At 52.8% G+C, this 72,089-nt stretch overlaps 1 protein-coding gene across 1 annotated transcript; it reads right to left on the bottom strand.

The window, feature by feature from the left end:
* Positions 1–27,746: 27,746 nt before the first annotated feature.
* Positions 27,747–57,943, bottom strand: LOC144733482 (bactericidal permeability-increasing protein-like). Its single transcript, XM_078615406.1, has 13 exons — positions 57,691–57,943; positions 52,520–52,631; positions 50,993–51,121; positions 45,690–45,845; positions 42,219–42,282; positions 40,882–40,945; positions 40,173–40,267; positions 36,638–36,796; positions 35,453–35,512; positions 33,836–34,036; positions 32,912–32,975; positions 31,315–31,391; positions 27,747–28,514 (listed from the first exon to the last, which is right to left on the bottom strand). The coding sequence occupies exons 1-13, from the start codon at positions 57,866–57,868 to the stop codon at positions 28,470–28,472; spliced, it is 1,404 nt and encodes a 467-aa protein (XP_078471532.1). The 5' UTR covers positions 57,869–57,943; the 3' UTR covers positions 27,747–28,469.
* Positions 57,944–72,089: the final 14,146 nt, after the last annotated feature.

Raw genomic sequence — 72,089 nt, 5'->3', positions numbered from 1 at the left:
TGTGAGTGAGTGTGTGAGTGAGTGAGTGTGTGAGTGAGTGTGTGAGTGTGTGAGTGTGTGAGTGAGTGCGAGGGTGAGTGTGTGAGTGAGTGAGTGAGTGTGTGGGTGAGTTTGTGAGTGTGTGAGTGAGTGTGAGTGAGTGAGTGAGTGTGTGAGTGAGTGTGTGAGTGAGTGTGTGAGGGTGAGTGTGAGTGAGTTTGTGAGTGTGTGAGTGAGTGAGTGTGTGAGGGAGTGAGTGTGTGAGTGTGTGTGTGCGTGTGAGTGTGAGTGTGTGAGTGAGTTTGTGAGTGTGTGAGTGAGTCAGTGTGTGAGTGCGTGTGTGAGGGTGAGTGTGTGAGTGAGTGTGTGTGTGTGAGTGCGAGTGAGTGTGTGAGGGTGAGTGTGAGTGTGTAAGTGAGTGTGTGAGTGAGTGTGAGGGTGAGTGTGTGAGTGAGTGTGTGAGTGAGTGTGTGAGTGAGTGTGTGAGTGAGTGAGTGTGTGAGTGAGTGTGTGAGTGAGTGAGTGTGTGAGTGAGTGCGAGGGTGAGTGTGTGAGTGAGTGAGTGTGTGAGTGTGTGAGTGAGTTTGTGAGTGTGTGAGTGAGTGTGTGTGAGTGAGTGTGTGAGTGAGTGTGTGAGGGTGAGTGTGAGTGAGTTTGTGAGTGAGTTTGTGAGTGTGTGAGTGAGTGAGTGTGTGAGTGAGTGTGTGAGTGTGTGCGAGGGTGAGTGTGTGAGTGAGTGAGTGTGTGAGTGTGTGAGTGAGTTTGTGAGTGTGTGAGTGAGTGTGTGTGAGTGAGTGTGTGAGTGAGTGTGTGAGGGTGAGTGTGAGTGAGTTTGTGAGTGAGTTTGTGAGTGTGTGAGTGAGTGAGTGTGTGAGTGAGTGTGTGAGTGTGTGTGTGAGTGTGTGTGTGTGAGTGCGAGGGTGAGTGTGAGTGTGTGCGTGTGAGAGTGAGTGTGTGAGTGTGTGAGCGAGTTTGTGAGTGTGTGAGTGAGTGTGAGTGAGTGTGTGAGTGAGTGTGAGTGAGTGTGTGAGGGTGAGTGTGAGTGAGTTTGTGAGTGTGTGAGTGAGTGAGTGTGTGATTGAGTGAGTGTGTGAGTGTATGTGTGCGTGTGAGTGTGTGAGTGAGTTTGTGAGTGTGTGAGTGAGTGAGTGTGTGAGTGAGTGTGTGAGTGTGTGTGTGAGTGAGTGTGTGAGGGTGAGTGTGAGTGTGTGAGTGAGTGTGTGAGTGCGAGGGTGAGTGTGAGTGCGTGCGTGTGAGAGTGAGTGTGTGAGTGAGTGTGTGAGTGAGTGTGTGTGAGTGTGAGTGAGTGTGTGAGTGCGAGGGTGAGTGTGAGGGTGAGTGTGTGCGTGTGAGAGTGAGTGTGTGAGGGTGAGTGTGAGTGTGTAAGTGAGTGTGTGAGTGAGTGTGAGGATGAGTGTGTGAGTGAATGTGAGTGTGTGAGTGAGTGAGTGTGTGAGTGAGTGCGAGGGTGAGTGTGTGAGTGAGTGAGTGAGTGTGTGATTGAGTGAGTGTGTGAGTGTATGTGTGCGTGTGAGTGTGTGAGTGAGTTTGTGAGTGTGTGAGTGAGTGTGTGAGTGAGTGTGTGAGTGTGTGTGTTAGTGAGTGTGTGAGGGTGAGTGTGAGTGTGTGAGTGAGTGTGTGTGTGTGTGTGAGTGCGAGGGTGAGTGTGAGGGTGAGTGTGTGCGTGTGAGAGTGAGTGTGTTAGTGAGTGTGTGTGAGTGTGAGTGAGTGTGTGTGTGAGTGCGAGGGTGAGTGTGAGGGTGAGTGTGTGCGTGTGAGAGTGAGTGTGTGAGGGTGAGTGTGAGTGTGTAAGTGAGTGTGTGAGTGTGAGGGTGAGTGTGTGAGTGAATGTGAGTGTGTGAATGAGTGTGTGAGTGAGTGAGTGTGTGAGTGAGTGTGTGTGAGTGTGTGTGTGAGGGTGAGTGTGTGAGTGAGTGTGAGTGAGTGTGTGTGTGGGTGTGAGAGTGCGTGCGTGAGTGTGTGAGTGAGTGTGTGAGTGCGTGTGTGAGTGTGTGAGTGTGAATGTGTGAGTGCGTGTGTGAGTGAGTGTGTGAGTGTGTGTGTGAGTGCGTGTGAGAGTGCGTGCGTGAATGAGTGTGAGGGTGTGAGTGCGTGTGAGTGCATGAGAGCGTGTGTGAGTGTGTGTGTGAGGGTGAGTGCGTGCGTGAGTGAGTGTGTGAGTGTGTGAGTGTGTGTGAGTGCGTGTGTGAGTGAGTGAGTGAGCGTGTGAGTGTGTGTGTGTGAGTGCATGTGTGAGTGCGTGTGTGAGTGCGTGTGTGAGTGTGTGTGAGTGAGTGTGTGTGTGAGTGTGAGTGAATGTGTGAGTGAGTGAGCGTATGAGTGAGTGAGTGTGTGAGTGCGTGTCAGAGTGCCAGGATGAGTGTGTGAGTGCGTGTGTGAGTGTGTGAGTGCGTGTGAGAGTGTGAGGGTAAATGTGTGAGTGAGTGTGAGAGTGAGTGTAGTGGGGTTTACTCTCCCACACACAAGCGGTGATTGCTGTACTAGTGACGAATTGGCAGGTTTTGTTGACGTGACAAACCTTACTATTTGGGCTGTGTCGGGTGGTGGCGGGTTTAACGACACATTTACATTTAGGCGATCTAACCCCAAAAAACCCTCACATTCTGAGTCTTGTCTTTGTGGTGTGTTTTTGTTCGTCTTACAAGTGGGGGAGCGGTGGTGCTGCAGTTAGCGCGCTGCCCTACGAACCCGGCGGCCGGGTTCGATTCCCGCTCACGGCCACCAACAATAACAACAACCACCAGCAGCAGCAAGTGACAGCGATTATCTGAACCGGTCCTGCACCACCTCACCGAGGTCGAATCAGCCTCAAATGCTCCTGCACACACTTGGTGCGCTGCGTGTAAACCATCGCCACTGGGGAGGCAAAGGCGGTCGGGCGTGGCTGCTGCCCACCCCAGCCCCTCGTGTGCCATGCCGGCCTTACATTGTTTTTTATTGGAAGCAATTGTGGACAACGGCCGTATCCGACATGAGTACATCAAAGCCTCGGCCCCCCTTACAAGGCGCGTGGTGCAGTAAGGAGATGTCCACGTGCTTACTCGCTCGCACCACGTGCCCCTGCAGTCTAAATACGGTGCGGGGTCTACGTCTCCACGCGTGAAACCGCACGGCAAGTGAAGCAATGCTGCTGCTGCTGGCTGGAGTCGTGGGGGCTGTCTGCGTGGCAATTGGCGTGAGTGAGGCGCGCGGCTCGGCCGGTGGCTCTCCGATTCACTCCGGAGGCGCCGTCTCGAAATTCACCACCACCGTCACCACCCAGTGCGTTGTATCTTAGCCTTTGGGTTGTCGCTTGTTGTTGTTGTTGCTGTTGTTGTTTTTGTTGCTGTTGTTGTTGTTGCTGCTGCTGCTGCGGTCATGAACAAGAGCAGCACGGTGCCTGCATCTCATAGATGCGCCTAGAGCCGTCCCGAGGGTACCGGCGGCAAATCGGGGGGCGACCGCCCCGGGCCCCGCGCTTTGGGGGCACCCCCCCCCCCGGGACACCCCTCCCCCCCGCATAGACGTCACAGCATCAGGTGTAATACTTCCGCTTGAGTTTAAACTAACAAGGAAACTAACACGAACCGCTGGCGCAGCAGCAGCGGATAGAGCACGGCACGACGAATCCCGCAACACGAGTTCGATTCCCGGTCCAGGGCTACGTGTGTCCGTCAGCAGCCAGCGACGTGCGCGTGTGAAACCGGTGAGAGGACGAAGGGGCAGCCCTGCAATTGCGTGCTCCTCCACTCGGGAGAGTCGCGCTCGAGAGGCAGTGGGTGGCAACAACTTGCGGCTCCGTGAGCCGCAAGTTGTTGGATCTCAAAGAAGGCACCGACGACTGCTCCCTCGGCTTCGGGACGTTTTTACTGGTAGGAACCTCCTGGTTACACCAGCCCACAGGGGATTATTGTGTCCGTCGTGCAGGGAGGGGCTGGGTGGGGAAGGAGGGGCTGGGTGGGGAGGGGCTGGGTGGGGAGGGTGGGGCTGGTTGGGGAGGGGAGGGTGGGGAGGGGCTGGGTGGGGAGGGTGGGGAGGGGCTGGGTGGGGAGGGTGGGGAGGGGCTGGGTGGGGCTGGGTGGGAGGGGTGGGGCTGGGTGAGGAGGGGCTGGTCACCCCCTGGTGCCCTTATAGAACTCAACGTTTAAACTGCTCACGCCGGCTTGTGCCCGCCCTCACAGTCGGCCATATTTGCGGAATACACCACGCCGCCGTTGACCCTAGCCATTGACCGAGCAACCCAACGTTCCTACCAGCTCCCTCCGCAAGACAATGTGGTGTTGAGTGGAGGACCCCACTACCGTCTCATATCCACCGCAGTGGCATTGCGGCTTCTTGACATGTCGAGGGTTGTGTCCCTTGGTCGTGTTTTGTTTTACCGAATTCGAAATAAATGTCCCTGCTTGTAATGTTTGGTGTGTAGGCACGTGTAAAAGTAGGCAGGTGTGTAAGTCAATTCGACACCTGGGATGTCGCGACCAATATCCACACACAGCCAAATAGTGAGGGTTGTCACGTGAACAGAACGTGGACAATTCGTCACTAGTACAGCACTAACCGATGTGTTGGAGAGCCAAGCCACAACATTTGCAATCTGAGTACGACGTTTCGCCAGTAATTACAACTAGCTTCATCAGGCGACAGCCAGATTCGTGGGTTTAACGACACATTTATAGCTAGGCGATCTAACCCAACACAACCTATATTATGATAGGTAAATATTGTATAATAATCTAAGTTTAACTTACAAGTTTATTTTAAAATGTTATTATATTCCGATTATGATTTGCTATCAATGTTTCATTTCGCTTATCTGTCATTATATTGTTGATGTGTTTAACCGTGACTTTTTGCGTGTGTCGGGGAAGTGGCGGTGGTGTTTGTTGATGTTGTTGTTGATGAACCCCGACTCAAGAGCTCATTGGCTCAACAGGGCAATTCGAGATGAACTAAGTAGGCAGTTAACAAGGGAGGAAGGAGGTGAGTTGAACACGTGGCAGGCTTTCACGATCACTCTTATCCGTAATCGAGGTGGGCTTTTGTCTGGGGGGGTAAGATCGCGTAAATATGAATGTGTCGTTAAACCCGCCACTACCCGACACAGCCAACGCACGACAGTACACGGTGATTACGTGCGCAGCACGGCAACTAAATCGACAGGCCGGGCTCGTGAAGCACCACGGCACGCGCGGAGCGAGCAAGAGGCGGGCAGAGCCCCGGGGCGCCGCGCCGGGCCACGGCGGCGTGGGGAGAGGGCGACGCGGGCCTCACGGCACGCGAAGCGGCCACCACCACCACCCCCACCACCACCACCACCCACACTACCACCCCCACCACCACCACCCCCACCATCACCCCCACCACCACCACCACCACCACCCCCACCACCACCACCCCCACCGCCACCACCACCACCCCCACTATCCCCACCAACACCACCCCCACCACCACCACCCCCACCCCCACCATCACCACTGCCACCGCGACCACCCCCACCACCACCCCCACCACCCCCACCCCACCACCCCCACCACCCCCACCACCACCACCACCACCCCCACCACCACCCCACCACCCCCACCACCCCCACCACCACCACCCCACCACCCCCACCACCCCCACCACCACCACCCCCACCACCCCCACCACCCCCACCACCACCCCACCACCCCCACCACCCCCCACCACCACCACCATCACCACCCCACCACCACCACCCCACCACCCCCACCACCGCCACCCCACCACCCCCACCACCACCCCCACCACCCCCACCACCACCACCCCCACCACCACCACCACCCCCACCCCCACCACCACCACCCCCACCGCCACCACCACCACCCCCACTATCCCCACCACCACCACCACCACCCCCACCACCACCACCACCCCCACCACAACCACCACTATCCCCACCACCACTACCCCCACCACCACTACCACCACTATCCCCACCGCCACCACCTCCACCAACCCCAACCCCTATCCCTACCGCCACCACCACCCCCATCACCACCGCCACCACCACCACCACCCCCACCACCACCACCACCACCATCCCCACCACCCCCACCACCAAGCCCACCACCACCACCCCCACTATCCCCACCACCCACACCAGCACCCCCACCACTACCACCACTATCCCCACCGCTACCACCTCCACCAACCCCACCACCCCCACCAACCCCAACCCCTATCCCCACCGCCACCACCACCGCCACTACCACCCCCACCGCCACCACCCCCATCAACCCCTATCCACACCGCCACCACCAAAACCCCCACCGCCACCACCCCCACCTGCCTCGGTCACTATAACCCCCCTCCCTCCCCCCGTCCCACCGCTCCCGCACCGCGGTGTCCCTGCGGGCGGCGGCGGCGCCTGCGCTTGGATCAACATCATCATCAGCATCAGCGACATCATCATCATCAGCAGCATCAGCAAAATCATCACCATCACCATCATCAGCAGCAGCAGGTGGTGGTGGTGCGTGCCACCCCTCCCCCCCGGGAGCTGTTTACCGCCGTGACGCCGCTGCGAGTCTGTCACCTGCCACTCACACGGAGCAGACAAAGGGCGGAGCGACGATTCTGTGGGCAGCGTCAACACGCGCACGGCGGTGCCTTTGAGTTGTGGTCCGTGGTCGAATTGTCTCACGGCTGTCCGAGTTTCTTAATAGTTCTCACTCAGAATCCGAATATTTATTGAGACTGGAGAAATCCCATGAGCTATAAAGCTGTCCAGCAGATGTTCACCCATCGTTGTCCATCCAGTGGAGCGTACGCCATCATCACCATCATCACGTGGTAAGCCATCATCAACACCATCATCACGTGGTAATCCATCATCATCATCATCACGTGGTAAGCCATCATCACCATCATCACCATCACGTGGTAAGCCATCATCACCATCATCACGTGGTAAGCCATCATCATCACCATCATCACGTGGTAAGCCATCATCATCATCATCACGTGGTAAGCCATCATCATCACCATCATCACGTGGTAAACCATCATCATCACGTGATAAGCCATCATCATCATCACGTGGTAAGCCATAATAATCACCATCATCAAGTGGTAATCCATTATCAGCATCACGTGGTAAGCCATCATCATCACGTGGTAAGCCATCATCATCACCATCATCACGTGGTAAGCCATCATCACCATCATCACGTGGTAAACCATCATCATCACGCGAACTCCGCTCATCTTCACAGCAGCAGCAGCAGCAGAGGCTTTAGGCTGCTGGCCATCGAACAAAGGCGGCGGTCACCGCGTCGCGCCGCGCTTTCAGGTGCGCTTCTGCGGCCGTCTGGAACGCTCTTCCTTCCCATATGATGGAAGCCACTAGGGGCTCTGCACTTTTAAATCGTCTACATTGACAAACTCCTTTCTTTAGAACTGCGTTTTTGTGTTTAGTTTGTTGTCCTTCCCCCGCACCTCCTGCTGCGTACGGAGCGAGAGAAGTCCACCGTGCGGTGCACACAGCGGACCTGGGTCTGAACCCAGGGGCTAAACGGTGCAAGGCTCAGTGCCTCTGAGCCAGCACCATTCCACTTTGGCCACGCACCTCGAGGCTGTCCGTGGCATCAGCCGTACTTTCGAGAGCGGTGCAGAGCGGTGGCCGCCGCACTGGGCTCTACAGCCCTCGAGGCCCGAGTTCGATTCCCAAGCCAGAGCAAATATCAGCAGCGAGCGATCGGCGTCTGAACGCGTCCTGGCCTCCGTCCCGTCGCCAAAACCCCGCACTGACCGGCGCGGTGAAATATGGCCACGCGAATCCCACGATCAACACGGCCCTTATCCAGCAGTGGAGTGACAATCGGGCTGTCTATGAGTACCGTGGTCATTATCATCACCGTCGTTGTCATTTGAAATCATTGTCAGTTGCGGGTTAAGTGTAAATGTAAAGGCAGAGGCGAAAAAGAATGCGACCATTGTTTATGTAAAGAGAAAAAGAATGCGACCATTGCGTGTGCGTGTGTGCTGTGTGTGTGTGCTCTGTGTGTGTGTGCAGGTGTCTACACATTCACGCAGCGCGCGCACGTGACCGCTATCGTGTGTGCGCACGCGCGTGTGTGCGCGTGTGTGTCATCTGTTGAGGAAGTATTGAAGGTGATCCAGAGTCTGAGATCAGGAAAGGCACCGGGCAGAGATGATCTCCCAAGCGAAATGCTGAGGGAGGGTGGTGTTTGTGCACAGATTGCCCTACTTGACATCATAACAAAAGTCTGGACCACGGGACGAGTTCCGCAGGATTGGAAGGATGCCCTGGTGTTCCCCCTTCTTAAAGAGGGGGACCGCACAGACTGTAACAACTACAGGGGCATCTCACCCCTCAGTGTGCCGGGAAAGGTCCTTGCAAGGATTATTCAACATCGCCTTGCTCGGCCCACTGAGGAGAGGCTTGCGGAGCCCCAATGCAGTTTCAGGAAAGGGCAGTCCTGCACAGATGCCATAGTTTCTGTCCGTCTGCTACAGCAGAGGTGTAGGGAATTCCAACAAGACCTACATCTCTGCTTTATTGACCTGGTCAAGGCCTATGATACCATCAGTAGGCCTGGGCTCTGGGTTGTTTTTCGTGCTTTCGGAGTCCCTGACCCTCTGCTCACGATCATTAAGGACCTTCATGATGGTGAGTGGGCCCGGGTAAAACTACGTGGCCGAGAGTCAGAGCTATTCCCTGTACACTTTGGTGTGCGACAGGGATGTCCTCTGGCTCCAACATTATTTAACATCTATTTTGACCACGTAGTTCGTGAAGCCTTCAAGAGCTGGACCAGAGGAATTTCCATCTGGTACAGATACAATAGGAGGCTGATCGATGCCCGGGTGCGGTCAAGGGATAACTCACTATTGCTCAACCATGTTATGTATGCCAATGGTCCGGTAATTGCTGCTCACTCAGAGGAGGAGTTGGAGACGCTGCTGCTGAGACTGGAGCGTGCCACTAAGAGGTGGGGCCTTACCATCAGCCCCACTAAAACTAAGCACCTGCCTGGGTATTTTGTACCATCGGACACTCGGCCGCCCCCACAACTCCCAATCGGTGATGCGGCAGTAGTGGAGAGAGTGGAGAGTTTCCCATACCTGGGTAGTGTGCTTATGACCGGCTCCAGTTTAACAGCAGAGGTCTCACTCCGAATAAGTCGAGCGGCAATATCTTTTCATCGGTTGCGTAACGCTGTGTGGAAGCTACCTGGTCTGTCGCTCCGCACGAAGCTTCAGGTCTTCTCGGCCACACTCATTCCCTCCCTTCTCTATGCTTGCGAAACGTGGACCCCCCTAAGGGAGCATCTTCGCCGGTTGGAAACATTTAGGCTGGCCTGCCCACGATCCATGCCGGGTTTAACCAGGCTGGATTGTGTGAGGAGCTCACAAATCCTTGAAAGATCTGGGCAAAGTCCCATTGGTGAGCTCCTCCGGCAGGCAAGGCTGCGTTGGCTGCGTCATGTGGCCCGCATGCCCAGCCACCGCATGCCTAAACAGCTCTTGTTCGGCCGGATCGAGGGGGCTAAACGGGCGCGGCACGGGCTAGAGAAGAGATGGAGTGATGTGGTACAGGAGGACGTGGAGCTGAGTTGACTTGCCGATGACTGGTACTTGCGGTGTCAAGATCGGCCTCTGTGGAGGAGGCTCGTGAAGGACGCTACTGGGCAGTTGGAGGCAGTCGCCCTCCAACAACAATGGAGGGCGGAGGAGCGACGCTCACAACAACGAACGGAGCTCTGGGTGGCTAAAGCACAGCAAGTTGGCACAGTAGGGGGCACAGGTGGTGCATTAGCCAGTCGTCTCGGTCATCTCAGTCAGTCGACCCGTGGCACCTGGGTCTGTCCTGTGACCTCCTGCCAGCGGGCGTTCGACACTTCACTTGGCCTCAAGGTGCACATGGCCTGGCACAAGCGTCGTGGTAACGTCGCCGCCACTTAGTGGCGAATGGCGGTTGTTGTGCGTGTGTGTGTGTGCTGTGTGTGCGTGTGCGTGTGATGTGTGCGCGCGTGTGGCCAATGTTTGTGAAGGGATTCCATGTCAACGGTGAGCGAACGGGGGGGGCGGGGGGGGGTGGGCCATGAAAGCGAAACATTAAATAAATAAAGAATGTAAAGTAAACCATAATCAACTGTGCACACAGTTTTAAGCAAAATGAGCCCTCATTTTGTTGGTGAAATTCTAGAGTGGCTGGTGTCGTCTACACCGTGGGCCCGGCGGTGGTGGGAAGGGCCCTCGGGGGGGTGGTGGGGGTGGTGGGGGGGGTAGTGGTGGGGGTAGTGGTGGGGGTAGTGGTGGGGGTAGTGGTGGGGGTTGTTGACTGAGGCCGATGGGAGCTTCACACCTCTCGCTGCCGCGGTGGCGAGCGGGCGGCAGAGGAGGAGAGGGGGGGGCTACGAAGCCGCCTCCAGCTGAGTTAGACTCTAGAACTCGGATGGGTCTCTGCGTGAGTCTATGGGTCTCTGTGTGAGTCTGTGTGAGTCTATGTCTCTCTGTGTGAGTCTGTGTGAGTCTGTACCTTTCTGTGTGGGTATATGACTCTCTGTGTGAGTCTATGTCTCTCTGTGAATCTGTGTCTCTCTGTGTGAGTCTGTGTCTCTCTGTGAGTCTATGCCTCTCTGTGTGAGTCTGTGTGAGTCTGTGTGAGTCTAAATCTCGCTGTGTGAGTCTATGTCTCTCTGTGTGAGTCGAGGTCTCTCTGTGTGAGTCTGTGTCTCTCTGTGTGAGTCTGTGTGAGTCTGTGGATCGCTGTGTGAGTCTGTGTCTCTCTGTGTGAGTCTGTATCTCTCTGTGTGGGTCAGTCTCGCTGTGTGGGTCTATGACTCTGTGTGTGAGTGTGTGAGTCTGTGTCTCTCTGTGTGAGTCTGTGTGAGTCTATGTCTCTTTGTGTGAGTCTGTGTAAGTCTATGTCTCTCTGTGTGAGTCTGTGTGAGTCCGTGTGAGTCTATACCTCTCTGTGCGAGTCTGTGTGAGTCTGTGTCTCTCTGTGTCAGTCTGTGTCTCTCTGTGTGAGTCTATGTCTCTCTATGTCTCTCTGTGTGAGTCTATGTCTCTCTGTGTGAGTCTATGTCCCTCTGTGTGAGTCTGTGTCTCTCTGTGTGAGTCTATGTCTCTATGTGTGGGTCTGTGTGAGTCTGTGTCTCTCTGTGTGGGTCTGTGTGAGTCTGTGTCTCTCTGTGTGAATCTGTGTCTCTCTGTGTGAGTCTGTGTCGCTCTGTGTGAGTCTGTGTCTCTCTGTGTGAGTATGTGTGAGTCTGTGTCTCTCTGTGTGAGTCTATGTCTCTCTGTGTGAGTCTGTATAAGTCTGTGTCTCTCTGTGTGAGTCTATGTCTCTCTGTGTGAGTCTGTGTGAGTCTGTGTCTCTCTGTGTGAGTCTGTGTGAGTCTGTGTCTCTCTGTGTGAGTCTGTGTGAGTCTGTGTCTATCTGTGTAAGTCTGTGTCTCTCTGTGTGAGTCTATGTCTCTCTGTGTCTCTTTGTGTGAGTCCGTGTGAGTCTGTGTCTCTCTGTGTGAGTCTGTGTCTCTCTGTGTGAGTCTGTGTCTCTCTGTGTGAGTCTATGTCTCTCTGTGTCTCTCTGTGTGAGTCTGTGTCTCTCTGTGTGAGTTTGTGTGAGTCTGTATGAGTCTGTGTCTCTCTGTGTGGGTCTATGACTCTCTGTGTGAGTGTGTGAGTCTATGACTCTTTGTGTGAGTGTGTGAGTCTATGTCTCTCTGTGTGAGTCTATGTCTCTATGTGTCTCTCTGTGTGAGTCTATGTTTCTCTGTGTCTCTCTGTGTGAGTCTGTGTGAGTCTATGACTCTCTGTGTGAGTGTGTGAGTCTATGTCTCTCTGTGTGAGTCTATGTCTCTCTGTGTCTCTCTGTGTGAGTCTGTGTGAGTCAATGGCTCTCTGTGTGAGTCTGTATTTCTCTGTGTGAGTCTGTGTCTCTCTGTGTGAGTCTGTGTATCTCTGTGTGAGTCTGTATCTCTCTGTGTGAGTATATGTCTCTCTGTGTGAGTCGATGTCTCTCTGTGTGAGTCTCGACTCTGCAGCGGCAGTCGCTGCGAGCTCTGTCTGAGGTTGGAGACTGCGTAGGCCGCGGCATTTGCCCCCGAGGCCACCTTCATCCCCACCTCGATCATCACATCGCTGTCAACCCACACGGTTTACCCCGTTTTCCTGTAGAGGGAAATGTAGCTTGCAGGTCCTTACGGCGTACAGCCGTTTCAATACGCGCGACACAAACTGTGATCGTCTCTTTGCGAGTGTTTCTCCCTTGTGATGGGACTTTGTCGGATGAACGTTGAGATTTACAATGGGGCACGGGGTGACCACTACGGTCTGAACTGGTCTGTAATAAGGTAGGGCACTGATGAGAGGTTGACAGGTTTGTCATCATCGTCATCATCGTCATCACCAGCGTCATCATCATCATCGTCGTCACCAGCGCCACCGTCATCATCATCGGCACCTTCCGATGATCGTGAGCCGGGGGGGAGGGGTGGTGGGGGGGATGCCCCGGGCCCGACAAAGTCGCTCCCCCAGTAGAACAATGGACGCGCCCGCTTGCTGCTGTTGCTCGTGGCTGATGGAAGAGTCAACTTAATTGATGCTCATCGACACGAGAGCGGCGGGAGGGGTGGGTCATCCCAGCAGCTGTCCCTCGCTAAACAATCGCGACCTACACCCCCATCTCCACCCCCCGCCCCCTTTGCCGTTCACAATTTATTTTACCCTTCTCCCCCGAAGCCAATGTTTTCTCAGACATTCGTTTGAAGTTTTCAAACATCCCCCAACCCCATCACCACCCACCCCACCCTCGCAGTTAGACAACGTGAGCTGTCGAAGAAAACAACTTCAGCAAGCATTGTGGAGGCGGCGGGGGTGTGAGGCAAGGCTGTTGTTTTTAAAGAATTAATTCATTAATTACAAATCGCAAGAGGAGTGGGAACGTGGAAGGTGAAGGTTGCGGTCGCGAAACGTCTCAACGGCTTCCCCCCCCCCCTCCTCTGGGTTGGCTCCGACTCTTTTCGGAGTCTACAAACTGGCAGAGGCGCAGCACTGCAATGTCCGGCTCGGAGGAGCTCCGTGGAGCGTTCTCGAGAAGGGGTATTTGGCCTACTTCTCTCCCCAGGTGGCTAGGAGATGTTAACTCCCTCGCCTGGTGTACAGGAGGTCGTGGGTTCGATCCCGATCCTGACGCCTGCTGCTGTATATTTGGAGTTTGTGTGTCTCTCCTCTCTCTCTCGCCGTGGTCGCGTGGATTTTTTTCCGGGTCCTCCGGTTTCTTCCCTCCTCATTTAGAATCAACACGACGCGTTCACAGACTATTCGACTGCTGCTGCGAATGTCCACGTGATGACGATGATGACGATCCACTTCGTTGAGCTATCATTTGTGGCCAGGTCGCTTCTGGAATAGGGCTACAAAGCAGCTCAGTGACCCTTACCTGGTTAAAAAAACATCTTCATATTTGCATTTTGATTTGAAGCTTTCGTGACTGTAGGAATCCATACTCCTTGGTTATTTCGGTAAAGTCACGTAGGTAGAAGAATAAAATACTGCTGGATATTTTTTCCGCCTGAAGACGACCGCTTGTGTTGCGATCGAAACGTCGTGATATATTTTTTATTTATTTTTCTACCTCCGTGACTTTACCGAAAGAACCAAAGCTTATGTATTTGTAGTTTTACTTTTCAGTGGTGCAGGCCATACATGTCGGAAGAGACGGCAGTAGTCACGCCTGACCACACCGCTCACGACCTTCACCGTAACCCATCCGTGCCGCCGGTCAGGGCGGCCGAGGCTGCGGCGGTCGCTAGCGACAGAGGGGGACGAGAAGTCCGGACGCGTGGACGCCTCCGAGTGCATGGCGGTGAATTGGCGGTGAATTGGCGATGTTGCGCTGTGACGGCGTTGGAAGCGAGTGGTCGTGAAGGCGACTGCGGCGAGTGCCGTGGGTGAACACCGCTTTAGGAAGAGCGCCCGTGCAGTGGGAACAAAGACAGAGACCTCCGCCGTGTAGCCTTCACGAGAGTGTTGGGGCAAGTGCTGCTCGCGAGCGATTTATCGAGGCCGAGGGGGTGGGTGGCCAACACCACGCCCGGCCGCTTTTGTCTCCCCAGTATACTGATGTTTACACACCGCACCGGGTACGCATTTGAGGCTGAGTCGATCTCGGGGTAGGCCCATGACCAGTTAACATATGAGCCACTGCTGTTGGCCGTGAACGGGAATCGCACCCGAGTCGCCGGTTTTGTAGCGCGGTGCGCAAACCACTGCACCACCGCTCCCCACTGCAAATACTAAGATCCCCCATATAGCCTTTAAAAGACTGCTAGGGCAAGTCTCCCTAGTTGCGATGTTTACACACCGCACCAGTTGGTCAACGAGCATCAACCACCATCACGCGAACGTCTGTCATCCTCGCAGCATCGAACAAAGGCGGCGGTCACCGCATCGCGCCGCGCTTTCAGATGCGCTTCAGCGGCCGTCTGGAACGCTCTTCCTTCCGACATTACAGACGCCACTGGAACACGGCACTTTCAAATCGTCCTCTAGATTGAAGACTCCTCTCTGCGTGTTTAGCTCGTCGCCCTTCTCCCGCACCTACGATTATTATCACGGTTGGCTACGAATATACACACGTACTCATTTGAGGCCGAGTCGACCTAGGGGAGGCCCAGGATCGGTCCAGATGGAACCGACCCTGGTGTTGGTGGCAATCGACCCCGCTGCACGCAGCTCAAATCCGCACGCGCGCACGCGACAGCGTTTCCCCGAGCCCAGGTGCCGGCTGAGAGCCGAGGCGAAGCGGGGAATCGAAAGGGAGCCCTGGAAGTGGTCATGGCGGGCTCGAGTGCGGTAGCTGGGACTCAATTCCCTTTTGTGCTGCCATTTCCAGGCGAGCAGGTGTGCGGGCCGCGGCGGCGAGATGTTCACTCCCTCTCCTGGTACGCAGGAAGTCGTGGGAGCGATCTCGAATCTGACGCCTGCTGTATATTTCGAGTTTGCATGGTGTCTCTCTTTCCCCGCGGTCCCGTCGATAGTTTTTTCCCGGTCCTCCGGTTGTTTTCCCTCCACATTAATAAGCACGCGTTTAGAGTATTTGGCTGCTGTAGATTTCCGCGTGATGATGATAAGCGCACTTGGTTGAGCTATCATTTGTGGCCAGGTCGCTTCTGAAAAAGAGTGATATAGCTCCGTGGGCCTTACCTGGTAAACTAGGAATCGTTTATAGCTATGAATGCATTTTTTTAGAGAAAGAAATTAACCGAAGGAACGGGCTCTGCATAAGGAAAAATGCCTTTGAGTTTGTTCTTTCTCGAACTTGCACTGCTCTGTAATTGTTGTGGTTTGTTAGGCTGAAGGCGCAGCCCTGCAACGGCTCGCTCACGCCACTGCCGGTGGAGCTGCCTCCACTCGAGGGAGCTCTAGAGAGCACCCCCTAGAGCAGTGCTTCTTCTTAAGCTGCTGGGGGTGAGAGATGCATCCCCTGGGGCGCGAGACGTGGCCAGATTTCTTGGAAGGTAAATCGTCGAAATACAATTTAAGCACGGGCACATAAGTACAACTTTCTTTGTTTCACCAAACCCTCTATGTACTTATTGACATGATAAAAAAATGTATTAAAAGCTTTCGTGACTGCAGTGATTCATATTCTTGGTTGTTTCGGTAAAGTCACGTTCTATTTATTTTATTTTATTATTTCCCTTCTACGTGACTTTATCGAAACAACCAAGAATATGATACAGTTTTGTTTACGATTGAGAACCAAAGAGGTCCAAGGCGGCAGTGAAGGTAAAGAGCCCTGCCCCTGACGATACTTTGGCCCACGTCTGCACGCTCGCCCAACTGTCTTGGCAAAGGTGACAGTGCCCACACCTTACGCGTGGCCTGCTGATTGACCGACTACTCTTGAAACCCCGGTCTCATTACCTACACGGGCCACTGCGTGAGCCCATTGGTGTCGGTGTGGGCCTGTGGGTCGCTCATCGCGGCACCTCCGATTTGCACGATTGGCTACGTACGGCACGGTCGAAGTCCAACGCGCATGCAACGTCCGCACGCACGTACATGCACACAGATCGTCGTCTTCCGCATGGAGCTCCACTCACCGCTCAAGAAGCTCTTGGCCCGAATGTAGCTGACGCAAAGACGCAGGATGGAGAGCTTGTCCAGCTTGGCGCGCACCTCGTCCGGGAAGGGCAGCAGCTGTGCTAGCTTCTCCAGCTCCGCGTTGAGCCGCTCGCGGTGCCGCTTGGAGGGGTTGCTCTTCAGCCCCTCGCACAGCGAAGGCAGCGCAACGCTCGGGGAGCATCTGTGGCACGGGACCAACGGGGCGTCGAGGGTTTTACAACCAACGTCGATGCCATACAGTCCTCGACTTACGCAAATCGCAATTACGAACATCCAACTTATGAACACCGCACTTAGGAACACCCGACATATGAAGACCCGCACTTACGAACACTTCACTTATGAACACCGCATTTACGAACACCTCACTTACGAACACCGCACTTACGAACACCTCAGTTACGAACACCGCACTTACGAACACCTCAGTTACGAACACCGCATTTACGAACACCGTACTTACGAACACCTCACTTACGAACACCGCACTTACGAACACCGCACTTATGAACACCGCACTTACGAACACCGCACTTATGAACACCCCACTTACGAACACCTCACTTATGAACACCCCACTTACGAACACCCCACTTATGAACACCCCACTTACGAACACCTCACTTACGAACACGGCACTTACGAACACCGCACTTACGAACACCCGACTTACGAACACCTCACTTATGAACACCGCACTTACGAACACCGCACTTATGAACACCCCACTTACGAACACCTCACTTATGAACACCCCACTTACGAACACCCCACTTATGAACACCCCACTTACGAACACCCCACTTATGAACACCCCACTTACGAACACCGCACTTACGAACACGGCACTTACGAACACCGCACTTACGAACACCCGACTTACGAACACCCGACTTACGAACACCCCACTTACGAACACCGCACTTACGAACACCTCACTTACGAACACCTCACTTACGAACACCTCACTTACGAACACCTCACTTACGAACACCTCACTTACGAACACCTCACTTACGAACACCTCACTTACGAACACCTCACTTACGAACACCTCACTTACGAACACCTCACTTACGAACACCCCACTTACGAACACCTCACTTACGAACACCTCACTTACGAACACCTCACTTACGAACACCGCACTTACGAACACCTCACTTACGAACACCGCACTTACAAACACCTCACTTACGGACACCCCACTTAAAAACACCGCACTTACGAACACCGCACTTACGGACACCCCACTTACGGACACCGCACTTACGAACACCGCACTTACGAACACCTCACTTACGAACACCCGACTTACGAACACCTCACTTCCGAACACCTCACTTATGAACCCCGCACTTATGAACACCTCACTTACGAACACCTCACTTACGAACACCTCACTTACGAACACCTCACTTACGAACACCCGACTTACGAACACCTCACTTACGAACACCTCACCTACGAACACCTCACTTATGAACACCTCAATTACGAACACCCGACTTACGAACACCTCACTTACGAACACCTCACTTACGAACACTCGACTTACGAACACCGCAGTTATGAACACCCGACTTACGAACACCTCACTTACGGACACCTCACTTACGAACACCACACTTACGAACACCGCACTTACGAGCACCTCACTTACGGACACCCCACTTACGAACACCTCACTTACGAACACCACACTTACGAACACCTCACTTACGGACACCTCACTTACGAACACCTCACTTACGAACACCGCACTTACGAACACCACACTTACGAACACCACACTTACGAACACCACACTTACGAACACCACACTTACGGACACCTCACTTACGAACACCACACTTACGAACACCTCACTTACGGACACCCCACTTACGAACACCTCACTTACGAACACCACACTTACGAACACCTCACTTACGGACACCTCACTTACGAACACCTCACTTACGAACACCGCACTTACGAACACCTCACTTACGGACACCTCACTTACGAACACCACACTTACGAACACCTCACTTACGGACACCTCACTTACGAACACCACACTTACGAACACCGCACTTACGAGCACCTCACTTACGGACACCCCACTTACGAACACCTCACTTACGAACACCTCACTTACGGACACCTCACTTACGGACACCTCACTTACGAACACCTCACTTACGAGCACCTCACTTACGGACACCCCACTTACGAACACCTCACTTACGGACACCCCACTTACGGACACCTCACTTACAAACACCGCACTTAGGAGCGCTGCACTTACGAACACCTCACTTACGAACACCTCACTTACGGACACCCCACTTACGGACACCTCACTTATGAACACCGCACTTAGGAGCGCTGCACTTACGAACACCCGACTTGCAAATAGCCGCAAATGCGAAGCACCTTCCATGAGATGCGTACATTACCTTTGCACTGTTCGACTTTTGGCGTTGTTCTATGGTCTGACGCTGAGGAGACAAGGCCATGGAGAAGGCTGTCTCTTGTGTAGGCCAATCAGTTTAAATAACAATGCATGTATTATCATAGCAAGTTTGTCTGCATGTTATTCCACAAAATTGTGTGGTTAATGCAGACTGTATGCCTTGCACTAGGTATGTATTTGGTGTTCGAACATCTTAGCACCTCCTGCTTTATTGCCATAAAGGTAAAAGCCGATTCTTCTTTTTAATCTTTTTTTTTTTTAAACATCGACTTGCGGACGCAAATTCACACTTGCGAACTCAACCATGGAACTATTTTGTTTAGCGGAGCGATTCTCTGCGAGATGTAACGAGTCACAGCACGCCACTGCGAGTGTGTGTGTGTGCGGGCACGTGTGCTTGTGAAAGGGAATGCATTTGTGAAGACTGTGGGTTTCTATATGGGCCTATGTTTTTCTGTGTAAGACTGTGGGTTTCTATGTGAGCCTATGGGTTTCTGTGTAAGACTGTGGGTTTCTATGTGAGCCTATGCGTTTCTGTGTAAGACTGTGGGTTTATTTGTTAGTCTATGTGTCTCTGTGCTGTTATGCATGGCCAGGACTGATGCCAGTTTAATCATGGGGTGGCTAACACCTGGACATGATCCCAGGCTCTTGGCGGTGCCCAGCTCAGTGTCTCCAACACAGCATTTCATCTTCCTGGGCATTCAACAAGTCCCTCTGCTCGTCACACAAACACACAGCGATAAAGATTCCCCGTATGGCCTGAACACACTGCGGTTAGCGAGTACCTATGAATGCCGGCACGGTACACGAGTGGGTGGGTGGCCAGCACCACGCGCATCCGCCTTTGTCTCCCCAGTGGTGATGTTTGCATACATCGCATCTGGCTCTCATTTGAGGCTGAGTCGAACTAGAGGAGGCCCAGCACCAGTACGTAGCGCAGTGCACGACCCGTTGCAGTACCGCTCTCCCCACACACAAACACACTCATACACACATACACACATGCACACACACAACACACTCATACACACACACATACACACACAACACACACATACACACATATGCACAAACAAACACTCATGCACACACATACAACACAAGGCTTGCAAAGACCACAACTTCAGAGTGAACATTACGTGTGCTGTGTTATTTCGCAGCAAACGTGAGGACTCACAATCGATTTTTGGATTCGGTCCACGCAATTATCTAGCCAATTGTTGTTGTCGTAAGACCCCTCCACCACCCGACATAGCGAAACAAATTGCTGTGTATTAGCAGTTAAGCACGGTGGGTGTACGTACGGTGCGAAAGAAGTTCAACACACATACGAACACACGTAGGTGGAGACGTTTGCACGCCTTGATTTCAAATACAGGTAAAAATTAAGCATTCTCACAACCACACTTTGGTTGGGAAAACCTCTAGAATATACTGTTTTAATCCTGTATAAACCTATAGAATAAACCTCTAGACTACATTGTTTTGACTAAACTTTGCCACAGACAGAATATTAAACTGACTCAGTGCTGTCCATGTTCTTGAGCTACTGCGTGCTTAGCCACATCTAGACACACTGTCGGTGTCTCTTAGTCTCTTAGTCACATCTAGACACTGTGTGGGTGTCTCTTAGTCTCTTAGTCACATCTAGACACTCTGTGGGTGTCTCTTAGTCACATGTAGACACACTGTGGGTGTCTCTTAGTCACATCTAGACACGCTGTGGGTGTCTCTTAGTCACATCTAGACATGCTGTGGGTGTCTCTTAGTCACATCTAGACACTCTGTGGGTGTCTCTTAGTCACATCTAGACACACTGTGGGTGTCTCTTGGTCACATCTAGACACTCTGTGTGTGTCTCTTAGTCACATCTAGACATGCTGTGGGTGTCTCTTAGTCACATCTAGACATGCTGTGGGTGTCTCTTAGTCACATCTAGACATGCTGTGGGTGTCTCTTAGTCACATCTAGACACTCTGTGGGTGTCTCTTAGTCACATCTAGACACTCTGTGGGTGTCTCTTAGTCACATCTAGACACGCTGTGTGTGTCTCTTAGTCACATCTAGACACGCTGTGGGTGTCTCTTAGTCACATCTAGACACGCTGTGGGTGTCTCTTAGCCACATCTAGACACACTGTGAGTGTCTCTTAGTCACATCTAGACACGCTGTGGGTGTCTCGTAGTCACATCTAGACACTCTGTGGGTGTCTCTTAGTCACATCTAGACACTCTGTGGGTGTCTCTTAGTCACATCTAGACTCTCTGTGGGTGTCTCTTAGTCACATCTAGACACGCTGTGTGTGTCTCTTAGTCACATCTAGACACGCTGTGGGTGTCTCTTAGTCACATCTAGACACGCTGTGGGTGTCTCTTAGCCACATCTAGACACACTGTGAGTGTCTCTTAGTCACATCTAGACACGCTGTGGGTGTCTCGTAGTCACATCTAGACACTCTGTGGGTGTCTCTTAGTCACATCTAGACACGCTGTGGGTGTCTCTTAGTCACATCTAGACATGCTGTGGGTGTCTCTTAGCCACATCTAGATACGCTGTGGGTGTCTCTTAGCCACATCTAGACATGCTGTGGGTGTCTCTTAGTCACATCTAGACACGCTGTGGGTGTCTCGTAGTCACATCTAGACACTCTGTGGGTGTCTCTTAGTCACATCTAGACACGCTGTGGGTGTCTCTTAGTCACATCTAGACATGCTGTGGGTGTCTCTTAGCCACATCTAGACATGCTGTGGGTGTCTCTTAGTCACAGCTAGACACGCTGTGGGTGTCTCGTAGTCACATCTAGACACTCTGTGGGTGTCTCTTAGTCACAGCTAGACATGCTGTGGGTGTCTCTTAGTCACATCTAGACATGCTGTGGGTGTCTCTTAGCCACATCTAGACACGCTGTGGGTGTCTCTTAGTCACATCTAGACATGCTGTGGGTGTCTCTTAGTCACATCTAGACACTCTGTGGGTGTCTCTTAGTCACATCTAGACACACTGTGGGTGTCTCTTGGTCACATCTAGACACTCTGTGTGTGTCTCTTAGTCACATCTAGACATGCTGTGGGTGTCTCTTAGTCACATCTAGACATGCTGTGGGTGTCTCTTAGTCACATCTAGACATGCTGTGGGTGTCTCTTAGTCACATCTAGACACTCTGTGGGTGTCTCTTAGTCACATCTAGACACTCTGTGGGTGTCTCTTAGTCACATCTAGACACGCTGTGTGTGTCTCTTAGTCACATCTAGACACGCTGTGGGTGTCTCTTAGTCACATCTAGACACGCTGTGGGTGTCTCTTAGCCACATCTAGACACACTGTGAGTGTCTCTTAGTCACATCTAGACACGCTGTGGGTGTCTCGTAGTCACATCTAGACACTCTGTGGGTGTCTCTTAGTCACATCTAGACACGCTGTGGGTGTCTCTTAGTCACATCTAGACATGCTGTGGGTGTCTCTTAGCCACATCTAGATACGCTGTGGGTGTCTCTTAGCCACATCTAGACATGCTGTGGGTGTCTCTTAGTCACATCTAGACACGCTGTGGGTGTCTCGTAGTCACATCTAGACACTCTGTGGGTGTCTCTTAGTCACATCTAGACACGCTGTGGGTGTCTCTTAGTCACATCTAGACATGCTGTGGGTGTCTCTTAGCCACATCTAGACATGCTGTGGGTGTCTCTTAGTCACAGCTAGACACGCTGTGGGTGTCTCGTAGTCACATCTAGACACTCTGTGGGTGTCTCTTAGTCACAGCTAGACACTCTGTGGGTGTCTCTTAGTCACATCTAGACACGCTGTGGGTGTCTCTTAGTCACATCTAGACATGCTGTGGGTGTCTCTTAGCCACATCTAGACACGCTGTGAGTGTCTCTTAGTCACATCTAGACACGCTGTGGGTGTCTCGTAGTCACATCTAGACACTCTGTGGGTGTCTCTTAGTCACATCTAGACACTCTGTGGGTGTCTATTAGTCACATCCAGACACTCTGTGGGTGTCTCTTAGTCACATCTAGACACACTGTGGGTGTCTCTTGGTCACATCTAGACACGCTGTGGGTGTCTCTTAGTCACATCTAGACACGCTGTGGGTGTCTCTTAGCCACATCTAGACACACTGTGGGTGTCTCTTAGTCTCTTAGTCACATCTAGACACGCTGTGGGTGTCTCTTAGTCACATCTAGACACACTGTGGGTGTCTCTTAGTCTCTTAGTCACATCTAGACACGCTGTGGGTGTCTCTTAGTCACATCTAGACACTCTGTGGGTGTCTCTTAGTCACATCTAGACACGCTGTGGGTGTCTCTTAGCCACATCGAGACACGCTGTGAGTGTGCCTCTGCTACAGATGCAGAATAGCATGTGGATTGCACGATGAATGAAATAATGATTGAAAGTTAGAATTCATGTAAGAACGAATGAAAATAAGTAAGAATGAATCAAAGTAAAAACGAATGGAGGTAAGAAGGAATGAAAGTGAGAATGAATGAAAGTGTGAATGAATTCGAGTAGGAATGAATGAAAGTGAGATTGAATGGACGTGAGGCTTAATGGGATGTAATTACCTCTTCATTGTCGGCCGTCTGCGCTTCCTGGCGGCGTAAAGGCTGGAGCTGAACATGCTGGACTCGATGGGCTCTGCTCCTCTGTAGAATCTTGGATGTGTGTAATCTAAGCAACGTGTTCGTGTGTTTGCTGTAGCTGAACTAAGCTGTGAATATGTTTAGCTCGTAAACACAACGAGACTGACACGTGTTTAACATGTCGTGTAGACGTAGAAGATTGATGAGCACGTGATGTAACAACGCTCCGCACGTGTCGCCTTGGGTGTGATTACAGAGTAGCTCCTAAAACAACATTGCAACGTGTCGTGTTTATAGTCAGTGAATATAAATAATCCGAGCGGATCCTCAATTGTGGTTCCTTGATATTCACTTTGTCGCGAAATTATCTGAACAAAAAAACACAAATCGACATCGCCCTGTCACAGACGTTGTTGGGGCATTCTTAGGACGACGACGACGATACATCACTTCGACATTCTACGCTCGCGTCTCGCAATTAGCAGCTCATCACGCAGCATTAAGCCACACGACCGCCAGTCTCTCTCTCCCTATCTCTCTGTCTCACAGGCTCTTAACACGACTCGAACGCATCGCACTGCATTGCACGTGTGTGTGTGAGCGCGCGTGTTTGTGTGCGTGTTTGTGCGTGTGGGCGTGTGTGTGTGTGCGCGCGTGCGTGCGCGCGTGTGTGTCTGTGTGTGTGTCTGTGTGTGTGTCTGTGTGTCTGTGTGTGCGTGTTTGTCTGTGTTTGTGTCTGTGTGTGTGTCTGTGTGTGTGTGTGTCTGTGTGTGTGTGCGCGTCTGTGTGTGTGTCTGTGTGTCTGTCAGTGGCATGTGCGGGCCACTCGTGCTCAACCTGGCTACGCGTGATGATGTCGGTGTGATGTAACGCCTTCTGCCTGTATTGTGTTGCTTTAATATGTAGGTCGTTCGCTAGCAGCACTCGCCCCGACAGCGTGTGCAGGCTACCCGGGGCCCCTCTGTCTGTGTATCTACGCAGGCCCGCTCCCTCGTTACAGCACCGCGCGTGTCGCCGCCGAAGTGGGGCATGGCAGGAGTGTCGTCGTCTGTCTGCGTGCGGGGCGCTCGCCCTGCGAACAGCAGCAGCAGGAGGAGGTGGTGGTGGTGGTGGAGGTGGTGGTGTTGGGTTGGTTGTGTAAGGGAAGGGGGTCTGATGGGAGGAGAGGGGGGTGGGGGTGCTGCTCTGGATCGCTCCATGCCTGTTGATATTCGGTCGTCACGGCCAGTGACCAACATATGAACTCGTCCTGGGTCCTCCCCTAGGTCGACTTAGCCTCAAACGAGCACCTGGCGCGGTGTGTAAACATCGCCGCTGGGGAGACAAAGGCGGTCGGGCGTGGTGCTGACCACCCACCCCCTCGTGTGCCGTGCCGGCCTTCGTAGATATTCGCTAACAGCACTTGCCCCTACAGTCTGTTGCAGGCTACACGGGGGATTTTTGTCTCGTATTTTAGGATTCCCGCTATACTGAGTGATGAAAACGCAGCAATGTGGCAGAAGTGATAGTGGGTGGGTGAGCGAGTGGGTGAGTGTGAAGGTGAGTGTGCACAGTGGTGAATACGGGTGATACAATCTGAGTGAGTGGGTGGGTGAGCGAGTGGGTGACGCAATGGGTGAGTGGGTGGGTGGGTGACTCAGTGAGTGGGTGGGTGGGTGATGCAGTGGGTGAGTGTGAAGGTGAGTGTGCATAGTGGTGAATACGGGTGATTCAATCTGAGTGAGTGGGTGGGTGTGCACAGTGTGCAGCACAGGTAGTGCATCTGTCAGTCATCGCAGTCAACCCATGGCCCCGGGGTCTGCCCCGTGACCTCCTACCAGCACAGAACCTTCCAGACTTGACGTGGCGGCCTCCAGGTGCACCTAGCCTGGCACAAACTCTGCGGTGACGTCACCGGCCGCTTAGTAGCGAATGGTTGACGCTGGTGTTGTGCGTATGCATTGCAGCACACCGCGTGGGCGCATTCACCTGGAACTCATAATCATGCGTTTAAACGCACGCTTGGCCACGTACGGTGCGAACGAAGTTCAACACGCGATCAAATTCCACGCCGCGACGAGCTGCCGGCCATCCGTGATGGGCAGGTCGCTCCTGAACAGAAGAGCTGCATGGCTCAGTAGCGGGGCCCTTGCCTGGTCTAATGAAACTAAACAAAATTATATGTTTTTATAGTTTAGCTGAGCACACGCGTGCCTTCCTGTGGGTTTACCACGACTTTTGTGATCACCCCCCTCCCCCCGAATCATCTCGGCGAGGCTCAGCCCCCCCCCCCCCCTTTGGCGGCGCTTCGTGCATTTTCAAATCGGCTTCAAGAGTCGCCAGCATCGCGGCCGATCTCAACGGCGCCTGCCCATTGGGCTGACCCAGCGGGCGCTCAGCCTCCACTGCCCCCCCCCCCCCCCGTGAGAATCTGCAATTCTCCACCGAGGCTGCAGCCTGGACCGCCGTGCGGCTCCCATGACGGGCGTCTCGCGCGAGCCGGGGGCGCCGGGGGGCGTCGGCGGGCAGCCCGCGGCGAGGAGCCCTGGGACGGGGCCCCCGTCCAGTCGCCGCTGCCGCCGCTGCTGCCCACCACGCTGCTGCTGCTGCCGCTGCTGCTGCTGCGTTGGCATCTTCTGCGCCCCCCGAGCTCGGCCAGCGTGGCCAGACGCGCGCCGCGGGCCCCGCGGGTCACCGCTGGCAGGGAGATCCTGCCTGGTGGTGGTGATTATGGTGATGATGATGGTGATGATGGTGATGGTGGTGATGATGATGGTGATGATGGTGTTGGTGGTGATGATGATGATGATGGTGATGATGATGGTGATGATGGTGGTGATTATGGTGATGATGGTGATGATGGTGATGATGATGTTAAAGTGGCCCAGCTCCCAGTGGCTTCCTCATATCGGAAGGAAGAAGCGTTCCAGACGGCCGCAGCAGCAGCAGCGCGTCTGGAAGCGCCGCGCGATGATGGCGGTGGTGACGACGGTGGCTCATCTGTGACGTCGGTGGTCCCAGCCACCGATGACTGGACACATTTAACACTTAACGATAATAACAATAATAGTTTCGGTACTTAATATTGCTGGACGACATGGATGAGAATGTCAAATGTCGGTCTTGACTGTGGTGGCAAACATAAAACTGTCGCGCGATAGGGCGAGCGAGGGGAAGTGCTGCCCTCTGCTGTTGTGAATGATTGGTGGAAAGGGAACTCATAGGGAAGATCTGTCTCATTCACCCTGTCACATTCACTCTGCCACATTCACTCTGTCTCATTCACCCTGTCGCATTCACTCCGCCGCAAAAAGACAAATATCCCCCGTATAGCCTTAACAGACTGTAGGGGCAAGTGATGTTAGCGAGCACCTATGAAGGCCTGAACGGTACACGAGGGGGTGGGGTAGCCAGCACCACGCCCGACCGCCTTTGTCTCCCTAGCGGCAATGTTTAAACATCGCACCAGGTACTCATTTGAGGTTGAGTCGACCTAGGGGAGGCCCAGGACCGGTTCACATAATCGTCACTTGTGTTTTCCGTGAGCGGGAATCGAACCCGGGTCGCCAGGTTCGTAGTGCAGCGTAGCGCTAACCTCTACACCACCGCTCTGCCACATTCACTCTGTCACATTCACTGTATCATTCACTCTGCCACATTCACTCTACGACATGCGCTCTGCGCGGGGCCATTCTCGACCAGCAAGACCACGGTCGCGACAGCGCCGCGGGAGGAACACCACTCAATCGGAGTAGCGTCAGCGTCCGTGCCGGCGTTTGTATCCAGACGGCGATGGGTCACGATGGTGCTGGGTCTGGTGGAGGCAGAACCTTGGGCAACAGCCGAGCGATCCGGCAGAAGGAAGGAAGCGACGGCGAGGTGTTGGTGGCGTCCCGACGAGGTCTTCAACTTGACCTGGCCACGCTCGAGGCTTCTCGCGAGGGCAAATCGGGTCGCTGCGAGGGCCCTCTGTGCAGGTCGAGAAGGGGTTTCCTCTTGATTTGAAGCTTTCGTGACTGCAAGGATTCATACTCTTTGGTTTTTTCGGTAAAGTCACGTAGGTAAAAAATTGTAATGACATAAATGAAAACAACTAAATTAAATCACGACGTTTCGGGCGCAACACAAGCGTCCTTCTTCAGGTGGGGACAACGTAGCGGTTGTGCTTCCGCTACGTTGTCCCCACCTGGAGAAGGACGCTTGTGTTGCGCCCGAAACGTCGTTATTAAATTTAGTTGTTTTCATTTATTTTATTTTCTATCTACGTGACTTTACCGAAAAAACACCAAAGAGTCTGGGTATCCTCTTGTACGGCAAAGTCCTCGCCGAACGCGTTGTCGGTGCTCGCACCATCACGCGTCGTTGCTCCATGCCCCCCACTCCCTCCCGTTATAATGCGAAACGCTCCCCCCCCCCGTTACAACGTGGGATGCTCCCCCCCCCCGTTATAACGCGGTTTCTGAGCGGTCAACGTCGAACTACTATCTTGAGCCGCAACGCCATCCCACTTGCATGGCGAGCGTGGCGGCAGTGGCAGCAGCAGCACACCGCGTCTCGCCCAACTTGAAGCAAAAGCTTTGGGGACGCGTCTGACAATTACATCGGAGACATCGGAGCTGCGTAGCTTTATTGGTACCGGCACAAAGTCCGCGTGGGTGCATCTTAACTTTCCCGCAGCGTCTCGTAATGTGCTGTGTGGCATTTCTGTCAAATTCACATCGTTGAGTTGGGTTAGATCGCGTAAATGTATAAATGTGTCGTTGAAACCCGCCCACCATCCGACACTGAGGTTATGGCAGTACAACAATGAAACCATCTGCACGGAGCTTTGAATGCTACCCTATCGTATCTGTGAGTTTTTGCTGGGTACTCTGATTTCCTCCCACATGACACCAAATAAATGTGTCGTTAAACCCGCCCACCACCCAACACAGCCAACTAGTAAGGGTTGTCACTTAAACAGAACGTGCCAATTCGTCACTAGTACAGCACTAACCGGTGTATTGGAGAGCAAATCCACAACATTTACAATCTGAGTACGACATTCCGCCAGTAATTATAACCGGCATCATCAGGCGACAGACAGATTTGTACTCGATCTAACCCCAAAAACCTATATCATGAATGATATTGGTCGTGAAAGCCTACGTGTTAAACTGACGTCTTGTAATAATAATAATGCTGAACTATTCGCGATTATATTTCTAGTTAGGTTATAGAACACGCAGCCTCTACAAAGCAACAACGAGGATTCGTGTCGATGATTGTGTCGATCGTCGTTTGCCCGCTTGAGATTTGATTTCAATTCTTGCTCCTCCGCCTCCTCCTCTCCACGTTTATCCGATGTCCACTTCAACATCGGTGCTCATGACGATGAAGCTCTTGCAAAGACAAACGGACGACAGTGATCAATTTTTGCCGACGAGAACATCGCGATGAGTTTTTGATAGCCCCCCTCCCCGGCGCGCACCTCCGATGAACACGGTTGGCTCCGTAAATGTAGGGCGATGCGGAAGGAGTTCAACGAGCACACGTCCACAAGTCTACCGAAATGTGAATTAGCCTCATGGCTAAGCCGAACAACTTCAACAACAACAACAATGACAAGACCATCGAGAATCAGCCCCATCTTGTCAGATCTCAATCGGTGGGCAGGGCAATTCGCCTGCGCAGTGCGCGTCTGGGAGGGTGGCCAAGTGGCTTTTGACTCAAGAAGCTTCGTAGCTTATATTCTTTGTTCTTTCGGTAAAGTCACGTAGAAGGGAAGCAATACAATAATAAAAATATAAAACAATAACATTCTCACGACGTTTCGACTGCAATACACGCAATCGTCATCAGGTGTTAAATCCACAGCAAGTAAATTTGAAAAAAGTGGCGGGTTTTTTTAAACGTCAGCACCACGGACAGCGATTTGGCAGTTGGCCAGATAGACGAGTCCATCTATGTTCGGAAAATAGGGGGGAGAGAAAGAGAATGGAATGCGGCCTGAAAGTCACCGTAAGCGTGAACACAATCAATTAAGACCCGAAATGGTTTATCAAATCCTTCCAATGATTGCTAAGCCAGAACCCATCTTCTCGGTTGAAATTGTCTCTGTGTTTGTATATGTGGATAGCCTCATGAACGAATCTCTCATGGTAGCCAGATGGCTTGCAGAGAACCTTTGTCTCGGAGAAGTCAATGTCATGTGAGCCCCCTGCGTAGCTTAGTCGGGGCCTTAGCAGGCAAGTCGGTCGCTCGCACACGCACAGGCATCGTGACACATCCTGGAGCAGAAGGTCAGTGATGGATACAACCACATTTGCCAATGTGGTTTGTCAGTTTCATCCCTACCCACCAATCAATAGTTTCAATTTGAAAGTAAATGTTACTGGTAGGAACCTCCTGGTTCCACCAGCCCACAGGGATTATTGTGTCTGTCCGTCCGTCGAGAGGGGAGGGTGGGGAGGGGCTGGGTGGGGAGGGGCTGGGTGGGGAGGGGAGGGTGGGGAGGAGCTGGGTGGGGAGGGTGGGGCTGGGTGGGGGGTGGGAGGGGTGGGGCTGGGTGGGGAGAGGCTGAGGTGGTGATGGTATGAGGTGGTGATGGTGTGAGGTGGTGATGGTGTCAGGTGGTGATGGTGTGAGGTGATGGTGTGAGGCAGGGTGGTGATGTGAGGTGGTGATGGTGTGAGGTGGTGGTGATGTGAGGTGATGATGGTGTGAGGTGGTGATGGTGTGAGGTGGTGATGGTGTCAAGTGGTGATGGTGTGAGGTGGTGATGATGTGAGGTGGTGATGGTGTGAGGTGGTGGTGATGTGAGGTGATGATGATGTGAGGTGGTGATGGTGTGAGGTGGTGATGATGTGAGGTGGTGATGGTGTGAGGTGGTGGTGATGTGAGGTTATGATGGTGTGAGGTGGTGATGGTGTGAGGTGGTGATGGTGTGAAGTGGTGATGTGAGGTGGTGATGGTGTGAGGTGGTGGTGATGTGAGGTGGTGATGGTGTGAGGTGGTGATGGAGGTGGTGGTGATGTGAGGTAGTGATGGAGGTGGTGATGGTGTGAGGTGGTGATGGTGTCAGGTGGTGATGGTGTGAGGTGGTGATGATGTGAGGTGGTGATGGTGTGAGGTGGTGGTGATGTGAGGTGGTGGTGATGTGAGGTGGTGATGGTGTGAGGTGGTGATGGTGTGAGGTGGTGATGGTGTCAGGTGGTGATGGTGTGAGGTGGTGATGATGTGAGGTGGTGATGGTGTGAGGTGGTGGTGATGTGAGGTGGTGATGGTGTGAGGTGGTGATGGTGTGAGGTGGTGATGGTGTGAGGTGGTGATGGTGTGAGGTGGTGATAGAGGTGGTGGTGATGTGAGGTGGTGATGGTGTGAGGTGGTGATGGTGTGAGGTGGTGATGGTGTCAGGTGGTGATGGTGTGAGGTGGTGATGGTGTGAGGTGGTGGTGATGTGAGGTAATGAGGGTGTGAGGTGGTGATGGTTTGAGGTGGTGATGGTGTGAGGTGGTGATGTGAGGTGGTGATGGTGTGAGGTGGTGATGGAGGTGGTGGTGATGTGAGGTCGTGATGGTGTGAGGTGGTGGTGATGTGAGGTGGTGATGGTGTGAGGTGGTGATGGTTTGAGGTGGTGATGGTGTGAGGTGGTGATGTGAGGTGGTGATGGTGTGAGGTGGTGATGGAGGTGGTGGTGATGTGAGGTGGTGATGGTGTGAGGTGGTGATGGTGTGAGGTGGTGATGGAGGTGGTGGTGATGTGAGGTAGTGATGGAGGTGGTGGTGATGTGAGGTGGTGATGGTGTGAGGTGGTGATGGTGTGAGGTGGTGATGGCATGAGGTGGTGATGGAGGTGGTGGTGATGTGAGGTGGTGATGGTGTGAGGTGGTGATGGTGTGAGGTGGTGATGGTGTGAGGTGGAGATGATGCGAGGTGATGATGATGAAACTTCTGGTCGTGTCGATGGTGCTGCTGCTGATGATGATGAGACTTTGGTGGTGTTGATGCTGCTGCTGATGATGAGACTTCTGGTGGTGTTGATGCTGCTGCTGATGATGATGATGATGAGAATTCTGGTGGTGCTGATGCTGCTACTGCTGCTCGGAATGCCACTGCCGCTGCCACCCGCCGCTGCTGATGATGATGATGACGATCAAGAAAGGGGGGATGAGCGCCTTGGAAGGAACTCCGCCGGCCTCACCTCCACAGTCGTCACGTCCACGTTCACCAGCTTCACTCTCCCCACGCCCGGCACCTCCACGCCGGCCGCCAGACGTTCTGCGCCGCACAGACGCGGACACAGGGGACGAGGCAGCGCCGCTCTCGTCACCGGAAAACCACGCTCGCTCGTCCGCGGGGGACAGCTTCGCCGAGGAGTCCCAAGGCTCCGTTGCAGGAGGGTCCTGCCAAGTGCTCGCAGTCGGGGGCTATGCTGCTACTGCTGCTGCTGATACCGCTGTGATCTCAATTGTGTGATTCGCAGGCAATGTTTTAGCATTGGACATGTTTTTTTAGCAGGTAACAGTGAACACAGCGTGCGTGCCTGAACCATGTGTAGTGAGCATAAGTAGCGCAGGAGACGTCGACGGAGGCAACACGTATTTATTAACAAGAGCTACGATACAGCACGTAGCGAACGCTCACACTTGAAGGGGTAACGGCCCCTTCACCCGATTCTACTAGAGGATGTGTTCCTCAGATAACGTTCCTCGTTAGCTCCTACTATGCCCCTCTATCTCAGACCATCCTAAAGGAGGCTTACTGACCTGGCCCAGCTTCGGCTCAGGTCCGACCCTCAGCCACACGAGCTTGGCCCTCACAGGGACCCAGACCTCGCTGCTCTGAGGTCGCCCCTGGCTTGCCCTGCTCGGCTCTTATAAGAACTGCGAGACAGGCGAGTAGTCTCAGGGCTAGCTAGCTGGTCTTCAGTCTTCACTGGCTCTTCACAATCTCTTCTAGCTCAAACGACTGCCTCAAGCTCTCTCTCACCACCTCATATACCCAACACCCCCCCCTCCCGAGGGGCGGGGCTGTGTGGGATACCAGCCACAGCCTCCACACAGCCCCCCAGGGTGGTGACCGTTTGCGGACGTTGATGTAGACACCCCCAACGTAACAGCTCGCCACACCCCATTACGTAATACCTCTACACATGTATGTGTATGTGTGTCTGAACCATATGTGCGTATGTGCCTGAACCACGTGTGTGGGGTAGTGATAGGGGCTGGGGTAGTGACAGGGGCTGGTGTAGTGATAGGGGCTGGGTGGGTGTTGGGGCCCGGGTGTAGCAGTAGCAGGATGATGGTGATGGTGGTGATGGTGGTGATGGTGATGATGGTGATGATGCTGGGCTAGGCGAGGAGAGGCGACGGAGGAGTTGGAGCTGCCCGTTGGTGATCGTCGTCTTATTGATCCCACCTCTCTGCACGCGCAGAGCAAGTCAGACACGGCACGGCGACGCCTGCTATACAGGTCGTGGATTTGACCCCGACCCTGGCTGTATATTGGGACTTTGCGTTCTTTCTCTCTCCCCGTGGTCGCGTGGATTTTCCCCTGGGTCCTCGAGTTTTTTCCCTTCCACGTTATGAATCAACCTCAAGCGTTTAGAGTATTTGGCTGCCACACATTTACACGTGATGATGATGAAGATCATGATCCACTTCGTTGAGGTACCGTTTGTGATAGCCAGGTGACTTCTGAAATAGAGCTACGTCGCTGCTCATGTGGCCTTACACCTGGTAAGATAAAAAACAGTTTTTGTTTCATAGTTTATTGTAAAGTTCTTACTGGTACCATACCTGTCAGCAGGCCCTTGACGGAGTTGAGCAGCACGGCATGGGAACTGTGCTGAAGATTTCCCTCCTACAGAGAGGAGACAATCACAGGAACATCATCGTGGCTACGTACGGTGCGAAAGAAGTTCCACAGACGTACATCATCAGTGTCGTAAATTCCACGGCAAAAAAAACCCAGCAAAAAACAGTCTGAGAGCACACTAAGATAACAACACAGTCCCTCGATAAAACTTCACATTAAAACATTGAATAATTATCGATGCATGGGTAAGGATTAAAGTTACAAATTACATTTGCAAATGCAGTTGTATCCAGCGCTCATCTTCCGCTTCAGGATATGTTACGATGCCGATGTGGGTGGGAAATAGCTACCCACGTATTTCTATTTTACAAGGTACGGCCCACTGAGCTGCGATACAGCGCTTTTTGAGAGACGACCTGGCCACAAATGATAGCTCAACGAAGTGGCTTTTCATCATCACTTGGACATTCATATCAGCCAAATCCTCTAAACGCGCAATGATTCTAAACGTGGAAGGAAAGATCGAGGACTCGCAGCCAAATGCACGCGACCACGGGGAGAGATACAGGGAGAGAGACACAAACTCTAAACACACGGCAGGCGTCGGGCTGCGATCGATCCCACGACGTCCTGCATACCAGGAGAACATCTCTCGCCACCACGGCGCACGAACCAGTCGCCGAGATGCGGACTAAGCGGCCGGGGGCAGCTGGGAGATTGGGACCCAATCGAATGAAGATAACTGATCAATTTGAAAGAATAAGAGCAGGTTGAGTCCCCCTTTCTGGAAATAAAAGAGCCGTTAAGATAGACAAAATGTATCATTAATTCTGTCTCAGATTCATCGTATCCTGTAAGAGCGCGCGAGAAGATTGCGGTGGTGGTGGTGGGGTCAGCGTCATCACCAGGTCGAGCGAGACGAGTGTGAGGGGCGCTGCGGAGGGCGGCAGCGCGAGGAGGGAGCCACGGACGGACGCCGACACGGAGACGACGCCGCCGCGCGCCGCCGACACGGAGAGGCGCGGCGCAGCCGTGGCGTGCAGTAGCACGGCGAGAGGCACCGCGGGGAGCGCGCGGGACACGGGCCCCGCCACCCCGTGGAGCATCTAGTAGGGCAACATGCAAAGATCCACCCCCCCCCCCCGTGTAGTCTGAACAGGCTGTGGGGGCAAGCGCTGTTCGCGAGCAGCGCCGGTGAAGGGCGGCACTGTGGCACACGAGGGGGTGGGTGGCCAGCACCACGCCCGGCCGCCTTTGTCTCCCCAGCGGCGATGTTTACACACCTCAACCGGTACTTATTTGAGGCTGAGTCGACCTAGGGGAGGCCCGAAACCGGTTCAGATAATCGTCACTGGTGTTGGCCGTGAGCGGGAATCGAACTCGGGTCACCGGGTTCATAGCGCAGTGCGCTAACCGCTACACTATCGCTCCCCACACACACAGGCATGCACACACACACTCGCACGCACACACACACACGCACGCACACACGCGCACGCACACACACGCGCACGCACGCACACACACATGCGCACGCACACACGCACACACGCGCACGCACACACGCGCACACACACACACAATCACACACACACACGCAACACACGTACGCACACACGCACGCAAAACAAAGACGAACTCCTCTTTTTCCACTGCACAATCGCGCTGCACCGTGCCATGGCGCAGGAGGTGCCCCGCTCTGTTTCCACTGCCGAAGCCGAGCCGTGCCGCTGAGGGCACGGCACGACGATGACCATCGTAGTCTATTTAAACGAGTCGAGGATAAGAATGGAGCCGCAGCCAAAGAGTGGAACGCTGCCGGTGGGGGGGGGGCGTCCACTGGGGAGATGGAGTGATGGATCAGTTGTGCACCGCGATGGCGAAATGTTAACTGCCTCGCCTGGTAGACAGGAGGTCGTGGGTTCGATCCCGAGCTCTCTTTCTCTGCCTGTGGTAGCGAGGATTTGTCTCCGGTCCCTCCGGTTGTCCCCCTCCACATTTAGAATCAACGTCACCACGCGTTCAAAGTCTGTGGCTGCTGCTATCAATGTCCACGTGATGATGATGAGTCGCTGCTTCGTTGGGTCTATCATTTGTGATCAGTTCACATGTGAACAAAAGCTACACAGAAGCTCAGTGGGGCCTTATCTGGCAAAATAAAAAACACTTTAGCTCAGGGTGGATCGCCTCGTCTTGGGATCGATCGAGACGGCGACCCCTGGGGGAGGCCTTCATCCAGCAGCAGCTTGATCACGGGTGGTGCTAATTGTATTGGCATTGGTTGTTACGGCTTTTAAAGAAGCACCAATGTTCCGAATCATGATACCACTCACGAAGTGTGGGGCATGTCGGCCTCCCGTGGGTTTCTGCTTTACAAGTCGAGGAAGCAGCGGGGAGGTGGATCGAGCTCCTGGCGTGAGTGGCGGTGGCTGATGGGTTCACCCGGTCGTCATCGCACGGTGACCCACCCTGCCGACGTTGTGGAGATAGACAGAGAGAGAGAGAGAGGAAGACCCCTTTACCTCCGGCAAGTAATACGCCAGGCTCTGAGCAGTCAGCGGGAACGAGCCGTTGTCTCGCGTCTGCGAACGGGGAAAAACGTTGAGCTTTAAAACAAACGAAAACTCACAAACAAACTCCAGCGTATTCCAAACGTCGCCGTTCATCAGGTGCACAGTGGTACGTGACACCACCGTGTCGGAGCAAGAGCGGACCCTGTGGGAGACAGTGGCCCGCGGAAGTTGACTTCGCAGAGCCGCTTCTGAGACATCCCTCCAAACTGCCTCTGCTGCACGGCAGGGCGGTGAAGCTCACGTGCCATTGGCAACCGACTTGGTGGGAAACTGCCAACACGTGCCACGTCACAGATCTGGCAAAGACCTCGCGCTGATTCGCGGTTCACGGCCAACGTCAGTGGCGAGTGATGCCCGAACCGGTCTTGGTTCAGGACGAGGTTACGGAGGTTGCTTAAACAAACCAGCATGAACCGGCGTGGTGAGATACGGTGGTGGTGTGCGAGTCTGCAGGTCTCCGTGTGAGTCTGTGGGTCTCTGTGTGATTCTACGGGTCTCTCTGTGAGTCTGTGGGTCTCTCTCTGTGTGAGTCTGTGGGTCTCTGTGAGAGTCTGTGGGTCCCTCTCTGTGTGAGTCTGTGGGTCTCTGTGTGAGTCTGTGGGTCTTTGTGTGAGTCTGTGGGTCCCTGTGAGAGTCTGTGGGTCTCTGTGATAGTCTGTGGGTCTCTGTGTGAGTCTGTGGATCTCTCTCTGTGTGAGTCTGTGGGTCTCTCTCCGTGTGAGTCTGTGGGTCTCTCTCTCTCTGTGAGTCTGTGGGTCTCACTCCGTGTGAGTCTGTGGGTCTCTCCATGTGTGAGTCTGTGGATCTCTCTCTGTGTGAGTCTGTGGATCTCTGTGTGAGTCTGTGGGTCTCTGTGTGAGTCTGTGGGTCTCACTCTGTGTGAGTCTGTGGGTCTCTCTCCGTGTGAGTCTGTGGGTCTCTCTCTCTGTGAGTCTGTGGGTCTCACTCCGTGTGAGTCTGTGGGTCTCTCCATGTGTGAGTCTGTGGATCTCTCTCTGTGTGAGTCTGTGGATCTCTGTGTGAGTCTGTGGGTCTCACTCTGTGTGAGTCTGTGGGTCTCAATCCGTGTGAGTCTGTGGGTCTCTCCATGTGTGAATCTGTGGGTCTCTCTCCGTGTGAGTCTGCGGGTCTCACCGCAGACTCCGTGACGTTGTAGCTCAGGACGCCGGCGCGGAACAGCGAGGCGGCCAGCGAGTTGACGAGCGACTCGGAGAGCGCCACGGTGAGCATCGCGCCCGGCACCGCCGGCACCGGGACCCGGCGAGCGTCACCCGGCACGCCGCTCGCGTCGCCCTGAGCGACGCAATGCAGAAGGGCCATTGCCCGAAACGTCGCCCGTTATCGTGTTATTGACGAACGCGGAGTCGGTTGTTGTTGTTGGTGTAATGGAATATCGGTTGCGTGTCGCCCCCTGCAGATTTCGACGGAAAAGTGCACGCGGAGCAACATGACCGCAAGGACAAATGTTCCCCGTGTAGCCTTCAGCAGGTTGTTGGGGCAAGTGCTGTTTGCGAGTAGCACCTGTGAAGGCCGGCACTGTACGCATGGGGGTGGTGGGCGGCCAGCACCACGCCCGGCCGCCTTTGTCTCCCCAGTGGCGGTGTTTACTACAACACCGCACCAGTTACTCATTTGAGGCTGAGTCGACCTAGGGGAGGCCCAGGACCGGTTCTGATAATCGTCACTGGTGTTGGCCGTGAGCGGGAATCGAACTCGCGTCACCGCATTCGTAGCGCAACGCGCTAACCACGCACAATCATACACACACACACAGTCATACACACACACAGCCATACACACACACACAGTCACACACACACAGTCATACACACACACAGTCACACACACACACAGTCATACACACACACAGTCATACACACACACAGCCATACACACACAGTCATACACACACACACACACAGTCATACACACAACAACAACAACAACAACAACAACCGCCATTCGCCACTAAGTGGCGGTGACGTCACCACGACGCTTGTGCCAGGCCATGTGCACCCTGAGGCCACGTGAAGTGTCGAACGCCCGCTGGCAGGAGGTCACGGGGCAGACCCAGGTGCCACGGGTCGACTGACCGAGATGACCGAGATGACTGGCTGATGCACCACCTGTGCCCCCTACTGTGCCAACTTGCTGTGCTTTAGCCACCCGGCGCTCCGCTCGTTGTTGTGAGCGTCGCTCCTCCGCCCTCCGTTGTTGTTGGAGGGCGACTGCCTCCAACTGCCCAGTAGCGTCCTTCACGAGCCTCCTCCACTGAGGCCGATCTTGACACCGCTGGTACCAGTCATCGGCAAGTCCACTCAGCTCCACGTCCTCCTGTACCACATCACTCCATCTCTTCTCTAGCCCGTGCCGCGCCCGTTTAGCCCCCTCGATCCGGCCGAACAAAAACTGTTTAGGCATGCGGTGGCTGGGCATGCGGGCTACATGACCCAGCCAACGCAGCCTTGCCTGCCGGAGGAGCTCACTGATGGGACTTTGCCCAGATCTTTCAAGGACTTGTGAGCTCCTCACACAATCCAGCCTGGTTAAACCCAGGATGGATCGTAGGCAGGCCAGCCTAAATGTTTCCAACCGGCGAAGATGCTCCACTAGGGGGGTCCACGTTTCGCAAGCGTAGAGAAGGGAGGGAATGACCGTGGCCGAGAAGACCTGAAGCTTCGTGCGGAGCGACAGACCAGGTAGCTTCCACACAGCGTTACGCAACTGATGAAAAGATATTGCCGCTCGACTGATTCGGAGTGAGACCTCTGCTGATAAACTGGAGCCGGTCATAAGCACACTGCCCAGGTATGGGAAACTCTCCACTCTCTCCACAACTGCCCCATCACCGATTGAGAGTTGTGGGGGTGGAGTGCCCGATGGTACAAAATACCCAGGCAGGTGCTTAGTTTTGGTGGGGCTGATGGTAAGGCCCCACCTCTTAGTGGCACGCTCCAGTCTCAGCAGCAGCGTCTCCAACTCCTCTTCTGAATGAGCAGCTATTACCAAATCATCGGCATACATAACGTGGTTGACCAATAGGGAGCCATCCCTTGATCGCACCCGGGCGTCGATCAGCCTCCCATTATATCTGTACCAAACGGTAATTCCCCCGGTACAGCTATTGAAGGCTTCACGAACTACGCAGTCGAAATAGATGTTAAATAATGTTGGAGCCAGAGGACATCCCTGTCGCACCCCAAGGTGTACAGGGAAAGGCTCCGACTCCCGGCCACGTAGTTTTACCCGGGCCCGCTCACCATCATGAAGGTCCTTAATGATCGTAAGCAGAGGGTCAGGGACTCCGAAAGCACGAAGAACAACCCAGAGCCCAGTCCTACTGATGGTATCATAGGCCTTGACCAGGTCAATAAAGCAGAGATGTAGGTCTTTTTGGAATTCCCTACACCTCTGCTGTAGCAGACGGACAGAAAATATGGCATCTGTGCAGGACCGCCCTTTCCTGAAACCGCATTGGGGCTCCGCAAGCCTCTCCTCAGCGTGCCTAGCAAGGCGATGTTGAATAATCCTTGCCAGGACCTTACCCGGCACACTGAGGAGTGAGATGCCCCTGTAGTTGTTACAGTCGGTACGGTCCCCCTTCTTAAAGAGGGGGACCACCAGGGCATCCTTCCAGTCCTGCGGAACCCGTCCAGTGGTCCAGACTGTTGTTATGATGTCATATAGGGCAGTCTGTGCACAAACGCCACCCTCCCTCAGCATTTCGCTTGGGAGATCATCTCTGCCCGGTGCCTTCCCTGGTCTCAGACTCCGGATCGCCCTCAGTACTTCCTCAACAGCTGGTACCTCAGCCAGCCACTCACAGGGGGTGACCTCTTCCAATATTTGAGGCACCGCAGCCTCAGCAGGGTTATCCCCACTTTGTGCCATGATGTTTTCCTGGCTGAGAGATTTTCCCTCCCCCAGGACCTCACAGAAATGCTCAGCAAATCTGCAAACCTGTTCCTGGGGGTCGGAGATTGGATCACCGTTTTTTCCTCTAATGATGGTAATAGGTGTGGCGCTGCAGGTTACTTTTTTGATGGAGTTAAATAGTGATTTGTGATCGCGGGCCACTGAGGCAGACTCCATCTCCTCAGCAACTCGCGACCACCACCCATCCTTACAGCGCCTTACGGCTCTCCGAACCTCCGAGCGAAGGCTGCGGTAAACCTCCTCATTCTCTGACGTGGGATGCTGTAGGCGATGAGAGTGGGCCTGTCGCTTTTTCTCAATTAACCTGAACACCTCCTCCGTCAGCCAGGGTTTCTGGGGAGGTCTGGACCGCGTACCCAAAGCAGCCATTGCAGCTGCATGAGTCACAGTCTTAAACCTCGCCCATTTACCCTCGACATCAGGTGGAGTGGGGGACGATGCCAACCCCAGCTGCAAGCAATGATGAAATTCTCGCTTGCAACTTTCATCAGCTAGCTGAGACCAGGCCACTTTTGGTTGGAATGGGGTCCTGGGTGTACACACAGTCACACACACACAGTCACACACACACACACAAAGTCATACACACCCACAGGCTGTCCTTCAATTCACTGCTAAGGCTCTCATTCAGCAGTAGACAGAAGAACGGCATTATTCATTTCATTTTACAAGTTAACTGTGGTCCGTTGTTTTTCACGAATGATACAACACAAAACTCGAGCTGTCAACGGACCTTCAGATAGAGGTGGACTCCGTTGGCTTGGATGTCGGGGTCGCGCAACAGTGACAAGTCCAGCGAGAGACTCGAACCCAGGACAGGCACGGTGACTGTAACGGGAATCATCCATCAGCAACATTAACCATGAAATCATCATCATCATCAGCAGCATCATTAGCCGTGTCATCGTCATCACCATCTCAATTATCAATCATCACCATTTCATTTACAGAACATTCCCCCCTAATTTCCAATCTTTTTAGCCGCTAATGCGGATGACGTGTATCACGCTTTTTATTTTTCACGCATCGATTACTGCAATGCCTTGCAATGTGGAGCTTCCAGTCCAGTACACGACTCCAGTCCGGTATCGATTCCGGTCCGCTACTCTGTTGACTCCAGTCCAGTACACGACTCCAGTCCGTTACTTTGTCGACTCCAGTGCGGCATCGATTCCGGTCCGCTACTCTGTTCACTCTGGTCGCGAACTTTTGTTTGACTCCGGCCCCTTGCGCTTGTCAACTCCGGGTTCCGGTACAAACACCCCGGACTTAAACACGGTTCCGCTACGGGGCCGAACCAAACAAAGAATCGATTTTTCCCGACATGCAACCGGAGAGCCCGAGCCCCGGCGACGATGACGATGGGAAGGGGTCGTGCCCCGAGCGGCGTGCGAATTGGCCACTTCTGCCGCCGGGCCCAGACCATCCGTGTCGAGCTTCACCTTCCAGCGTGCTTATCGCAGTGTTCACGTCGTTGTCAACGAACGCCTTGAGGTGCGGGCAGATCTGCACACAACACGCACCGCAGAGTCACATTCGTCGCCTAACACACGCGGTCTTTCGCGGCCGATGTTACGATTCATAGCCATTCATTCGTTTGGCTGAGTCGGGTGGTGGAGGGGTCCTACGACGCAAATTTGGGCCAGACCATTAAGTAGCCTCGCCCGAATATCAACAGTCAACGGCTGACTCGTGGATATCGTCGCCCCTGCTCGGAGCCCAATACCCGTTTCCGGGCCAGGTTGCCGAGTCGCCGAGTCGCCGAGTGCCACGCAGGGCCAGCAGCCACCGGGGGTGCCCTTTCTAACACGCCGAGATGGGACGTGAAAGCGCGCCGGTGGACAGGGGGGGCGTCGTATCAAACACACCAACTCCACTCAACCTCGGCAGAGGCCATTGAACAAAGGCGGCGGTCACCGCCATCGCGCGGCGCTTTCAGGCGCGCTTCTGCGGCCGTCTGGAACGCTCTTCCTTCCAATGTTAGGAAGCCACTGGAGTTGTGCACTTTTAAATCATCCCCATGGACAACTCATTTCTTTACAACTGCTTTTTTTAGTGTTAGTGTTGTTGTTGGAGGGAGGGAGCTCTTTTCATTTGACCAGGTCAGGCCCACTGAGCTGTGTAGCTCTTCTTTCAGAAGCGACCTGGCCACCACAGATGATAGCTCAACGAAGTGGCTTGTGGGAATTTATAGCAGCCAAATACTCTAAACACACGTTGATCCTAAATGTGGAGGGAAACACTGGAGGACCTGGAGAAAAATCTACGCAACCACAGGGAAAGAGACCCCGCAAACTCCAAATATACAGCAGGCGTCAGGGTCGGGATCAAACCCACGACCTCCTATATACCGGGCGAAAGTAGTTAACATCTCCTAGCCACCGTGGCGCCCGAGAAATGATCGGGCCTAGATGTCGGAGATAATGAGAGGGTGGTGATGATGATGAGAAGTTGGTGATGATGAGAGGTTGGTGGTGGTGATGATGATGCGAGTGTGGTGGTTATGATGATGAGAGGGGTTGGAAGAGAGGGGGAAGACAGGAGGAAGGAGCGAGCAGGAGTGAGCCGCACGGAGGGAGAGCGCAGTCTGTTCTCCCAGGGCGCGGGGGATAGGAAGGTGGCCACAGACAATTCACGTGATTTAAAAAAGGCTTGGGCTGATTTAGACAGATACATATTATTATTATCATCATCAAGCAAGAAACTAAATGAGCAGGCGATGCACGTACAAGGTGCGCAAGCGTGCGTGTGTCGGGGCACGCTGGTCTCGCAAGGTTACCTCTCCCTCCATCCTGCTGTTGATGAACATCTCGATGAAGTTGTTGAAGAGGTTGTAGAGCCAGCTGTAAAGTGATCGCACGGAGAGAGGACGGAAACGCACGATGGCAGCCGGTCACCCCCCTCCACCACCACCACCACCACAGGCGGTCGCGTGCGTGTTACAGAGCTTCGCGGTTCTAACCTGGCCGGCCGCCCCGGTCAACACTAGCAGCGTGAACAAATTAAACAACCAATCAAACAACCAATTAAACAACGAATTAAACAACCAATTAAACAGCCAATTAAACAACGAATTAAACAACCAATTAAACAGCCAATTAAACATCAAATTAAACAACCAATTAAACAACCAATTAAACAGCCAATTAAACAACCAATTAAACAGCCAATTAAACAACTAATTAAACAGCCAATTAAACAACGAATTAAATATCAAATTAAACCGCGCTATCTGTTTCAACGGTGGATGTCTACGCTTCCGTGACATATTACACCACGAGCCTAAAGGGAGGGAATGGGAGTTGGAGCTCACGTTGTGAAGTCTACAATGAAGGGAGTGGGGGGCGAGGAGGGTCAGCAGGCTGGGAACGGGCGGGAGGGGGGGGGCAGGAAACCCATCAGCTGTGAAGCAGCGTGGAGCTGGATCCACGATTGGGGGAAGTCGGCGCATAAGCCCATCGAACGCATGTCCACGATGTGACTTGTGGGGTTCAAGTTCAAGTTCATTTATTAGGTATAGCCCTGTGAGCCATTCCGCTCTTGAATCGGGTGCAACCGCAACAAACAAAAAACAAAAACATGAACAAGAATACATCTTAAAGTGACTATGTGCAAACAGAAAATCCAAGAAAAGACAGCAAAATATTGCAGAAAAATCACCGTACACCAACACTGTGCAAAAATCCCAGTGGGATGCAAGTCAAACAACAATAACCACAAGACAACTTAGTTTAAGGCCATCAGTCTAACTCTGTACTACAACAAACAAACATGGCCAAACCAAAAAACTTTTCGAAAATCACCAAAATAAAGCCATAAAAGCAATGAAACTGTGGTCATAGGAACTGTGACCGAACTTTCACAATAAACTACGTAAACAACATGTACTACCAAACTCTGCAGCCATAGCTGGCTGCATGAGTCACTCCACAACAGTAGGAGCATCAGTTGGAGTATCAACAGTTTTCAATGCACCTATAAGATCAACACACTAACCTCCCCTCTACCCTCCTCTATCGCGCCTTTCTCCCCTTCCCTCGTCGCTTGCTCTTCCGGCTCAGTGCAGTTTGTTTTCATAACGCAAATTGATTATTTTTATCATGGGGGAGGCGAATTTTGATATAACGCGAGTAGCATTAAGCGGTCGCACAGCCGCCTTGGAGTGGCGTCGTCACGCGAGGCACTGGGATGCTGATGGATGCTTCTAGATGCTGCCCACGCGCCTCAGTCGTTGTTCAGCCTGCGTACGCACCTCACGTGGTATCGCGGACGGTGCTTTAGTCCATATTATTTATTATTTATTATAACGCGATTTAGTGTTCTTCAGGAACGCAACTGCGACCGCGTGATAGGAGAACAGGCTGTATGTACATTAGCTACCTTCCTCCTCCCCACGGTGGTGAGATGTTCACTATCTCGCCAGGTATACGGGAGGTCGTGGGTTCGATCCCAACCCTGACGCCTGCTGCTGTATATTTGGAGTGTGCGTGTCTCTCTCTCTCCCCGTGGTCGCGTGGAATTTTCTCCGGGTCCTCCGATTTTTCCCTCCACATTTAGAATCTACGTCAAGCGTTTAGTGTATTCGGCTACTGCTGTAAATTTCCACTTGATAAGCCGCTTCGTTGAGCTATAATTTTTGATAGCCAGGTCAAAGCCAGGTCAAAGAGATATTTAGCTCAGTGGGCCTAAGCTGGTAAAATAAAAATAAAAGGTTCCTTGCTTTTCGTTTAACCAGCCCCCCCCCCCCCCAGTAGCAAAGGCTCTCGCGACGCTGCTCTAAGTAAGCCAGCCGTCTGGGTCCAAATTTTTGTTCCAAGTTTTTTTTAACCCAATTGATTAAACTTTTGTTGTGCGACATCGCCCCACGACTGTGAAGCCACCGCAGGCTAGACAGCCTTGTGTTGCACACTCGAAATGAAGGACGTGGGCAGGTGCTCCAAATCGAGGGCAAGCACATTCATTTATTGTAGTTAATATTAATCTCGTGAAGAACCGCACCGTCACTCTGTAAAATGCAACAGCGCGTGTTACACGCAGCAATTCTTCCGAGACGCCATTAACCATGTGGCTGGTTTACACGTCCGGTTATTCATTAACCCTCTCTCTTAAACCCAATTCTGCCAGCCACCTACAGGCCCGACTCATCACATGCTGCTGTACACTGCTGTACACATGCTTTGATGCACTGCACAGCACATCAGGACCTTCAAAGAACCACACTTTACTCCCTTGCTGCACAAGGACATACTTAAAAGAGTGATCCATTCCTAATGTGCCACACTTGCGCTATGAAAACGATAACTTTTACACCGAATGTACTTACATCATTATCACGATTATTGTTGTGTTTATCCCCCAATTGTGCCGTTAAACACGCACGCACGCTACTGCCGCTCCTCATACATCTGCTGCTGTGTTGACACCTGGACTGCTTAGTGCAGTGGACTGCTTAATACAGTCCAGGTGGCAATGGAGCCACGTAGACGTTACCCCACAGTAGGGCTGAACGATTAATCGATTTCAAATTGAAATCGCAAAGCCTGCGACTTTTTGCGATTTGAAAAGTCTTATATTTGTTTCATTTTTTATTATTATCATGTGGTAATGCTCCATCACATGTTTTAAATCTATTACACAGTCAATATTGAACTGAAGCTTGACTTAAAAAAAATGTCAGAAAAATCGCAATTATAAATTATCCACAAATAGTTCAGCCCTCTCCGACACACAGCCCCAAACCACGAGGCCACGTTATTAAAAACGAAACACTTTTTTTTATCTACCACGTAAGGCCCACCGAGCTGCTTTATAGCTCTTGTTCAGAAGCGACCTGGCCACAAAAGACGGCTCAACGAAGTGGCCTCATCCCCTGGTAATGTATAGTAGCAGCCAAATACTCTGAACGCGTGACGTGGATTCTAAATGTGGAGGGAAAGAGCGGAGGACGCAGAAACAAATCCACGCGACCACAGCGAGAGAGACACAGAAATAAAACCTTCAAATACACAACAACCGTCAGGGTCGAGATGGAACTCACGACATCCTGCATACACGGCGAGGGAGATAACATCTCACCACGGGGAGAGAGACACGCACACTCCAAATATACAGCAGACATCAGGGTCGGGATGGAACCCACGACCTCCTGCATACCCGGCGAGGCAGATAACATCTCTAGCCACCACGGGAGAGAAGTAGGCCAAATACCCCCATGGGCGTAGCGGTGGAGGGGGGGGGGGGGCAGCCTCACCTGCCGTTGCCGAAGAAGCGGATGTCCGTGTCGTCCAGGTGGACGCTGCAGGAGACGCTGCGCAGGGACGGCCTCCCGTCCACACCGCGGGACACGGACACGGATGTGGACAGCTCCATGCCCGACACGGTCAGCTCGAACGAGCCGCGGTCGGAGCTGCGGACAGCCGGCGCGGCGCAACGTCAACAGGGCAGCAACAACCAAGCAAAGGGGGCGCCGCGTGGCTAGGAGATGTCGACTGCCTCGCCTGGAATGCAGGAGGTCGTGGGTTCGATCCCTACCCTGATGTCTGCTGCTGTATAGTTGGAGTGTGAGTGTCTCTCTCTCTCTCTTTCCCCGTGGTGCGATGTTGACTGTCTCGCCTGGTATGCAGGAGGTCGTGGGTTCGATCCCGACCCTGACGACGCCTGTTGTATTTTTGGAACACGACGTTTATATTTACGCGATCTAACCCCCCCCCCCCTCTATTATGGATAATATTGGTCGTGAAAGCCTACGTGTTAAACTGTATATTTGGAGTTTTCGTGTCTCTCTCTCTCTCCCCGTGGTCGCGTGGATTTTTCTCCGGGTCCTCTGGTTTTTCCTTCACTTTTAGAACCAACGTCACGCGTTTTTGAGTGTTTGGCTGCCGCTATAAATGTCCACGTGATGATGATGACGCGCCACTTCGTTGAGCTGCCATTTGTGATGACCAGCTACGTAGCAGCTCAGTGGGGCCTCACCTGGTAAAATGAATAAAAACATGTTCATTGTCAAGCTCTAACTCATACGATACCTGTCAGCAGGCCCTTGAGGGAGTTGAGCGGCATGGCGTGCGAACTGCGTTTCTTTTTAAGCAGGAGACGAAGTCCCCTCTGCCTCCCCACATCTGTCCTTCCACTTAAAATTGTAATCACCGGGCAGTCGTCGTCGTTGAACGAGATTACGTTCCTGAGACCCGTTCGGCCTTCGATTTGTTCGCATCTCGAAACTCAATATTTAATTGCACGTACGGTCAGTCGTAAATAACGTGTTACGGTTCAACAAAACGGGAAGCATTCATGAACTCTTCAGCAAGCAAAGTATTGTACATTTGCATGTGATACCGTAATAAACACTGTGTAGTAAATAAAACATAAAGTAAAGTAACGTGAAAATAAACTAATTAGATTCATTTTCACTTACCTTGAGTCAGCACGCTGGCAATTCTAGTGTAATAAAGGACTCGATCCTGGGTCTGTCTTCGTTGTCCTTTATTCGGGTTCTTACACTTTTCCCACACGCCCTCGCTCAGAGCTCTCCCCTTGGCAGCTCCATAGCTGCTCTCGCTCCCGTAGCCTCCACACCTCTGCAGCTCCGCTGCAGATCCCCTGTGCAGTCCTCCGGCTGCCCTCACTGCAGCTCCACCGCTGCCCTCACTGCAGCTCCACCGCTGCCCGTCGTTCCTCCGCGCTTGGTCACCGCTGGCCGACGGTGCCAAGTCTTACTCCCCCGTGTGTGTGGCGATCTCGCCACTCCTCGACCTCCGCCCTGCGTGGCCTCACTCTAACTGTCTCCCACACTCTCCCGTCTCTTCCGGTATCTCTCCCTTAAGACCTCACCCCTCTCTCCCACGTGACCTAACTCCTCCCCCCCATGACGTCATATCCGCGAAGCCGTTTACGCCCGCATTACACCACCCTCCCCCGTAGAGAAAATCCAGCCGACCTCGGCAGAACAATAACGAGACAAGTAATGCGAGCGAACACAACCATCACACATTCAAGGACAACGAAGCATACAATAAATATAACAACAACAACAACAACAAAACACAACAGTAAAATTTAACGAAATGTAAGGGACTTTGAGCGCGTTCGGGTCGCCGGTCCGTCCCGGACGGGCGGCGGCCCTCCTGCAGACCGGGAACGTGACGGGGTTTTAGGAGCGACAGGATGAAGTCCTCCTGCCACTATTGGAGGCCCATCAACGTCCCGGTCCCGTGTCCCTGAAGGCCCAGCGTCGGGGGTGCGTCGCGATCGTGTCTGCGACGGGGTCGGAAGGGCGGCGGGGCTCGGAGTCCCCGCAGCCGTGGTAGGCACCCCCCGAGCAGAGTCTCCTGTCTCCAGCAATGTCACGGCCGGCTTGTCTGTCCTGGAGAATCCTTCCGTGGCACGTCCGCTGACGAGGCCTCCTGCTGGGGCGGACCCGGGACGCGGGCCCAGCAGTCCCTGGCGTAATGGCCTTCACGGCCGCAGCGGAAGCAGTCGATGTTGTTGCGCCGCGCCGCAGGCACCCCGTCCCGACACTCCCGTGGCGGTGGCGCAGATCGCGGCCCCGGCGTACCGCGGGCCGACCACTGAGCAGAGGCGGCTGTCAGCTCCTGCGGGCCCCCCCCGTCAGGAACGTACACCGCCTTCTTGGGATCCCAACCCGCGGCACCTCCCTCGACGATGGGCCCCCCCGTCCACGCCGTGACTTGCTTCCAACGGCGCAGGTTGAACTGGGCATCAAGACATTTAGCGGCCGCCCGGGACGTAAGCTTTTCGTGGCCACACACCGGCATAGGAATCCCCAAATCCCGGGACAGCTCGAGCATCTTACCCAAGATGAGAGGTTCGAGCAGGTCAGGCTCCGTCTCCGGGTATGCAGCCATGGCCAACTCCAATACCGCACCCCTGTATGCCACCGGCGACTCCTCGGGTGCTCGCTGACGTTGAACAAACCGGCGATGAGCATCATCCGGTGGCTCATATGCATCTGCCATCTCGTCGAAAACTCCTCTCAATGTTTTCTTCTTCTCTGCCTTTATGGAGCGGAAGAATCTCACCGACTCGTCATCGAGAAGAGTCGGTAAAACCTCCAATGCCTCAGCGTCCGTCCACCTTGCTGAGCGTACCGCCGGCAGAAATCTGCAGGCGAAAACACTCCAATCGCCCCCGATGGAGAATTCTTTGACGGTCGTGAGATGACGACTGCGACTCCTTGTTGCACCGTCCTCAGCCGATGACTTACCAGGCGGCATATTCAAAATGGCGTCGCATCGCAACGTGTTCAAGATGGCGGCCTCTCACCGCGGATAGCGCAAGATGGTGGCTTCCCACCGTTCTTCTCCTGCCACGCCCAAGATGGCGTCTTCTTGCCGCGTGGCCAATGGCGCCGACAGCGGAGGCAAGGCAGCGACCTGCGGACCTCCATCGGCTCTCCGCAACGCCGTCCTCGGCGTGACGAGCTCGCACAATTGCGCGAGCACGATTTTCAGCGTCTCCAGCTGCGCCGCCATCTGCCTCCATCGCCAATCCGCGTCCTCTGGTGCAGACGGGTCCACCGACGCGGCGACATCTTGGACTCCCGGACCCGCACTTGTTCCCGCATGGATCTCCTCCTCCATCGCAGGCAGGTCGACCGCCCGAGGAAGGTCGTCGTCGTCAGATGATGTAGCAGATGATGGCGCAGGAATATTCTTTCTTCTGAGCTGTTTTGACATGCCGTTTCACTTCTGACACCAGTGTAATAAAGGACTCGATCCTGGGTCTGTCTTCGTTGTCCTTTATTCGGGTTCTTACACTTTTCCCACACGGCCCTCGCTCAGAGCTCTCCCCTTGGCAGCTCCATAGCTGCTCTCGCTCCCGTAGCCTCCACACCTCTGCAGCTCCGCTGCAGATCCCCTGTGCAGTCCTCCGGCTGCCCTCACTGCAGCTCCACCGCTGCCCTCACTGCAGCTCCACCGCTGCCCGTCGTTCCTCCGCGCTTGGTCACCGCTGGCTGACGGTGCCAAGTCTTACTCCCCCGTGTGTGTGGCGATCTCGCCACTCCTCGACCTCCGCCCTGCGTGGCCTCACTCCAACTCTGTCTCCCACACTCTCCCGTCTCTTCCGGTATCTCTCCCTTAAGACCTCACCCCTCTCTCCCACGTGACCTAACTCCTCCCCCCCGCGTTATAACGTGGAAGGCCCCCCCCGTTATAACGTGGAAGGCCCCCCCTTTATAACGTGGAAGGCCCCCCGCGTTATAACGTGGAAGGCCCCCCCGTTATAACGTGGAAGGCCCCCCCCGTTATAACGTGGAAGGCCCCCCCCCCCGTTATAACGTGGAAGGCCCCCCCCTTTATAACGTCGTTTCTGAGCGGTCGACGGTGAACGACTCCCTTGAGCTGCGCGGCTGAGCGCTGTGGTGATTCGCTAACGCGGAATGATGTCGCAACGCAGCGGTGGCATAGCCCTCAGGTATTTGTCCCGCCACCACACGATGCGTGCGTAGTAGCAGCAGCAGTGGAGCACACCGTACCCCCCCAAACCGGTACCTTAACTATGGGGAAACAGTTTTTGCTTCTCGCGTTTTTTTCCCCAGCAGTGCATCTGCCGTGCTAAACGACGACTTACTGCAATGCCGTTTCCTACATCACACGTCCCGTCAGCCGCACGGCCTTCAGCGAGCGCTCGTCCCGTCAGCAACGTCGGTTCAACGCAGGCAAATCTCTGGACCCGTTTTCGACGGCCCCGCGTCCCGTCAGCAGCGGTGAGCGGTGAGCGTGGTCCGACGCTGGCGAACTTCCAGACGTGTCTAGGCAAGGTCCGAGTTCAGTGGAGACATGCGCCGTGGCTTCTTCGCAAACGGACGTGTCGGCGGTGCCGCATAACAGCACGTCGGGGTCGTGATCGCGCTGTCTGACGATGTCGCTGTGAGCTGCAAGGCTCTCGCATCAGAAGTTGCACTCATGATGCAGCGGCCACTGTCCCCGTTCAAATGTGTGGCGCCCTCACACAACTGATGACGTCTTATCCCCCCCTCTGAAAATGAGTCGCGAACACTGCACTTTGAGACTGTCATCAGAGACGGGTGCGCCAGAATGTAAACTATGGTATCTTGTAATGTGGAAGGGCCGTTTCCCGAAACGTCGCCTATTTGATTGTTGAAGCCACGCTTGTTGATGAATGTCTTGCTTTTTTGTTCTTGTTGTTGTTGTTGTTTGTGCACCACTGGCAATGTAGCAGCAGTAGCATCACCAGCTCCTGTGCTGTGTTGAATATTGCAGCTGAGACTCCCACCCTGGTCTCTAGACTTCTCAACCTCGCTACGCAAAATCAACTTGAACCTGGACCAGTCCCATGTAGTGGCAAAACCCCTCCAGTCAGCACACACACACACGTGATTCAGACACACACACATGTGGTTCAGGCAAAGACACACACACACAAGTGGTTAAGGCACACACGTGGTTTACACACGCACACGTGGTTCAGGCACACACGTGGTTGAGGCACACACGTGGGCCACACACACACACGTGGTTCAGCCACACGCACACGTGGTTCAGCCACGCACACACACACGCGCGATCTTACGCGATCTTGTGTGTGGCGAACCAGTCCCCGCGCACCCGAGCGTACACGCGGCCGAACTGCAGTTGGAGCCCCACGCGGGGCAGCATGGAGGCGCGGGCGGCCGGCACCTTGATGTCCACCACCGCCAACCTGGGCACACGACAAGGGGAGGTGGCGGGGGAGGGGTTCACCACGCCTCGCCATCGCTTCCTTCCTCCTGCCAGATGCTCTAGATCCGCCCGGCAGCTTTGAGGAGGCGAGCTAAACTAAACATATTCATACGTTAAATCTTCACTTTAAGTTTTCGTGACTGCAGGGATCTATATTCTTTGGGGCTTTCGGTAAAGTCACGTAGATAGGTTAAAAGAAGATAATAAAAATAATTTGTTATTTTCTTTGAACCAACCAAATAACAAAAATATTTTACGTATTTTTTTTTAACCAACCAAATAACAAAAATAATGTGTTGTTATTTTCTTTGAACCTATCTATGTGACTTTACCGAAAGACCCAAAGAATATATTTAAACGTTGTTTTTGTATTTTACCAGGTCATGCCCACTGAGCTCTTCAGCTATTTTTTTAAAACTGCCTGGTCACGAATGACATGCTCAGCTCAACGAAGTGGCTCATCATCGCGTGGAAAGCTGTAGCAGCCAAATCATCTGAGCGCACGTTGCGTCTAAATGTGCAGGAAAAACCCGGAGGGCCCGGAACACAATCCACGTGGCCACACAGAAAGAGAGAGAAAGACACCACCACTAACACGCCAACTATACAGCAGGCATCGTGTGCCGTGCGGGCCTTCAGAGGCGCTCGCTAACACCACTTGCCCCAATAATCAGTTGAGGCTCTATGGGGGATCTTTGTCTTTAGCTTTGTGGTGGCGGTAGTGTCGCGGTTAGCGCTCCGCTGCGCTACGAACCTGGCGACCCGAGTTCGACTTCCCGGCCAACACCATCAGTAACGATTACTTATCTGAACCGGTCCTGGGCCTCCCCTAGGTCGACTCAGCCTCAAAATTAATAACTGGTCCGGTGTGTAAACATCGCCACGAGGGAGCCAAAGGCGGCCTAGCGTCGCGTTGGCCACCCACCCCCTTTCGTGTGCCGTGCCGGCCTTTATAGGTGCTACTCGCTAACGACACTTGCCCCAACAGTATGTTAAAGGTTATACGGGAGACCTTTGTTTTTGGAGGAGCGGCAAAGTGGCGTGAGGTGGAGGGGGAGACGCGGGTGGGGGGTCGCTCTATCGCGGCGCCGTGAGAGGCGGTGGCGCCTTGGGGAGAGCTGCACCCAGTAGTGGGTTGACCCATGCCTGCCACTGCTGCTGACGATGATGCTGCTGCTGATGATGATGCGGCTGCTGCTGGTGATGCTGATGATGTTGATGATGCTGCTGATGTTGCTGCTGATGCTGCTGCTGATGATGTTGATAGTGCTGCTGATGATGTTGCTACTGCTGATCATGCTGCTGATGATGTTGATGCTGATGACGCTGCTGCTGCTGATGATGACGACACAGTGATGCCGAGCGGGCCCCCTCTTACCCCGAGATGACGTAAACGACCTTGCCGCCGGCCAGGCCCGTGGAGCCCGAGACGGGAGCCACAGTGAAGTCCTTCACGCGCTTCTCCAGCAGCTGGCGTCCAACCTTCAGTGCTGCGGGCGCGCGCAGACACCGCAAACAACAACAACAACATCGTCAACAACAACAAACATCGTCAACAACAACAAACATCTTGATATGCACATTCTTTTTGTCAAGGCGCTCTTCTTCCACCTCCAACCCAGCTTATATATAAACAACAAACATCGTCAACAACAACAACGAACAACGTCGTCATCGTCGTCAGGCCGTTGGGCGGATCTGTGCGAACATTTTTATTGTTTACGATCAGAGGAAACAAGAAGATGCTCGGTGTAGTCGGCACTTTGCTTCGTTCATCATGTCGTTTATTTTGTTTTTTTCAATGCTTTGCTTTATGTGCCCCCCCCCCCCTTTTTAATAAAAGATTTCACGAAAGATGTCACGCTCTGCTCTCCTCCTTCTTACCCCTCCCCTCTCTCTCTGCTCCCTCCCTCTCTATTTTTTTGAGAATGTGATCAGCGTCACGAACCACACACACACACAACGCGTGACACTATTCTCTCGCGAGCTAAGACGCACGCTTCGTTTGCTCATTCGCGCTCTCGGTGGGCGTCAAGTCCCCGCACGGATTCGGCCGCCCGGCGAAGATTCCTCCTCGGCCGGCCGTCAAACGGGGCCCGATGAGGATGGCGCGGCACAGTTCCACGCGAGCACGTGGCCACATCGCCACGTCTCGCCTCGACTGCTGTGCTATGCAGCTTATCGCGCGACAAACCGATTTAAAAAATTTTTTTACAAAAAATTGTAATAAAATATAATTGCCAATTTGGGGCCTCCGTGTGTTTACAAATGCCCGGGCCGATTTCTTTTTTGTCTCAGTCCGTCACTGGCCATCGTTGTGATGATTATGATCGTTGTGGAGGCACGTGACCCCTGAACTTCACCTCACACGTCACGTGACTTCACCTCACACGTCGCGTGACGTCACCTCGCACGTCACGTGACTTCACCTCGCACGTCACGTGACGTCACCTCGCGCGTCACGTGACGTCACCTCGCACGTCACGTGAATTCACCTCACACGTCACGTGACTTCACTTCTCACGTCATGTGACTTCGTATGACCCGTGACGTCACCTCACACGATCGGTTGCCACACGATGCCGTCCCAATTCAAAAGGGCCAGCAAACGAGATGTATGTTGAGTTTCTATCTGGATGATTTAGAGGTGCGCAGCTCCAGTCGCTTCCTAATATCGGCAGGAAGAGCGTTCCAGACGGCCGCAGAGATAAATCCATCTCTCAAAGCAACTCAAGCCGCACTTGCAGCAAAAAACGGTCCCAAGAACACGTCCGCGAGTGACGTGCCCGCGACAGGCCGTGCTGTTCCTGAGTCGCATCTCCAACACGCTCAATGCTCACGTCAATAACACAACACTATAAAAGCGAAATTTATCCGCAATTATATCTTCTTCTTTCGTATGGCGGCTGATGTTGGTGCAGAGCAACGACTACGATTTCACATTCAGGTGGTGAAGCCAGACAGCCTCGTCAGGAGCAGCAGAGTGGCGTTCCATCATCATCGCTGCGATGTCTCCTTCGTGTTTGTGGATCGGGGCATCACATCATCACACGTCGTACGGTGTCTGTTCTGGATGACCACAGTCGCACCACTGCTACTGGACAGATTTTACGTTTGCATTTGTGCATCGGCTAATCCGCATCTTGTGCAGCGGATGGAGTTCAGCGTGGACCATGAGTAGCTCCGTGACTCGCACGAACCGGGTCCTAGAGCTGTGATTCTTCACCTTCACTGCAGCCTTGCACCCGTTTGGTCCTCAATCGTACAACAATTGTACACTGTTAATAAGCACACAGGGTTTGAGGAAACAAAGTAAGGGGCGCTTACGTGCCCGTGCTTCATGTGTGTTTTCGATGCTTTACCTTCGTAAAAAAAATCTGGCATCTCGCACCCCCAGATCAAGAAGAACCACTGGACTCGAGACACGTGCGGGTATCACACTCCAACCCCGCTCTTTCCAGCACCGGCAACACCGCCCGGATCTCGGCGGCGCGCTCAGCCACTGCTGTTGCCACTGCGAGGGCCCCTTTTGTGTTCGATGCCGACTCGCAGTGAGACGCCTGATGTGGGGTTTGGGCTGCTTCTAGCCAAAAGGAATTTGAAATTGCTACTCGGGAACGCACGAAGTTATTGGCCTCCTCGCCGCGTGCGTTAAGCCCCGTTTTGTTGACAAATCTCCTGTCAATGTATCCACCCTGTAGGCTGATGATGAATGATGCAGCTGATGACGATAAATCATTGGTGAACACGAATCATGCATAACTCTTGCTCTACTCTGAAACATCACCTATGCCTGGAGTTCCCTGGCTGGCTGCTGGCTACGCTCCTCCGAGCCGCAACAGTAAACTCTGCGGCAAGTGGGCTGCTGCTGGCCAGTGCCACCGAAACTATAGCTGGGTAACTGGCTACACGGGATTATCCGTGTCAAAATAATCACTCGAAGTGTAACGGCAGAAGACGTTCGGATTTTATTCCATAATGTAAGGACAGCTAGACACACTTTTATTGAGATGGTTTCTTTATCGAAGGCACGTGAACAGGCGGAGACCCCGACTGCAACAGCCCCTAGTCTCCCGCGCATCTCCCCCTTATCTACGGACCGAGGCCACGCCCCCCTTCCCGAACTTTCTCGCTGACGCCGGACGCTCGCTCCACCGGCAGACTCCACCGTCCTCTTCCGTCGCCTGACCACGCTCCCTTCTTGATTATTCCCGTAGTCACCAGTTCCTTCGTACTCACAGCTGACACCCCTGGCATTAACCTCCCGTGGCCACTAGTCCACTCGCACTGCAAGTTGACTCCCCTGTCATTACCTCCCGTGGCCACTAGTCCACTCACCCCAGGTAGACTCTACAGTCAAATTAATAATAGATAGCGACACTGACTAGGGGGGAGTAATGCACAGGAGACTCATGCGGATAATAAAAAAAAATCGCTCTAACTTTTCAAGCACCTGCTCCTATCTGGGTAATTATTTCGCCATAATATTTCCTTCAATGCGATCACATATAACGATAACGACAACCCCATGACAATTCATGTCATCTTGGCATTTCATTGTTACGTTAAAACAAGCGTATTTTACTCCACGAGGGTTGTGAGTCGAGCGTTGATGTGTCAGCTGTCCTTTTGGCTTCTGCACAGAACCAACGATTTCTCTACTCGTCACAAATGCAAATAGTGAAACCATCATTGAGAACAATATCACTTATTAATGTTAGCAGGTGAGACCCCGCTGAGCTACGTAGCTCGTTTTCAGAAGCGACCTGGCCATACATGAGGGCTCAACGAAGTTGCTTATCCCGTGGAAATGTATTTCATCAAAATGATCTAATCGCTCGTTTCTAAATGTGGAGGGAAAAACCGGAGGACCCAGAGAAAAATCCACGCGACCACAGGGAGAGATAGAGACGCAAACTCCAAATATACAGCAGCAGGCGTCAGAGTGGGAATCGAGCCCACGACCTCCTGTATACCAGGCGAGGTAGTTGGCAGATGTCCATGGCTCTGGCTAACACAGCGGGTGCAATGTACGTATATGTGGGTATGCATGTTGAACTTCTTTCGCACCGTACGTAGCCAACGGTGCTAATCGGAGGTGCATTAACCGGTAGGCCGTGCGTGCCGATGTCACCGTCCACATCGCTAAATCCAAGCCACCTCGAGCCCTTCGCGCCTCCTCTGTGGTCACGCCCACTCTGAGCCCCTCCCCTCTCCCTCCCTCTGACTCCGCCCCCTTTGGAAACAGACGCCGCTCCTCTGTGCGGCTCACTCCCGCTCGCTCCTCTCTTCTCCCCCTCTTCCCTCCCCTCTCACCGTCATCGTCACCCTCTCATCATCATCGTCACCCTCTCATCATCATCATCACCATCCACCACCTTATATCATCGTCATTCTTTGATCATTATCATTATTTCATCATCTCCCTCTCATCATGATAACCCTTTCATTATCATCATCATCATCACTGCCTATCATCACACTCTCATCATCATCACCCTCTCATCAACATCATCATCACCCTATCATCATCATCACCCTATCATTATCATCATCCTCTCGTCATCACCATCATCACCCTCTCATCATCACCCTCTCATCATCATCACCCTCTCATCATCATCACCCTCTCGTCATCATCATCATCACCCTATCACCATCATCATCATCACCCTCTCATCATCATTACCCTCTCATCATCATCACCCTCTCATCATCATCACCCTCTCATCATCATCACCCTCTCGTCATCATCATCATCACCCTTTCACCATCATCACCCTATCATCATCACCATCATCACCCTCTTATCATCATCTTCACCCTATCACCATCATCATCACCCTATCATCATCAACACCCTCTCGTCATCACCACCATCACCCTCTCATCATCATCATCATCACCCTCTCATCATCATCATCACCCTCTCGTCATCACCCTCTCATCATCATCACCCTCTCATCATCACCCTCTCGTCATCATCACCCTCTCATCATCATCACCCTCTTGTCATCATCACCCTCTCGTCATCACCCTCTCATCATCATCACCCTCTCATCACCATCACCCTCTCGTCATCATCTCAGACATCTGGGTCCGGTCGTTCCTTCTCCCCCCCCTTCCTCCTCTTCCTACCCAGCGCTCTTCCCCTTCTCTCCCTGCTGTGCATCTTAAACTAAAAACTAGTAAACTAAACATCGGTTTGCTTTAGCAGGGAAGGCCCATTGAGCTATGTAGCGTCCTGGCCACAAACGATACAAAACGCACGTTGATTCTAAATGTGAAGGGAAAAACCGGAGGACCCAGAACAAAATCCACGCGACCACCACGGTGTGCGAGAGACTAAAACTCCAAATGCAGCAGCAGGCGTCAGGGTCGGCATCGACCCCACGACCTTCTGGACACCAGGCGAGGTCGTTCTTATCTCGCCACCGTGGCCCCCAGAGGTCATCAATCCCCATTGGCTTGACGCAAGCGACCGCCGGACGCGTTTCGACTGACCGCGCCTCGCCAGCAGAGTCGTGCAGTGTGAGCGAGAGGACCCACCGTACTGGAGTCCCTGCGGAGTGATGTGAACCTCCAGGCCTGGGCTACTGATGGTCCCTTCGTCTGCAACTTCGCCAAAGCCGCTCGCCATCAGCATCATCATCATCGTCGTCGTCGTCAGCAGCAGGGGCATCTTCTGCAGTGCCATCGCTGTCATCACGAGCAGCGTCAGCTTCATCAGCGGCAGCAAGCCCGAGTCCGTATTTCACGGTCTCTGTGGCTTTAATGTTGCAGTGGCGAATTCTTGAGTGCGGTGCAAGGGGGAGGCGCCAGGAGATGGGGGAGGGGGGAGTTAGAGAGTGGAGAGAGATGGGGGAGTGCGAGGGAGACATTGGGGGTTGGTCGCGGTCTCTATTATCACTTCAACGCAGTTTTGGAGAGCTGACCATCCAGATAAGACGTCCTGGGAAATGTCGGGGGCTTGTTTTGGCAGTGCGTGTGTGCGCGCGTGTCTGCGTGTGCTGGAATGTCACCGCATTTTTTCGATTATAAGACGCTCCGGAAAGTAAGACGCCCGGTGCCAGTGAGGTTATTCAAGTACAGATCCGGTCGATTACACACTGCAGAGCGACCAGATTATAAGACGCATGTTCAACATTGGCTTTGTAATTAAAACATCAACTTCGTATTGTTGTCTGTGGGAACGCGGTATCACTAGAGCGTGTCTCCAGTGTCTCCCTGTCACTAGAGCATCAATCATCACTCGTCATTAATTAAATTTTACGTTCCCATGACAGCGCTGGGCATTCATTAGCAGGGCGGCTGTCGACTTCCCACACCACGCGGGGCTCAGTGAACCAACCACGGGTGGATGTGATTTTGGGCTGCGTTAAACGGCGAGCCCCGAACTGAAGTGGAATCTTTCAGCTTGTGAGCTGCGTGCACTCGGGCAGAGATGGCAACAACCATGAAGGTCTCGGCGAATCGGACAAGGGACCCCACGTTGTGGACTATCGCGTGCCATGAAGAAGGGTCATTGCCCGAAACGTTAGATTATTTGGCCGCTATGCATGTCCACATGACACGCCAATTCATCGAGTCACCATTTGTGGCCAGGTAGCGTACGAGGCGAGGTCGTTGACATCTCGTCACGACGTCTAGCCGGTTTATGGGGAAGGGGGAGGGGTTGTTTGACCATACTTCACCAAGTCGGTCAATAGGGGCCTGGCAGGACTGGTGCAGGTATTGCCCTTCACTGGTGAGGGTCGTGACTACGCTTCCAGTACGTGAGCGCGATGCTATTCACTGCCACACTCACACACAGGAGGCCCTTTATACGCGAGACGGGGGCTTACCGGTGGCGTTTGCGTTCACTGTGCAGCGTTATCTTCGCTTGCAGGGTTATATTTCAACTTAGTCATCCGTCAATGCCGTACCGCATTACACACACACAAAGACCCCCCCCCCCCCCGAAATAAAGAAACGTCTATTATTTAAGTCGTGAACTTTATTACAGAAAAAAAATTATAATCTTAAGATCTTGGAGGTACAAAGGCAAAGAGACAAAGTCGTTATTAATATGAGCAGAGCACGGCGGAGTCGTGGTGCTATGAGTACGCTGTGCGTGTCCGCGTTCTCGTGGATATCACTACCTGTTTACTGGGCTTTAAAAACAACGACATTTGAAAGTGGCTCAGTGGAGTCGCGGCTCAGCGGTGACTCGGCTCAGCCTTGAGCCGTTCAACTGCTTCCAAAAGGCGCATTGAATGAGTGGCTCAGCGGTGTCTCGGCTCAGGGTGAAGCCGTTCAACTGCTTCCAAAGACACATTGAGTGAGTGGCTCAGCCACGGCTCGGCTCAGGCTCGGCTCAGGGTTGAGCCAGTCAACTGCTTCTAACGACGCGTTGAGTGAGCAGCTTAGCAGTGGCTCGGCTCAGGCTCGGCTCAAAGTTGAGCCGTTCAGCTGCTTCCAACGACGCGTTGAGTGAGCGGCTCAGCGGTGACTCGGCTTCTAACACAAGTGGGCTCAAGGTTGAGCTATTCAGCTGCTTCCAAAAGATGTGTTAAGTGAACGGCTCAGCCGTGGCTCGGCTCAGGATTGAGCCGTTCAGCTGCTTCCAAAGACGCGTTGAGTGGCGGCTCAGCCGTGGCTCCGTTCAGGCTCGGATCACGGGGACCCTGCACAGCTTTGAGTCGGCTCTCACCGGAGCTAGAGCTGAGCCGTGACTCAGAGTGTGAGCTCAAGAACTCGGTTTGAATCTGGGTTTCAGCCAAACCTAATTCAGACAAACACAAGCCGATTCATTGAATGTGCCTCCACATATTAACTTTATGGCTGGACCCCGGGGTGCCATAAGCCCCCAGCTCTCGTATAAACATTATATTATAATGTAAACAAAAACTTTGATCATTTTCACCAATGGGTTTGAAGGATGGTGGCAAGTGTTGTCTTGTTAAACTATGCCTTCAAAACTGAAAACTACTTACCCGCAGTACCTCTGTTTAAAAACACTATAAAAAAAAATGTTTTACACCCCTCTGTCAATCATCGTGTTTCTCAGTGTGGATTTGTGAACAGACTTTATAAACAGTGCATAAAATAGTACGCGTTTTCAATGCGCTGTTCATATTGTAACAAGCGTTTATACCAGGGGTCGGCAACCTACGGCTCCGGAGCCGCATGCGGCTCTTTACGGGCTGCTTCTTGACGATATGTACGTATGTACAGTATGTACTCAGATGCATTGCGGCTCTTGAAATACTGAATTTTGTACCGAATTGGAAAGAAATGGCTCTTCTTGTTATTTTGGTTGCCGACCCCTGGTTTATACCAATGTAATAAGGGAGCGCCATCTCCTGCATAATTGAGGCGTTTCACTTGATATACTGTCAAACAGTCCAAGCCCTATTAGTGGTGGGGTTCTGTCTGGGGGGAAGGTTAATGGGCGGAGCTAGCATGGAAGGCTCTGGAACGTTCTCGAAGGTTCCTAGAGGGGCGTGGCCAGAGGCGGGGCTTAGCCTCGGAAAGAGGAATATAAGCGGGGAGTCGCGGAAGGTTCGGGGTTGGTGGTTGAAGATCGAATAGGAGCTCCCCGTCGCTGCTGCCTCGCCATCTCCACCCGCCACGTGGCGTCTCAACCTCCAGCCACTCAGCCGCTCCCCAGCACGCCACCAGCCAGCGGTGCGGTGGAGATTGGGGTGAGCGCCACGTGGCGCGGGGCAGCGCAGTCACGCCAAGAAAGGAACGGCGGCATCTGCATAACGAGAGGAGTCGTGGCTGTGAAGAACCTTTAATCTCTTCTTTCTCTCTCTCTTGTTTGTCCATCAAGTTGATGATGACCATGGCACGTTTGTCATTTTGTTGGGATTTGATGAGTGCGCAGATGGCTGAACAGGCCAATCCGAGCCCCGAATTCCCTGTGGCACACTGGACAGGTCAAGGAGGATGTAGAGCCCCGATGTGCAGCCACAAATCCCTCCTTGGTAGATTTGCGCTGCTGCCTCTTCAAGATAGCACAGAAGCTTCTACTCTCACAGAGGACTGCACCGTCCTGTACATTTCTTCTCCAGGCTAACGGTTCCCAACATTTCAGGTCGAATCCAAAGCTCTTCAAGGAAGCTTTAAGGGTGTCCTTGTAGCGCTTTTTGGGGCCACCTTGTGTTCGCTTGCCATTCTTCAGCTCGCCAAAGAAGACTTGTTTTGGCAGTCTCGCGCAGGGCATTCTGGTCACGTGGCCAGTCCATCTAAGCTGCTCCTTCACAAGCAAGTTGTGGATTCTGGGGATATTGGCCTTGCTGAGGACTTCTGTGTCAGGGATTCTGTCTTGCCACTTGATCCTCAGCAGTTTCCTCAGACAGCTCAAGTAGAGATGATTAAATTTATTGGCATGGCGCTGGTAAACTGTCCAGGCTTCGCACCCATACAGAAGAGTTGGTAAGACAACAGCCTGGTAGACCTTCAGTTTTGTCTCCTGCTTGATGCCAGTCCTTTCCCATACCGAGTCACGTAGACGTCCAAAGGCTGCACTGTTCTTGACAATCCTGATGTTAACTTCATCATCTATGTGCACAGCGCGAGACAGAGTACTACCAAGGTAAGTAAACTTGTCAACGGCTGAAAGCTTTTGCCCATTCACAAAGATGGTGGGCTCAGTGTAGGGTTTCCCAGGAGCAGGTTGGTATAGGACTTCAGTCTTCTTTCCGCTGATTGTCAGGCCGAAGTTGTTACAAGCTGAGGAGAAGTGGTCCATCTTGTCCTGTAGATCTTTATCTTTATTTGAGCCAGCTGTCAGAGCACAGTCATCAGCAAACAAACGTTTAATGAATAAATAAAGCTCTGCCGTGTCGGAGCCACTTATTACACCAATGTTACTCTACAGAGTAGTGGGTCGCCGCTCCTCTTATCCGCATTGATACGAGCGGTATGTGGGGACTATGGCTTAACCGCCACAAAAAACCCTACCTGCACAGATGCATACGGACAAAAGAAGCATTATCAAACTGGAGGAATTAATGGTGCAACGCATCTCATCTGTTAAATATCTTCAGGTAATAGGATTGTCATCAATTGATCCTGGCTACAGACATTGGTAGGTCACAAATAATAATGAAGATAAGAGAGCAGTTTCACTGTATTATGCAGACCGTGATGACAAATAAAGGACTTAAGTCGTGTGGGCAGTTTGAGCAGCTTTGGATCAGACTTATGATCCTGCCCATACCCGAGCATGGAGTGCATTCGCTTGTTCAGCTCTTCTGCGCATTCGTCCTCGCTGCTGCGCTTGGACACGACATGACAACGGAATGATCAGCGCCACGTTTTTATTTAATTACGATTTAGACTTCCGTTTATTCGGGACCCCAGGGTCCCGCCATAAGGTACATGTATATATAGATCATAATCACCTACTCAGTCTCTCGACCTGTTGACTATCCAGGCCTATGCTCCCCAGCAACAGCAGCTGTTTAAACAATAAACAATAACAACCTGTCATCTCGCTACAAACAAGCTCTGCTGGATCACAATGGCCTGGAAAGCCACATTGGCGATGGACGATCAAACAAGTGTCATTTCTTTGGGGAGGGGAGGAGGGGGACAGAGTAGACATTGTAGCTTACACGTCCTTCCAGCAATTGCTGATGCTTTGTGACGAGGCACGCCACGTGTGTGTGGCCACGTCGAGTCCACACACCCGGCGAAGCTGCTGGTCTCAGGCTGGACACCCGATGCCGTTGCGACAACAAAGAGATACATCTTGACTCGAAGCTTTCGTTACTGCAGGAATTCATCTTCTTTGGGTCTTTCGGTAAAGCCACGTAGATAGGAAAAATAATTATTATTTTGATAATTTTTTCTATATACGTAACAAAGAGATAACTCAGATCTTGGCGAATTGTTTTTATTTTGCTAATTTGAAACAAAACAATAAAACATCCCAGCAGCTGACTGACACAGGCCGTGATATTAGTATTGTATTATTGCTGTATTATTGTAGTATTTTTTTACATTGTTGTATTATGAATATTGTTATATTATCCTGTTATTGTTATTGTACACCCGTGTGTGTTCTTGCACGGACACGACAAAGATCCCGCGGTATAGCCTTAACAGACTGTTGGGGCAAGTGCTGTCAGCGAGCAGCACGTGAAGGTGGGGGCACTGCACACGAGGGGGCGGGTGGCCAACCCAACAGCACCCACGGCCTCCTGAGTCCGCTCGTGGCGATGTTTACACACCGCACCAGGTACTTCATTGAGGCTGAGTCGACCTAAGGGAGGCCCAGGACCGGTTCAAATAGGCGTCACTGGTGTTGGCCGTGAGCGGGAATCGAACTCGTATTTGTAGCGCAGCGTAGCGCTAACCACCACCCTACCGCTCCCCACACAGACACGACAACAAAGGCGGAGATCGCCTGTATAGCCTTAACGGACTGTCGGGGCAAGTGCTGTTAGCGAGCACCTACGAAAGCCATCACAGATACACACGCAGACACACACACAGACACACACACAAACACACAGACACACGGACATACACACATACCCAAACACGCAGACACACGGACACACACACCCAAACACGCAGACACACGGACATACACACATACCCAAACACGCAGACACACGGACAGACACATACCCATACACGCAGACACACGGACACACAGACATACCCATACACGCAGACACACGGACAAACACATACCCATACACGCAGACACACGGACACACACACATACCCAAACACGCAGACACACGGACAGACACACACGCAGACACACGGTCACACACACACCCAAACACACAGACACACAGACACACGGACACACACACAAACCCAAACACGCAGACACACGGACAGACACACACGCAGACACACGGACACACACACACACCCAAACACAAAGACACACGGACAGACACACACGCAGACACACGGACACACACACACACCCAAACACACAGACACACGGACAGACACACACGCAGACACACGGACACACACAAACCCAAACACGCAGGCGGGCACATGTTCGCGGCCACTGGCTCGAGACACAATGTTCCCTCATTAGAAATATGAAACTAAAATTGTCACTTAAAACAATGTTCCTGCCACTTGTCGCTCGAGGGAGCCGTGGGCGCACAAAATAAAATTCGTCCAAAGCGGCATCGAGGTGACGCGTCACCTCCAAGCTTCTGGTGGTGACGAATCTTGCGGCCACGCGGCTGCGTCCTAGTCGGGGGGCCGACGCGAAGCGGCCCTTGGTCTGTCACGTGGGGGCGGCAGCGCCGCGTGGTCCGGGTCTCTACCCACCCATCCCCCTAGGTCGACTCGGCCTCAAATGGGGCGGCGTGTGTCGTGGACATCGCCACCCCCACCCCCCTCTTGTGCCGTGCAGGTTGTTCACAGGCGCTTTGCCAACAGCACTTGACCCAACGGTCTGTTAAGGCTACACGGGGGATCTTTGTATTTGTATGTATATTCTGGGCCTCCCCAAGGTCGACTCAGACTCAATTGGCGCGGCGTGTGTCGTAAACATCGCCACTGGGGAGCAAAGGCGGCCGGGCGTGGTGGTGGGCACCCACCCCCTCGTGTGCCGTGCCGGCCTTATTAGGTGTTACTTGCTAACATTCACTTGCCCCAGCAGTCTGTTAAATGATATACGGGAAATATTTGTATTTCTGTGTATGTCTGTTGAATTTCTTTCGCACCGTATGTAGCCAAACGTGCTTATCGGAGGTGAAACTTTGTTGTCCTTCCCCCGCTCACCTCCCATTAGCACGGTTGGCTACGTACGGTGCGAAAGAAGTTCAACAGACATACATCTCGATGATGTGGGGCAGGGAACCGAGTGAGTTGCGCCGTGCCGGCCTTCATAGGTGACCGCTAACTGCACTTGCCCCAATAACCTGCTGAAGGCTATATGGGGGATATTTGCCTTTGTTGTTTTTTTTCCCCGTAGAAATCTGCAGGGGGCGACACTCAACCGAGGTTCCGTTACACCAAAAAATAAACCCCACTCCGCATTCGTCAATAAGGAGAAACACAATGATATCAGAATCATCAGAACACAAATCCCTTTAAAACTATATAAACGTATAAAACTAACCTATTTTTTATCTTAAGAGGTAAAGCCCATTGAGGTATTCGATAATTTTCTCGAAGCAACGTCACCACAAATGATAGCTCAACGAAGTGGCTTATTATGTGGACATTTACAGCAGCCGAATAATGAGACGGTGGCTAGGAGATGTTAACTACCTCGCCTGGTACACAGGAGGTCGTGGGTTCGTTCGATCTCGACCCTGACGCCTGCTGCTGTATATTTGGAGTTTGCGTGTCTCTTTCTCTCTCCACGCGTTGAAAGTATTTGTCTGCTATAAATATCCACACAATGATGAGCCACTTTCGTTGATCTATTATTTGTGTTAGCCAGGTCGCTTCTGAAAAAGTCGCTTCTGAATAAAAAGCGACTAGCCCAATGGGCTTTACCTGGTCAAAGAAGAAAAAGAGTTTATAGTTGAAAACATTATTTGAAGAGACGTACTGTCAGTGAGCGCGCCATTGAAGGCGTCATGGATTGAAGGCAGATTACCGGGATTGCAAATGGAGTGTGAATGAATATATTGCATGGGAAATGGTAGTGTGGTGGTTAGCGTACTGCGCTATGAACCCGGCGACCCGAGTTCAACACCAGTGACGATTAATTGAAGCTGTCCTCGGCTTCCCCTAGGTCGACTCAGCCTCAAATAGGTACCTGGTGCGGTGTGTAAACATCGCCACTAGGGATACAAAGGCGGGCGGGCGTGGTGCTGGCCACCCACCCTTCATAGGTGCTGGCTAACAGCACTTTCCCAAACAGTCTGTTAAGGCTATGCGGGGGATCTTTGTCTTGTCTTTGTATGTATGTTGAACTTCTTTCGCACCATACTAACACAAACATCTGTGTAGACTAGTAGGGTTTTGAATGTGTGTATGTATGTATAGTATTCCATTGTTCTTCGTGAGGGAAGGGATACTATTTTAAAAAGTAAAATAAAACGACACTTTATTTTTTCTTTTCCTAGGTGAGGCCCTCTGAGCTACTTAACTAATTTCCAGTAGCGACCGGGCCAAAAATGACAGCTCCACGAAGTGGCTCGTCATCACCACGTGGACATTCGTAGGAGCCAATCACTTCCGTAGGTGATCGTAAATAGAAGAAAGCATTTCGCGGATAATGATATATTGTTAACGCATTGCCTTAAGTAAACACGTAAAAAAGCTTTTAAATACATGCAATTATCATAACACCAAAAAAATTGGCTATAATAACCGTAAAGCAAATACAAATTTAAGTATTTAGTAATAGTTTATAAATGATCAATAATATATATATTTTTTTAAAGTTATATCACGTAAATATAAATGTGTCTTTAAACCCACCACCACCCGCCACAGCCAATCAGTAAGGTTTGTTACTTCAAGAGAACGTGGCCAATTCGTTACTAGTACAGCACACCGGTGTGTTGGAGAGCAAATCCACAACATTTGCAATCTGAGTACGACGTTTCGTTAGTAATTACAAATACCATCATCAGGCAGACAGCCAGATTTTGACAAACCTTACTAATTGGCTGTGTCGGGTAGTGACGGGTTTAACGACACATTTATATTTACGCGATCTAACACAAGCAACCTCTATTATGGATGCTATTGGTCGCAAAAGCCTACGTGTTAAACTGCGTTTATAAATGAACTTAAATTATGATGCAGTAACGATGACCTCATCACTTTCGCTCATCACATTTTATTTTATCGCTTTAGCTCATCACTCTCTCTCATCACTTTCTTTGTCTCTCTCTCTCTCGACGCAGTAGTCGTGTAGACTTCCAGATGCGATTCGCGGATAACCAATATCACGGATAGCCAATATCGCGGAGAGCAAGTTTGTGCACATTTTTATTTTATTTTAGCCAGTAAGGTCCACTGAGCTGTATAGCTCTCATTCAGAAGCGACCTGGCCACAAATTATACCTCAGCAAAGTGGCTTATCACGTGGACATGTCTAGTAGCAAATACGCTAAAGGCGTGTTTCTAAAGGTGGAGGGGAAAGCCGCAGGACCCGGAGAAAAATCCACGCGACCACGGCAAGAGAAGGAACATTCACACTCCAAATATACAGCGGGCATCAGGGTCGGTACGGTACCCACTTCTTTCGCACCGTACGTAGCCAACCGTGCTCATCTGAATTGTTAGCGAGCACCTGTTAAGGCTCGCGCGGCACACGAGTGCTGTGGCCGGTACCGCACCTGACCGTCTTTGTATCTCTCGTGGTGACGTTCGCAAACATGGGCAATTACTCCTCGTTTGAGGCTGAGTCGACCTAAAGCCAGGTGAGACTGATGATCTCCACCGGTGGGAAGCGAACCAAGGTGGTCTGGATCACAGCCAACGTGAGTTCTTGCTGCTCAAATGAGCATTGGGACATTGGTGCTCATATCAAGCTCACAGCCGAGCTGAGCCAGAGGCGGAAATTCCACATTATTATGGCGGGGGCGAGTTTATCCCTAGGACAACCACCCTCCACTTCCCTACGAAGTGGTACCTATTGTATCCACCCCGGAGAGATGATAGGATGAGTCAAGGCCGTAGCCATGGAGTCAACATTGGGGGGGACCAAATCTTCCAGGAGGTCCTGGGGTCCCTCCCCCAGAAAAAAAAAAAAATCTAAATTTGAAAACGAATTTCCTGCCGAAAATATAAAAAAAATTCACTAACACATGGGATAGACTTTTTATTTATTTTTTTACAATAATGTCTAATAGTGTATTGTATTACATTGCTCTGTTTTTTCTTTTTTACATTTTCTTGTTTCATTGTATGTAATGGCAGAGATTAAGGATTAATAAAGTATAACCACAATCATATAAACATAAATCTATTTTATAGTAATATATTGGAGGGGACATTTTGAGCAATATATATTACTCGGTTTACTACCCGGCCTTGTCTCCCCAGTGGCGATGTTCACTACACACCGCTACACCAGTTACTCGTTTGAGGCTGAGTCGACCTAGGGGAGGCCGAGGACCGGTTAAAATAATCGTCACCGGTGGTGGCCATGAGCGGGAATCGAACTCGTGTCGCCGGGTTCGTAGCGCAGCGCGCGAATCGCTACGTAGTTGCTGCCCCCCCCACACACAGGATAAAGACAAAGATCCCCCGTGTAGCCTGTGAGACTGTGGGGGGCAAGTGCTGTTAGCGAGCACCGATGAAGGCCGGCACGGCACACGAGGGAGTGGGTGGCCAGCACCACGCCCGGCCGCCTTTGTCTCCCCAGTAACAATGTTTTTCACACCGCACCAGGTACTCATTAGAGGCTGAGTCGACCTAGGGCAGGCCCAGGACCGGTTTAGATAATCGTCACCGATGCTGGTGGCCGTGAGCGGGAATCGAACTCGACTCGCCAGGTTCGTAGCGCAGTGCGCAAATTGCTGCACCACCGCTCCCCGACACACTCACTCAGCACGCTTACACCAGTTCGATTCCATTCCTCGATTCGGCAACTTAATCAATGAGCGTGTCTCCAATCAACAAACCCCGGCGACCCGAGTTCGATTACCCACTCACGGCCAACATGGGGGGGGGGGACTACCTCAATCTCTCCCGGTCTTCCCCGATAGTCGACTCAGCACCGGCTGGAGATACAAAGGTCGCTGGGCGTGTGGTGATGGAGACCCCCCCCCACCCCAATCCTTAATAGGTGCTCGCTACAACAGCACTTGCCCTAACAAGTTGGTACGGCAACGCGGGCTATCTTTTGTTTGCGTGTGCGTGTGTATAAATAGGTGAGCGTGTGTGTGACGCTGAAGGGAACGCGTTTTCAGCACGCACTGTTTACAAAACTCGCCACGTGATAGCCGAGGGTCAAAATTGGTTTTAAATAACCAAGTGTAACGAATGACTCGGAAAATACAATTAAGCCCGGAAAAAAAATGTGTGTATGCAGGGGAAGATGTGGGAAGGTGTGTTTGTCATGGGGAGCGGTAACATAGCGGTTAGTGCGCTCAGTTCGATTCCCGTTCACGGCAAAAATCAGTGACGATTATCTGAACCGGTTCAGCGCCTCCCCTAGGTTGACTGAGCCTCAAATGAGTACCCGTTGCGGTGTGTGAGCATCGCCACTGGGGAGACAAAGGCGGCCTGGCGTGGTGCTGGTCACCCACCCCATCGCGTGCCGTGCCGGCCTTCATAGGTGCACGCTAACAGCACTTGCCCCAACATTCTGTCACGGCTATACGGGGATCTTTGTATTTGTCCTCTGAGTGTCTTTTCTTGTGTGTTTCCATGCGGAGCATAGATAAGACAGTGCCTAGTTGTCGTGTGGACCCCTTTAAATGAGCATCTGCGCCAGTGGGAAACATTCAGTCTGAGCTGCTGCCCGCGATCCACCCGGGGTCTAACCAGACTGGAGTACAGTGTGAGGAACTCACGGATTTTTGAAAGATCTGGACACAATTCCATCGCTGAGCTCCTCCGGTCAGCGAGGCTGCGTTGGCTGGGTCACGTAGCCCGCAATGCCCATTCATGGCATGCCCAGCTACCGCATGCCCAGCCACCGCATGCCCAAGTAGCTTCTGTTTGGCAGGGTAGATGGGGCTAAGCGGTCGTGGCACGGACTAGAGAACCACATGGCACTTGGGTCTGTCCCGTGACCTCCTGCCGTGGTGACGTCACTGCGACCTTGTGACGCGTGACGGCTGTTGCTCTTGCTATATGGGGTAACGCTGGCACGTGCCTTTAGAGAACACGCACGTGACAGGTGCGTGACGTCATAGTTAAGAGGCGTGAGTGGGGGCGGGGCTGCTGGGCAGGGCGCGTGACGGGTAGAAGGGGACGGCGATGGCCGAGGGTGGAGACTCAGCACGGAGCGGCAGCCACGGAACGGAACGCGTCCCAGACAACAGGGGACGTCCAGCCGAGGGGAGATGGAGCGATGGATCGGCTCCCGTGCACGTGGCTGGGTGGATTGCTAGATGGCAGCATCTTGGGCAAGCCTTCATCCAGCAGTTGATTGACCATGCCTGCCGATGATGATGATGATGATGAAAGGGAAAATGTAACTCCTGATATCCACTAAAAGTGAAAGAGTCTCCCTTGCTCGAATGGCTTTGGTAATCACTCCCATTTGGCGGTCCTGAGCCGGTGATGGAAATTCCACGTTCACATGGCAAGGACCAGACACATCTCAGGACGGCCTCGTGCATGTGCGGCACACAAATCGTTGCGAACGAAGTCGCGCTGAGCCAGACCTACTCACCTTGCTCAAAAATTCGACGCTCGCAACTCCGAATTCAATTCCCGTCAAGTAGCCTCCTAAAAAACGTTGCGCTCACACGCGCGCGCGTGGGCCGTGTATGTGGTGTGGGAAGTGGTCGTGTAGGCGGTCAGCGCTGCGCTGTGAGAGAGAGGTTCTGAGTGTGAGACATCGTGTGGGTCGTGGATGTGGTGTGGGGAGTGGTCGTGTAGGCGGTTAGCGCGCTACGCTGTGAACCCGCTGACCCGAGTTCGTCTTGCCGCTCATGGTTAACACCGAGCGACGATTAAATGTGAACCGGTGCTGGGTCTCCCCTTGGTCGACTCAGCCTCAAATGAGTACCTGGTGCGGTGTGTAGATATCGGCGCGGGGAGAGACAGTGGTGGCTGGGCGTGGTGTTGGCCGCACTACTTCCTCGTGTGAAATGCCGGCCTTCGTGAGTGCTCGCGAACAGCACTTGCCCCTACATTCTATTGAGGCTATACGGGTGACCTTTGTATGATTTCGTACCGGTGTAGGCGCGCGCGCGCCTCCGCGTGCCCGTTCATTGCCAAAGTAATAACCGCCGTGGTATTGATTTCCATTTATTTTCTTGGCCGTGGCGTTTTGCTTTTTGCTTTGAGGGTCATACACACATCACATACACAGACACACACGACACACACACACCACATACACATACACCACATACACACACACAGACACACATGACACGCACACACACCATATACACATACACCAAATACACAGACACACACACACCACATACACACACCACATGCACACTATATACACACATACACACACACACACCAAATACACACACACACACCACATATACACACACCACATACAACACACACCACACACCACACACACACACCACACACATATACACCACACATACACCACACACACTACATAGACACACACACCACATACACACACACTCCACATACACACACACACACCACACACACACACCATATACACACACACCACATATACACACACCGCATACAAAGATCCCCCGTATAGCCTTAACAGACTGTAGGGGCAAGTGCTGTTAGCGAGCACCTATGAAGGCCAGAACGGTACACGAGGGGGTGGGTGGCCAGCACCACGCCCGACCGCCTTTGTCTCCCCAGTGGCGATGTTTACACACCGCACCAGGTACTCATTTAAGGCTGAGTCTTAAATGAGTACCGCATACACACACACATACACACACACCACACACACACCACACACACACATACCGCATACACACACACCATAGACACACACATACACACACACCACACACACACACATACACCATACACACACACCGTATACACACACACCATACACACACACACATAGACACACACCACACACACACCACGCACACATACACCACACACACAACATACACACCACACACCACACACACACATACACCACACATACACACACAGACACACACACACCGCATACACACACACAGGCACACACGACACACACCACACACATATACACCACACATACACCACACACACTACATAGACACACACACCACACACACACACCATATACACACACACCACATATACACACACAGCATACACACACACATAAACACACACCACACACACACTACACACACACATACACCATA

The sequence above is a fragment of the Lampetra planeri genome, chromosome 47 (genome assembly GCF_965212315.1).
Source record: "Lampetra planeri chromosome 47, kcLamPlan1.2.h2, whole genome shotgun sequence".
Taxonomy (NCBI): domain Eukaryota; kingdom Metazoa; phylum Chordata; class Hyperoartia; order Petromyzontiformes; family Petromyzontidae; genus Lampetra; species Lampetra planeri.
The sequence above is the reverse complement of the archived record's forward strand: the minus strand, read 5'-3'. Positions and strand labels throughout refer to the sequence as shown.

What these genes read in the sequence shown, in the direction of transcription:
- LOC144733482 (XM_078615406.1), bottom strand. Translation starts at nt 57,868, where the DNA reads ATGAAGCTGACGCTGCTCGTGATGACAGCGATGGCACTGCAGAAGATG. An exon ending in TTCGCCACACACAAGATCGC is followed by an intron (nt 45,846 to 50,992) that starts GTAAGATCGCGC and finishes GGCTGTCCGCAG; the next exon opens with CTCCGACCGCGGCTCGTTCG. An exon ending in CGTCAAGGGCCTGCTGACAG is followed by an intron (nt 31,392 to 32,911) that starts GTATGGTACCAG and finishes TGTGCGGCGCAG; the next exon opens with AACGTCTGGCGGCCGGCGTG.